This window comes from Saimiri boliviensis, chromosome 1, assembly GCF_048565385.1.
Source record: "Saimiri boliviensis isolate mSaiBol1 chromosome 1, mSaiBol1.pri, whole genome shotgun sequence".
Lineage (NCBI taxonomy): Eukaryota > Metazoa > Chordata > Mammalia > Primates > Cebidae > Saimiri > Saimiri boliviensis.
In genome coordinates, this window is record NC_133449.1 from 271,456,181 (window position 1) to 271,528,269 (window position 72,089).

Here is a 72,089-nt window from a genome sequence, read left to right on the forward strand (position 1 = left end):
TATTGAAGAATCACTGCACTATTTATGTAGTTTTAATGCTTAATATCACTTCAACATTGTCTTCAAAATTAAACAAATGGTAGAATCCCTTAATAAAATGGATCGTTATTATACAAATGCAAATAGGTCAACATTTATACCAAGAAAGATACATGTATACCAGAAAAGTTTAGCATAATGAATATATAAGGTAGTTCTATATTCTGACATTACCAAAGAGTGATGAAATTTTCTGAACCTTACTTTCTATAATTGCTGGTTCATATATCAATACTTGAGATCAAAGAAGCATCAACTAAATATTATTAATAGGTAATATAATCAATATTTATCAATAATATAATATTTGTTAAACATTCTATGTACTCTTCTTTATCCTTCAAAGTTTCTGTGATATAATATAGTTTATTTCTTTATTGTAAAGAAGGAAAATGAATTTAAAAAGTATATGTAACTTGACTATGTCACTCTGGCTTGAACTGAAGTCTCTTTGATGACCATACTCTTAATCCCTAAACGATTCTGTGGCCTAAACATTATTCTTCACTTTTTAATCTCATAATACAGTTTAGTTTTACTCAAAACTCCTCAACAGATTTGCAATAAAAAAAGCCAACTGGTTAAAAAATTCATTTTCTAATGTTTATATATATACAAATATATGTACATGTGTAATGGTGAACACATATCTTTACTATACATGCTTAACATTTAAAAATTCATCTGAAAGAGCTCATCTCTTGTACGAGGAATAAAAATTGTGACACTGGCCATTATAAGGTATTAAAAAATTCACGGCAACTTTTGAAAAACGAAGAATGTTATTAACCTTGGTGTCTTGACCAAATTACAAGTCGGGTAATTACATTTGTCTTCCCTAATCTCCTTTTCAACTTTCAATTGAGTAGTGTATTCTTAATGGATTTCATTACCTGGCTTCCCTTAGGATTTAAAATAGGACTTATCTTCCAAGGCTAGGTCTACTTCAAATTTATGTTCTCTAACTTCAATTGAGCTGTTGCTGAAACTCTTCAATTGTGTGTGTTAATTCTTTTTTGTTCTTCTTTCTTTTCTCTTTCTTTCTGTTTTTGTTTTGTTTTCTTTTCTTTTTGCTTTCTTACGGTGGCTCTTCCAAACCATTTCCATTCTCCTCAAGACTGAAATACACATTTTCAACTCAGTGGTGATTTTTGAGCGCTAAGTATGCACCACTATCCCAAGTTCTGAAAATCCAAAAGTAGTTACATATTGTTTGGTACTTTTCCATGAGCTTCCACAGCAGAAAACAGTGTTCTTTGACTCTCCTAGAGAGAAGCTCACCTCCTATTCATTGAGAAAAATCAGTGATGCATGGTCCACTTTCATAGCCTAACCCTTCCTTGCTGAAGTGTCTTCCTTTGATAACACCTTTCACTCTTCAACACTCTGCAATCTCATTCTGCCAGTTCTTCCTCCTTCATTTCTGTTTAGAAGGAAGGAATGTGCTTTTTTTTTTGCCAAATGACTGTCTTCACCTCTGCCTTTGACCCCTTCCTTCCTGTCTTGCTTCTCTAACTCTTAAATTAATCATTTCACTAACTACATTTCATAATTATGTAAAATATTTTTTCTTAAGGGGAGGAGAATAACCCATTTTGTCTTCGTTTTCTGCACACAGTCACACTTTCTCTTCATTCTTTTATCACCATAACACCCTTCCAACATTTTCCAACCATTCCACACAATGTGATTTCCTCTCCTCCTAGTCTGTGAAAACTGTTCTACAAAGAAAACAGCAATTTTCAAATCACAAAATCAATATCGTTTTCTTAGCACTCTAAAGTTCCTATTCCTCTGTTGACTTTACTATTGTTGTCTGATTCTTATTTATAATATTTATCTACCCTCAACGTGCTGAACATTCTGCTCAACTGATTTTCTCCTCCTGCCTTTGTGACTACTTTAAATATTTTGCTGGTTTCTTAGTTTTTTCAAATTTTAGTGTAAGATTTTCTCAGTGTTTGTCTTTGGCCCTCTTTTCTTTCTGTCGTGTTTTTGTTAATGATGAATCTTAATGAACAAGCACAAATGAGAAAAAAAATAAGAAAGAGAAAAGAAAGGAAAAATATAACTTGTGTATTTACTTTGTGTCAGCCATTGAACTAAATACCTTATATAAATAATTTTATTTATTGAGGAAAACAAACCAGGGAGATTATTACATTTTACAGATAAGAAAACTAAAACTGAACAAAATTTAAATATACAGGTACATATAAAATAATATATATTATAATATATGTGTATATATGTATGTGTGTGTGTGTATATATATATATATATATAGATATATAGATATATAGATATATAATCACCAGTTATATACATGTTTCTGTGTTTTCTTACTTAATTTTATTCATTCAGCAAGTCTACACTTAGATATTAGTATTTCCAGGGGTGGCAGCATTTTAGACAAAAGATAATGAGTGAGACAGCCGATATTTTACAGCTAAATTTTATGACAAGCCCAGGGTACAAACTTGTGTATATTCAAGTCCAAAGTTTATATTGAGTCTGTTAGAACATCCTGCCTCTTGGAATATTATGCAGCCATAAAAAGGATGAGTTCATGTCTTTGCGGGAACATAGATGAAGCTGGAAAACCATCATTCTCAGCAAACTGACACAAGAACAGAAAACCAAACACAACATGTTCTCACTCATAAGTGGGTGTTGAACAATGAGAACACATCACACACTGGGGTCTGTTGGGGAGTGAGGGGCTAGGGGAGGGATAGCAGGGGTGGGGAGATTGGGGAGGGATAACAGGAGAAATACCTAATGTAGGTGATGGGGGAGACAGAGGCAGCAGACAACCATGGTATGTATATACCTATGTAACAATCCTTCAAGAGCTGCACATGTACCCTAGACCTTAAAGTAAAATTAAAAAAAAAAAAACATCCTGCCTCAAAATAAATTATGCTATCATATATTCCTTCAGTTATAAAATATCTCTGGAATAGCCATCTCATTTTTCTGATAATGCATTAACCTCATTTTTATGGATTTCTGCTATTATTAATTGCACAAATTAAATAGCTTAATTTTAGGTCTTCTTAAAAACTCATTTTTCTATATGGTATCTTGACTTTCTGTTTATCTCAAGGATGGCTTTCTTTTTCTATCAGTATTTTTGTTTCCATTTTTTAGTTTTTTTTCTCTGTAACTTCACCCAGGAACTGTATTCGTCACGTTTCTTCAGAAGGACAGGGATAATAGAATGAATGTATATATGAAAAGCAGTTTATTAAGGAGAATTGACTCACGTCATCACAAGGTGAAGTCCCACTTCAGTCCTTACCATTTGCAAGTTGAGGAGAAAAGAAGCTAGTTCAAGTCCCAAAATCTCAAAAATGGGGAAGTTGACAGTGCACTCTTCAGTCTGTGACTGAAGGCCTAGGAGCCCCTGGAAAACCACTGTTGTAAGTCCAGGGGTCCTAAAGCTGAAGAACTTGGAGTCCAATGTTCAAGGACGGGAAGCAACCAGCATGGGAGAAAGATGAAGGCTGGAAGACTCAGCCAGTCTAGTCCTTGCACGTTCCTCTGCCTGCTTTTGTCCTAGCCATGCTGGCAGCTGATTAGATGGCGTCCACCCAGATTCAGGATTGGCCTGCCTCTCCTAGACCACTGACTCAAATGTTAATCTCTTTTGGCAACAGTCTCACAGAAACACCCAGGAACAGTACTTTGCATCCTTCAGTATAATCAAGCGTTCAGTATGAACTATGACAGGAACTCATGACCAGATATCACAGACATAATAACTCAGAAAAGGAGTTCTGGAATAGTGAGCTAAGATTTATGGAATGTATAATTTAGTGATTTAAAGAAACACATCTGCAATAGTTAGTGTGTTAAATTGGTAAAATTCAATGACACTAGATTAGTCTGTTCTCATGCTGCTGTAGAGAATCACCTGAGACTGGATAATTCATAAAGGAAAGAAATTTCATTGATTAACAATTTTGCATGGTGGAAGAGACCTCAGAAAACTTATAATAATGGTGGAAGTGGATGCAAACATGTCCTTCTTAACATGGTGGTATCAGCAGGAGGAAGAACTACTGGGCAAAGTGGGGAAAGCCCTTATAAAACCATCAGATCTTGTAAGAACTTACTCATTATCATGAGAACAGCATTGAGGTAACCACCTTCATGATTGAATTACTTCCCACTGGATCCCTCCCACAACAGGTGGGGATTTTGGGAACCATAATTCAAGTTGAGATTTGGATGGGAACACAGCCAACCCTTATCAGATTCTTACTATATTACAGATTAATAGATTGTGAAAAAATATATTGCAGTGCAAGTGACCTAAATTTACATTTCTAGGAGTCTTCATACTTCCACAAAAAAAAGCAGTGTCCTGGACTGAATTCTTCTCCTCAAACTTTATGTGTAGAAACCCTAACCCTCAGTGTGACTGTATCAGGAGATGGGATCCCTAAGAGGTAATTATTCAAATGTGGTCTTAAGTGTGGGGCACTAATCTAATAGAGCTGTGGTTTTATGCAAAGGGAAGACCTCTTCCCTCTCACTCTCTTCCATGGGAGGACATAGTGAGAAGGTCACCAAATGCGAGTCAGGAGGAGAATGCTCACCAGGAAACAAGTTAGCTGACACCGATCTAGGACTTTCCAGTCTTCAGTACTGTGAGAAAATAAATTTCTTTTGTTTAAGCTACCTAGTCTATGGTATTTTGTTAAGGCAGCCTGAGTTGACTACTACACAGAGCAAATGTATACATTTTCAGGGCATTTTACAAAGAAAGAAAATGACTGTAGTTGAAGAGCCAAAAATGTGAGTAATTAGAGAAATGCATCAATGGAATGTAATATTTTGCATTGGTATCTTTCTGCCCTAAGTTATGCCATTTGTTTGTAACTGTCAGAAAAGGATACTCAGTGTTTTCTATAACTATTTTTCAAAACAGAGGTTGATAATTGCTACATTAAAGATTTAAGGAAAGTGCTAATGCTCTAACCCATATTCAACTTAAAATAATATCCATAAACTTTTGAATAGTGACAACTACTTACATGTACCACATGCTTATTCTGTGACAAACTCTAAGTATTCATACATAGGCTTACTTAATCCTCAAAAAAGTTCTGAGCTTGGAGTATTGCCTCCATTTTCATGTTGGTTTAATGACATGGTGGGCTAGATACTTGAGTAGCCTTGCCTGTCGAAAATAATAATAGTAAAATATGTAATGTACATTTCAAAAATCTTCAGACTTTAAAATGACTATTATGTTTAATGATATAAAATCGAATCTTGAAATATGTGTGGCAAATTAGAAACATTAAAGAATAATCAAGAATTGTCAAAAAAATAGCACAACGAAACATTTAGAAATAGAATCCCAAATAACCGAAGTTAGAACTCAGTGGAAAATTTCAACACAAATTAGGTATGAAATTAGTAAAGTAGAAGTTAGATCTAAAGAAAAAGATAATATAGAGATATAAAATACAAAATAAGAAAGGCGTTGATATGTAAAGAACAAAGTTAGGAGATTTAATATAAATCTAATTTTTGTTCTAAAAGTAGAGGAGAAAGATAATAGGACAATGAAACTGTTTGAAGGAATATAATCAAAAGTGTATGGAATTGATAGAATCACAAAACCAATATGGAAAGGCCAAAAAACCTCAATCAAGATAATCAAAGAAAATGATACCCACCTTTATACATAGTGAAAGTATAGAAAACCCAAGAAAAAGAAATCTTAAGAGCAGTCAGAGTGAACAGATTCATTTTAATGGTGAAATGGTTAGATTGACAGCTGTCTTGACATATGCAATAGTGTAAACCAGAGACAGTGGTGTCATATTGAAGACAATGTGCTAAAAGATAGTGTCTACTCAACCGGTATTTTATGAGCAGTGAGCAGACAAACACAAACTGAGTTTGTCATCAGGACATTCATAGTAAAATAAATTCTAATATGCTTCAGACAGGAGAAAAGGGATTTCAGAATGAATATAAGACATTCAGGAAATAATAAAGAGCACAGAAAATTGTAAATGTAAGCGTAAATGTAAACAACCATAATGGAAAAATAACATCAATCTATTGTTGTCCACATTTTACGGATATGTAAAGGGAGTGGCAGAGATCCTGAGGAATTTTCTCAAAATCATATACTTATTTGGTGGCAGACATAAATTTTAACCTGGGAATACTGATTCAAATTCCGAGCTGAAATTCTTTACTTGTTTAAATAAAAAAATAAATACATGGATAAATGAAAGTATAGAATCTATTTCACAGAATTAGTGAACTAGAAGACAGATGTGCAAAAAAGTTACTAGAGAGACAAAGAATGGAAAAGTCAGTTTCAAAAATTTGTAAACCCTTTGCCAATTACCTAGCCATGTAAACTTGTGTAAGTCCTTTAATATTTCTGATCTCAGCTTCATTATCTGTGACATGGGAATAATACATGTTTCCTCCACTAACATTATTGTAAAGACAAAACACAAGGTGTTTTTAGAAATATAATGAAAAAATAATACCAGCTCAATCCTCCGGCTATGGTCTGAGCATTTGTGATTCTTCCAAAATTCATATGTTGAAATTCTTACCTTTAAGGCAATAGTATTAGGAGGGCAGACACTGGGAGGTGATTAGGTCCTGAGGGTGGAGCCCTCCTGAGTGAGATTAGCGTCCTTACAAAAGAGGCCCCAGAGAGATGCCTTCCCCTTTCCACCTTGTGAGGTCATAGCAAGAAGGTGCCATCTATGAACCAGAAAGCTCTCACCAGACACCAGATCTGCTGTCACCTTGATCTTGGATGTCTCAGTCTCTAATAACTGTAAGAAATACATATTTTTTTTAAATAAGCTGCCCAGTTTATGGTATTTTGTTACAGCAGCCGGAAAAAACTAAGATACCTACTTATATCTCACTCATCACTCAACCCAAATGAGTACTTAAAGAAAATGGAAGAACGAATGAGGGGGAAAGGTAGAACTGTGAACAACAACAACAAATTGTAAAGTGACCATGTCGTTTCCTGCTCTTGGCTTTCTAATGATCTTACAGATAGGTGCGGATGATTTTGAATACAGGGTTACTAACACTTTTTTGGTCTCAAAATTTTAACATTTAGCTCATTTTTAGGAGAGAGCCCTAATAGCATAATAATTGTAATAACAATGGGCCTCACAACAGCCACAGCCATCACAAATGTTCATTTCCCCTCCTATGCCCTCTCCCACGTTCTTGATCTTCAGAAGCAGCTGTTTACTCACGTTTCCTTTCCTTCAAGCACATTAATTTGATCTCATTTCCCCATAGATCTTGGCAGAGGAGAGCAAATGGGGTTCTAATTATTCATTTATTGAGAGTACATACTGAGCATGGATCATGTGTTTTTCCAGATGCTCGGGATACAGAAGGGAACAGAACATACCCACGTGGAGCCTGTGTTCAGGCAGGGCTCTCAGATAATTAAACAAATGAATAAAAATCATCAATATTGTTCAATGCATAGTACAAATAACAGATGATACATGGAAAAAGAAAGCAATGTAGAGCAGGAAAAAGATCAAGAGTGCTGAGGTCAGGCAGAGTGCAGTGAGAAATACTTGTGTTGGGTTAGACCTCAAAGGACAACGTTGATATGCTTTATTTTACTTATTGGATCAATGTTTTACACATAATCACTGATTAATAATTATATACTGTATTATATATCACAATCAAAATACGAATCTCTTTCTGACTCATCTAAGTACTTTTTAAACATAAGTAAACCCAAATGAATACAAATATCCTTAATAGGATTTTATTTCTAATTTTTGAGGAGAGATAAGAACAACATTTTTTTGTTGTTGTTGGAAATTTGCCGCTCACACAGAGACCTGATTCTCCATTTTGCTTGCTGCCACAAGGCAAGATAATTGCAAATAGAACTTGAAGAAAATTTATATGTGGCATCAAAGGAAATGATGTGGTTGCAAATGTGCTTTGAGAAAAAGCTTATAAATAACTATAAAATGAAATGCTTATTTCAGTCTATAAAAGGGTCTCCATATATGTGTGTGTGTGTGTGTGTGTGTGTGTGTGTGTGTATCTCTTAAAAATTTGTATAGACGATTTTGAGGGAAAGAGGTGAATATATATATATATATATATATATATATATATATATATATGAAGATGCATTAGTGTCCTATGACTGCTGTAATAAATTTCTGTAAACTGGATGGCTAAAAACAACAAAAATTGTTCTCTCACAGTTTTGAAGACCATATGTCCAAAATCAAGGTGTCAACCAGGGCTCGCTGTCTCTGGGGATTCTTGGGAAGAACATTTCCTTCCCTCCTCCAGCATTTGGTAGCTGCTGACGTCCCTTGGCTTTCTTGGCTTATGGCCATGCCACTCCGATCTCTGCCTCTGTCTTCATATCGCCTCTGTGCCTGTGTTTTCTCCTCTTCTTTATGGTTCCTATAAGGACACATGGCATCCCATTTCAGGCCTACCTGGGTAATACAAGATGATCTCCTTTTCATCTCAAGATCTCTAATGTAATTGCACCAAAAATACCCTTTTTTTCCAAATAGGAAAACATTTGTCAATTTGAAGGTTAGCGTATGAACATATCATTTGGTGGGTTTCCATTCCACCCCACTACAGGAACTTTGAGTTTTATTTTGGTAATCACATTCTTATTTCGATGCCTTTATAATTTAAAGTTTTACCGTGATTTCTATTTATTGCCCATCAATAAATGCAGTGAAAATATTTTAGAAAGTAAAACACAGAATAACAATGTTGTTTGATAAACCACAACAAGGACCATCTGAAAATATTAACCAAGCCTTAATCATGCCGTGTTTCTTTGGGAAAAATTGACATATGTTGATGAAAATGGAAACATATCTTTTAAAATAAATTTGATTTTTTTCACTCTTTTTATAAATCCCATAGTTACTTAGACAACCCTATGTTTCTGTATAAAATGAAACGTTACGACAGCAGCAGGAAGCAAAAAGAGTGATACCTTTTTTCCTTTTTGTCACAAAGGACAAAAAAAGCAAAAAGCCTAGAGAAAACTGAAGCATCAATATATATATATAAAAAAACAGGAATGAAAAGACAGTTTTATTAAAATAAAAAGACATTTATGCAAAACAGCAGAAAAAAAATAGAAAGGTGTTACTGAAAAAGGACAAAGAACAAGTGAGATAGGCATTTGAAACCTGATGAATATATAGGCTATATCTCGGATTTTGGAATCTAGTACATTCTGTTTTTCTCCTGACATTCATATTTCTGGTGTAGCTGTCTCAGAGAACGCTGGGTGCTGGAAAACTCTTTTTACCACTCGGAACATTACAGACTTCTTCACACCTCAAGGACAATCATCTATTATGTACCAATAGCAAGTCAAAATGGCCATTAGTAAGAACACGGAAGACCCTCTGACATTTTCTTAGAGCCTGCTGCACTACTCTGAGCCAATCATTTTCTTCACTCTTAAAACTTGCCTTTCAGTGCTGCACTGAGGCCTGTTTTCCTCTCCAAGGAAGCTGTAACCTATTTGATTGAGTCTCCTTTTCCTTGAGAGTGACCAGTGTAGATTTATTCGTTGCCTCTCTTCTTTCCCCTGTGTGAGGTTGCAGAACTTTTCTGCTTCACTACGAAACTGGACTGGAGTTCTTTTGTTCTATTTTTGAACAATAAAGACATATACAACCTGAATTCAAAAGCAAATTAAAAACAGAAAAGAAAAGCAAATTTGCTGATTTAAAAGTTATCATTTATCCATGCTCGGTTTTTATGTCTTTGAAATAGATGGAAAGTTCTCTGGCAGAGAATATCCCATCCCAAGGGGAAGTTGGGCATGTTTAATGAAACCAGTGCCGTTTGATCAATTGGCTTCTGCATAATTGAGAGCAAAAGCTTTGCTGTCAGTATCATCCAATTTTTATCATGGCTCAAAATGCCATCATAAAAATCAACCTTTAAAATTATATAGCCAAAGCCATAGCATCCTACTTCATTGCCTGTATTCAATAAAGGTTGGAAAGACAAATGAAAAGATCATTATTCAGTTTTCATTCTCACCTGAAATCACTTACTAGTGCTAAAATCGGTCAGTGTGGCAGGGGGCAGTTCTAATAGAGATTGACATTAGCTCACTGAAAGGACACTAAATTAGAAGTAAACAATCAACGACATTCTTCTAACGATTCTGCATCTTGAGTTCGATTTTTTCCAATTTGTATATTACTTAGGATTGACACTGTTGCATTTGTCAGTGAGTACTGGATTGGAATTTAGTAACAGGGGAATGTAAGATACATACTAGTCTCTTACTGGCCAGAGAAAGCCAGTGTAACTTACATTTCTAAGAGAAACGTTTCTTCTTGGGGTTTGGGACAAAGCGTGTAAGAAGATGCTACAATCTTTGGAGGAAAAGCCCAATTCAAATTCAAGGGGTTGTTTTCTTGGTCTTGAAGCTCTTTGCAGGTCTACTTTAAGTGTTTAGCTATTTTGTTAGGTAATAAGAGTATTACAGCTTTAATCTCTGCTGTGATTTAGAAAGGAATAAAGAAGAAGCGATCTGTTTACAGTACATATTAACTGAATGCATTCATTTGCATAATACCTCTTTAGGGATGGATTGCATTATTCAGAGATTTCTATATGTAGAAATGCAGGAGTATTTCAGGCTTCAGTGACATTGAGGTCTTAAAGTCTATTAGATTAGCGCGACAATATTTCCTGATTAAAAATTCCCATTAGTTGTGAGACGGCTTCTGAGAAATATTTTTCACCTTATGGTGCTGGCAATAGGGGAGAATAAATATTCTTGTTTGAAAGTGAATTCCATGTAGAAAGGCATGGGGTTGCTTTTAAACGTATGAAAATAACACTCTTTGATGCTGGAGGCATTTAAATATTCTGGAGAAGACAATCACCAGTTACATGCTTTTTAAATATTAAAATTCCAAATTTCCAATGGAATATCTAAGGGCAGAGACTTTTAAAATGCTGACTTAGTGACAAATTTCAATTTTGACATATGAATTTAAAAAGGAAACCACTAATCCTTGTTCTTGATTGAAAACTACTAGTCCTAATTCTAATTGCTTAGGTATTTGTGGTTAATTACATTACAGGCAGTCCCTAACTTAACTGCGGTTTGACTTATGATTTCTTGGCTTTGGGATGGGCAAAAGCAACCTACACTCTGTAGAAAACAAGCTGATCCTCTCCTGCAATGCTGGATCAGGATGAACAACTAATACTCTACAGTGTACTGAGTTGCCAGATGGTTTTGCCCAACTGTAGGAGAATGTAAGCGTTCTGCACGCATTTAAAGGGGGGCTAGGCTAATCTATGATGTTCAGTAAACTAGATGTATTCCATGCACTTTTGACTTAGGATATTTTCAACTTATGATGGGTTTATCAGAATGTAAACCCCATGGTAAGTTGAAGATCATCTGTACAACTTCCAAATATTTCTTACCTGTGAAAGACTCTCCCCCTTTTCCATGATCAGGCACAATCATGTGATTTTCATTGTTCTTCCTTAATGAGAAGATTTTACTTTCCCAGACATTCCAACCTTGCCAGATGTCTGAGTTTAGCCAGTGAATTGTGATTAGTAGTGATGTATACCCCTTTCAAAAAAAGTTCGAAAGCCATGTTCTGTACCATGGAGATGACAATGTCCCAGCCCATTTGCTCCTTCAGCCTGGATGTGGGACAGGTCTCCCCTTGACTCTCCCCACAAGAGACAATAATAATTGTTTATTTATATGAGAGATAAATAAGCTTTTGTTATTGGAAACAATTAACAATTTGTGGGCTTATGTGTGTGGTGGTGTTGCTATCGATGTTACTCTAACAGTAACCTCAGAGAAGTTAAATGGTACAGCATTTTTAGGAATTCAAAATCATTATGTCAAATATCTTAAACCAGAAAGATAAAGTTTTACTATTTAAAAAGAAGGATGAAACGATCAATGCATACTTCTTTTGCTTTTTCAAGGTTACATAGTATCCTTTAACTTTGGGGAAGATTATGCTAATATTTTACCTTTTATGTAGCTATAAACCAAATAACTGTACAGTTTAAATTTTCACTTACACCATATGAAGAGGATGAATGTCCTGTATAATTATATACTCCTCTCCTCTTTTCACTCCTTTGCCTCTTCTCCTTCTTCTTCTCTTTCTCCTTATTTTCCTTCTTTTTATATTAACATCTTTCAAAAACATTTATCACAATTAAACTTTTAAATGACCCCATTCTACAGAACTAATAGAATAGAATTATTTTCTCCCTTTTTCTCTATTGTGGAAGTTCTTCTCTGCTTCTTCTTTTTCTCAACTCATCCAAACAAAAGCTTTAAAATAAGGAAAATGTCTGACAGGTGAACGGTCATACCAGAGAGTCATTCCTTGGACTCTAGAGTTCTAATTTGAAAATGCTCCTTAAAAGTTATATATATATATATATATATATATAATGTATTTTATATATATATATATATATATATATTTACATTTTGGTTACATGTTGACAAACTCTGTGTAATAGATAACTTCACTAGTTTGGAGGCTGTAGGAATAGAAATATTTACCTTTGCACTTTTTATACTGTATAGTAAATTAATATTTAGTTGGGAGTATTTTTTAGGTGGGTAGTCTATGAAATAGGCAAAAGATTTAATAAAATATAACTAAAATGCACTATAAAAATAAACATAACTGTTTGAGGCAATCAAATATAGTTTTCAGCATCTGAAATAAAAATGAATACCTTACTGGGAGAAATTGAAAACAGTGGTAATGAGGATAACAATAAAACATAAGCCATAATAAGACATAACACATATGTTGGTAGTACATTGCTAATATGAAATTAAGAGTGCCATCTTACATATCACCAGCCTCCAAAGTGTTAGCTACATGGTTAACATGAAGTTCTTATTTTTTTTAATAATCATATAGCTAAGTAAGTCTTTCTTTTTTGCTGTTGTTTTTGAAATAGTTTTTTGTTTTTAAAACAGAAACTGTGAAATTTGAGATCTAGCAGCTTTCTGTCTAAAATTTAGAGGAAATGAAACTTAAATATCACCTTCTTGTTCCAGGTCATTTCTGTTAGCCAAAGCACAGCATAATACTTTCTTAAACAGGTATTGAAAATAGAAGCACAGACGACTACATTAGGGGTATGGAGAAAAATTATTTTCTATGAAAGGATAGACTTGCCCTTCATTGTTTTAAATTTTCAGTTTTTTACAATATATGTATATTAATTTGATAATGCTCTAATTTGGTCTTATTTATAAAACGCTCTATATTGAAGTAAAGACAAGCTCACAGCATCTAAATTATATTGCTCCAAAGTGAAATAGAAATGAAGAAAATCTGCTGTGAGGAAGAATTAGAATCAGCTATATAGACAGAATGAGTAACAAGAATTGAAACAGAATGTAAAATCAAAGGAAACCAGAAAGAAAGGACACAACCATGCAAAAAGAAAGATAAGAAGATTATTTAAGCCAGGAGTCTCCAACCCCTGGACCCTGGACCAGTACCAGTCTATGGCCCATGAGGAAACTGGGGCGGACAGCAGGATGTGAGTGGCAGTTGAGCAAGCATTACCGGCTCCTGTCAGATTATCAGCAGCATTAGATTCTCATAGGAGCACGAACCCTACTGTGAACTGTGCATGTGAGGGATCTAGGTTTTGCACTCCTTACAAGAATCCAATACCTGATGATCTGTGGTGGGACAGTTTCATCCTGAAACCATACCCCTTCCACCATCCTTGGAAGGATGGTGGATCCTTCTGCGAAACTGGGCCATGGTACCAAAAAGCTTGGGTCGACTGATTTAAGCCATAAATGCCTTGGTCAGGAATTTAGAGTTTTCTAGTGATAGGAGTTCAAAACAATGGCTAAATGGCCAGTTACAAAAATTCTACGGACATAAAGAAGCTCAGAGCAATTTCAAATAAAGGCTACCTGAGTCGGTGTGAATGTAGAAACACTAGAAAAAAATGAGAGAAAACCTTCCCTCTCTTTTCTCCACTGTAGGGCTACTCTTTTAAGGCTTGATCTTTGGAAGAGTTGAGGACAGTGTGAAATTCTGGAATGATTTCTCTATACCCTGCAATTTTCAAAATATGCTCTCCAATATTATAAAATTCAAGGTGCGGTTTTACAGAGGAGTTTGTAGTCATTCTGTATTTTGGGAAAGATAAAATTTCAGTAGACATCAGTTCAGAGAAGTTTCTGAACAAGTTTTTTTTTTTTTTTGAGACGGAGTTTCGCTCTTGTTACCCAGGCTGGAGTGCAATGGCGCAATCTCGGCTCACCGCAACCTCCGTCTCCTGGGTTCAGGCAATTCTTCTGCCTCAGCTTCCTGAGTAGCTGGGATTACAGGCACGTGCCACCATGCCCCGCTAATATTTTGTATTTTTAGTAGAGACGGGGTTTCACCATGTTGACCAGGATGGTCTCGATCTCTCGACCTCATGATCCACCCGCCTCGGCCTCACAAAGTGCTGGGATTACAGGTGTGAGCCACCACGCCCGGCCCCTGAACAAGTTTAATGGAGCACACACATTGTGCCTTCGTCTTCTCTGTATTTTGATTTTCTGCACTGGGAACAAAGTTCGTTTGGCCCTGTTCATTTTGCAGAATCAAATGTTATCTAGCAACTCTCTCACTTCCACTTCTGGCTATAATCTGCCGCCCCATCTACAGGTGTGGATGTGGATAGCAAGGAGTGAAGAGTGTGTTGGAAAACACTAGTAATGTGGTGAAGGGGTCAGAGTTTTAAGTGGTAGGAATAGGCAGTGACCAGTCAAAATGGGATGGTGCCCGAATTAACTGGAAGAATCCTACCAGTGCTGATCAGCAGAAAATCACCTCTGAACTTGTCAGCAAGACTACTGCATGAGCAGCTGGCTTACTGAGAAGCTGTTAGGTATTCATCAACTAAATCATGTTGAACTAGGCATTCATCAACATGGCCACAATATTCTCAGATAATTTCCTGTAACTTTTCTTATTAAAATTATCATATAATTTGCTTACTAAAATTTTCATATATAATCTCATTCTCATATATTTTGCTGTAACTTTTTCTTTTTCTTTTTCTTTTTTTTTTTTTTTGAGATGGAGTTTCGCTCTTGTTACCCAGGCTGGAGTGCAATGGCACCATTTCGGCTCACTGCAACCTCTGCCTCCTGGGTTCAGGCAATTCTCCTGCCTCAGCCTCCCGAGTAGCTGGGATTACAGGCACGCGCCACCACACCCAGCTAATTTCTGTATATATATATATATATATATATATATATATATATTTTAGTAGAGATGGGGTTTCACTATGTTGACCAGGATGGTCTCGATCTCTTGACCTTGTGATCCACCTGCCTCGGCCTCCCAAAGTGCTGGGATTACAGGCTTGAGCCACTGTGCCCGGCCAACTTTTTCTTATTAAAATTCCAGAGTAAAATTATCTATGTGTCCTTTGTCATCAACCTGCTTTCCCTGTTGAATTAAAATAGTTGGTACAAAGTGGTAGAATATGAAACATTTATATGTTTGGATGATTACACACCTGAACCAGATTCACCTCCTATCTCAGAGGCCAGAATAACATCAATAAGAGGAGGAGTCAGTAACTTCCCTGAGTCACAGCCAATACCAGAAACTATCCTGTGGAGGCCAAAATATTTCCCATCTCTTGGGAGACAATACATTGTCATGGTTGAGAGGGTGATCTCTAAAACTTGAATGCCTAGGATTGAGTCTGCCAATCTGTATGACCTTGGCAAGCTACTTAAATTGTCTTACGTGGTTTTCTCACCTGTAAAGCGGGAAATATTTTACTTCCTACTCCACAGGGTTTAGGGAGGATTCACTAAATATATACATATTATACAATTTAGAAAAGTACCTAGTACATACCAAACACATTTATATGTGAGTTACTATTCGTTTTATAGTGGGGGTCTAGAGTTTATGTCTCTTGTTTTCCCTCATTGTTGTGCTGTTCCTGCATTATTATCCACTTTTAATTGTGATGAAAATATTTACACCTATGGACTGACCATCTACACTGCTTCTCATCAAGTAGCTCTAGTGTCAGCTCTTGCAGCAGTGAGGTCAAGGACAAAAAGCCAACCTATGTTCTACTGAAGCGTCCTTCAGAGAAGGGAATTATATAGAGAAAGAGGACTTGAGAGAGAGCTCAGTCCTAGAACATTCTGGGGACAAGAAATTCTAGATAGATGAGACTGGGTATTATTGGAGTGTGTATGTGTGAATGAGGTTATTTATTTAAAATGAAGCTTACATTGCACAAGAGTGAGGGAAATTATGAACAGAGGTTTTATTTTAGAAACTGCAAAGCTGAAATTGCAAAAGAAACTGTAGAAACTTACCTAATTTTTTTAAAATTAATTTTTGTAAACTTCTTATCTCTATGTTGATGTTGTGGTTCAAAGGAGGTGTCATGTTATCTTTAATAATAATTCTTTAATGACACACAGGCCTTCATGGATATTCAATTTTCTATTCATAGCACCTTTGGTGAAATAGGACTTATTTGCTACCTTGGTCTTTATTTTGTCAGGTTGTTGCAGATTTTCATCTAAAAGCATATAACACTCAGGGTGACTTGCTGCTCTGTTGCTTCTTTTAGAGACCAGTTTCCCACTTTGGCAGGAAATATAGTCAAATCCATATGACTCTGAAATGTATTTCAAGAAAGTTATTTTTAAAAAGGGGAGGCATATGACTTAGTAAAATTTTTCTCTCTTTCTAAGATTCACTTCTTGTTCTTCTTACAAGTCTACATTGCTAGTTATTTTTATTCTCCTTCCTTGGTTTCTTTTTTTCTGCTTCCCCCTTAATATGGATGTTAATTTTAGATGGCTTACTTCTCTCTTTTTCTCTTAAACACTTCCTGTGTGTTACCTCAGCCAACAATGCTCCCACTCTTATTTGGTTAATAAAATAGACAGATGCTTTCTGAAGAACCATTTCAAGAGTTTTCAAATATATCAAAATCATTTTGTGTTATTTCTGCAAGAAACAGAGGTGGTCCCTCAAAACCTATACAACAGAGACTCCAATATTTGAGTAAAATTATGATCCTGGAAGTAACATGAGGAAACTCAATTGAGTCTCCTTATGGAAAATCTTGAAAATATTTTTTCTATTATTGGTAAAAATACGTTTTTTAAAAAAATTAACTAACATTTTTGGTAAGTTCTCTAATTTGGGCAGTTTATTTTGAAAAGTTTAATCTGTGATTATTAGAAGTGTTCATGTCTTGAAATTTCAAAGACAACCTAATCTGTATCAATGGTTAGAAATATTTGAGGCAGGAAAGAAAATAAAAATTTTCTTATAAAGAAGTAGAAAAATGCAAAAGCCAGGAGGCAGTGTGGGAAAACTTTGCAGAACTGCAGAGAAAAGAAAAAAGTTGCTCTGAGAAGTTTCATGTTGTAAGCAAACTGTTTCTATTGCTTCAGCTAAATGGGAGAGACTATGAAGAGTAATTTGGAAGAGGGGATGACACATGGCTTCCTCTTGTTCAAAATCTGGAAAAACATATATATGATGTCCCTTATTTACCTCTTAACAAGTAAGCAGATTGAAAAGATAGGTTCAATTATCAGAAATATTGCTAGAAGACACAAAAAAGTCCAGAGGACAAGCTCTCCATGCCAAGAATCCTGAAGTCAGCCCATGGAAGTGTTACTACAAAATGTAATTCAATGTGATTTAGGAAAAAAAAAAAAACTATTATACTTAAAGTTTGGGGTGCACCAAGCTCAAAGGCAGTAAAGAATATTTCTAAATATATCCAGTTGCATCTAGATATATGTTTCTTATCTATCTGTGGTAGAAGCATATAAATGTTTATATCATCACTGAACATTTTTCCACTTGAATAGGTTGTTTTGTGTTTGAGCAAGCAACCCAAAACTCTAAATAGCTTCCCCAATCGAGGTTAGCTCTACATAGGCAAGCTTGTTTACAAAATAGCCTGATTTTACATGTGTGCTCTAGTAAAGAAATACACATTAACAATGACAATGGAATGGAATGCTAAATAGAAATGATATCCATGAATACAAATAAAGAAGAACTTTTTTTTGGTCTTATTTTAATGGTTCTTCTCCACTTAAGTACTAATATTTTCTCCCCTTCTAATTGGCAACCAGTTGAATATGCACAATCAGAGGCATGTAGACAAGAAACTCTCAATGTAAGCCAGCTACAACATATATTTTTGAGAAACACTGAAGAGAAAGATCCAATCCCCCATCATTTATCATCTAAGAAACTGTAGAAACAACTGTATTCTTTATAAAAATGAGTCAGACAGAGATTGGACATGTATTTATTTTGTTTGTTTATAGTCTACATACACACATATGCAAATTCAATCATCTCACATATACTAAAATGTTCTAGGTGTATTATATATATTTTTATATTATCTAAAGATAAAATATTTTATTTATTTCGTCTGTTACTTCAAATTCCATAGGATTTTCACTTTATATCTTGTATTTTATTTTTTCCTTACTGAAAATTCTGGTGCCCAATCACACACAAATATTGGAATATGACATAATTACTTATATACATTATCCCACATTTTACATGCAAGAGTCTTAGAGTAAAATGCCAATATAATAAAAACAACAATAATAAAATTTCGGAGGGTTATGCTCTTTCTATTCTTTTTTCTTTCATTATCGTTGTATCTTATTGTGAGAGATCATGTAGATATTATACATACACTCTTTTATCCATATTTTTAAGGAAAATAAGAACACAGTTTCAATAACATCTAACATCTTATTAAAACAGATTTGACAAAATTTCAAAAACTTCAGGTGCAATGTAAAACATAGATAACAAGAAACTTTGTATTTAACAGAGAGAGATGGATTTGGGAATCATCTTCACATTATTAGTATTGGAAGTGGTGGAAGATAATCATATTATAGTTGATAAAATTAAAATATCAGTGATCAAACCTCTGTTATGTTCCAATGCCTTAGTGCTTTATATGTTGATTTACTATTTCTTACAACTCTTTGAAGCAGGTATTATCACCCACTTCTCTCCTCCATTTATAGAGGTGGAAGTGGTGCCCAGAAAGCACAGATAACTTGTTAAAATTCACAGAGTTTGTAGGTGGCAGACAGAGATTTGAATACATGTCTGTCTGGCCCCAAATTTGAATTCTTTCACTACTTTTGTTTGCTTCTCGCTCAAGGCAAATAGCTTAGCAAGCTAAGGAAACACAGTTGAAAAATGAGGACCACTTATATTTATGTGAGATGCAGGGATTTAGATAGGATGGAGAGGGGGCAGCACAAATGCCAAGATCCAGAGAAAATAATCATATGTTTTGTGCATCATTTAATGGAGGAGACAAGAGAAATAACTTGAGAGTAAAGTGAACACTCACAAAGAGTCAAGAGAAGTAAATGAGCTGAGAGAAATGGCCATAGATGTGGTAGAATGCAGGATTATTTTTGAGGGGGAGTGCCAGATTTTAAGATACATAAACATAATTACTGTCAAAGCAATCATTCCTAGATGACCTTATGTGTCATCATTGGGCTTCTGGAAACCTGTTGGCATTATCACTTTCAAAGAAGTTTCTTAGCAACACAGTTGCTGATTTGAACCTTTCCAATAGAATAAACTAGAAAAAGACAGACAAAATAGTACAACAAAATATGGGCAAGAGGTTGTTAAAATTTTTAGTGTGACGACATTTAAAAGCAGATAAACATTGATAAACATTTTTCATCTCAAATAGGTTGTTTTGTTACTCTCAACCAAAAATCCTAAGACCGTAAATAACTTTCCCAAACACGGTTAGCTCTACATAAGCAAGTTTATTTATAAAATGGTCTGTTTTGAAATCCGTACTCTGGTAAAAACATTCACAGGCACACACACACACACACACACACACTCAAACACATACTTTTAAGACTATCATAAATCCATGAGGTGTGAGTCACACAATCACCTTTAAGACTGTAATAAATCTATGAATTTTGGAGGTATTCCAAATATTTGTGGTGTTATCAAAAGCTGAGGCTGTTCTGGAACTATGCCTGGTTTATACAATTAGTTGCCACTCTGGTCTCATTTTACAAACAGATCATGGAGAGTTTGGATGCAAACAACCGGTAGATTACAACAATTACAGCAGCAATTCAGTTTTGGAGACAGACGACCTGGGCTTGACTCTGTTCTGTTATTTATTGACTAGTGAGGGTAAGAACCAGCTTAAATTTACCAATGTTCAGTTGTTTCATCTGTAGAATGGGGATGATAGTACCTGCATTTGAGTGAAGTACATGGTAATATTTGGGAAAATGTTACCTAAATTGGGAAGCATCTTAAAAATATAAGCATTTATTACTGTTTCTTCAGTTTCTACATGCATGTTTCTTTCTTCCTTTTTTTTTTGGGGGGGGTCATTGTTTGCATAATCAAACCATGGTCTTTGAGTAAATATTTGAAAAGCCAAGCCCAGCTACAAGAAAGTCTTTTCATGCTTTAAATTTACTTTACTTATATAGTAGCTAAAATCTTCACCAAAGAAAATATAGGCTGGTTGAAGAGCACAGATTTTTATTAAAGCAATAATACATTATAGTTAAAAAAAACCTTAGGATTATGAGATTTTTAAAATTCTCAACTGAGTTTTAATTTAAGGGTTCATGTGTTAGTTTTGATCATTTTCCAAATGAGCTACCAAACAGTAAGACTAAAACTGACACATTACCTAAAGTTATAAATAAAGAATATAATTTAGTGTGATTTTTCTTCTAAATTATGCATAAATTTTATAGAATATTATTAAAACTCACTCCAATAAACTTTTTTCTGGTGTAAGACAAAGAAGCCCTTGTAAAGGGCATTTAACAATTTCCTCCTGGCTCCCTGACACTTGTGCTGCTGTTTAATATTTCTCCCCTGCATAATTCAGAATCTTGAAGGGAAATTTCATCGTTTTACCTTCTATAGTACCTTACTGAAGACAGTACACTTAATCATTGCATTTTACAGATTAGATAAGGTTTCATTCTTGCTTTCTCTTTTCCTCCAGCAATTTAATATTGCTGTTAGCTTGCACATTGTAATTAAAAAATGACTTATGAAAGTGTACTGCTAACAAGACACTTACCCCTTAGCAACTGGTGCTGGTGACTAGATACAATACGAACACAATGTCAAAGCAGCAGGATAATTTCAATAATTAATTCTGTTCTTCTTTCAAAAGATATTTAAAGAAGCAGTTATATTTGATGTTTCCAGAAAAGTGGTACATAGAGCAAAAGAGGAGTGAAACAGTGTTAACGTACTCTGAAACTTTATGATAATAGATCAAAAAGTATATCCTTTATGGATAGTAAAAGTAAACATATTTGTGTTTTGACACCTCTGTGTGTTGACGTTTTGTTTTCATGGCTTTTTAAAGTAAAGTATTCCTCTCAATAAATTTGATTTTCTATATGCTTTAGAACTGCTCTGAACTACAATAGTGATTTCTCCCAAATAGGGTATAGCAAACAGTAATGCTATCCTGTGTCTGTATTACTGATTATTGATTTGTCTTCAGCATGCTCAATAAACTGTATGAGATTCCTGGTTTTGTGGACTTCCCAAACAGACAATAAAACTTCTTGCAATAGCTCTGTTTTTCTCTTTCTCTGTCTCTTGGTTTCACTTTTATTTTATGGAGTCAGATCACAGATAAAATTTATTTTAGCTTGCAAACCATTATTGTACACCTATACCTCTCTGGGCATAGAATGAGATACTTGGGGATAATTGACATAGACTAAACTCATGAGGATTTAACAGCAATGAGGACACAATCATTTGAATACTCAGGCGGAAACTGTAAAATGTACATTACAAGGGCTTCTTTCCCTTACCTAAAAACAAACAAACAAACAAACAAACAAAAAAGAAAAAAAAGAAAAACCTTCACTGATGTGATTTTTAGAAGATTTTATATAAATCATGCATAGTTTAGGAAATCATAAATGAGAATGTCCCGATAGGGAATATACAGTTCTATTATAACCCAAAATGGATGAGATTTACTCAACCTTGGAGTAAATGCATGTCACTATTTTAGGAAGCTTTTCAAATTAAACTCTAATAATATAATTAAACTTTTTAAAAACAAAATTAATAAAATTGTTGAAGATATTTTAGAGAGCATGAAAAATGAAGTTTTCACTCTGCTATGAAATAAAGTGACCAATCAGAGAAGATGGCAAGAAAGTGTGATATGAGGTGTGAGTCCCAAGCACTAGGTCAGGAGGAAGGGCTTGCTTTTAGCATATGGTTCTGTGGTTTAAACCTGACAGGTAGGTGCATGGTCCAAAATACAAAGACGTAGGAAAATTCTAAACATGATCTGTAAAAATGTTCCCAATTTTGAAGAGGGGATAAATCACAGTAGTTAAAAAACATAAGAAATAGTCAAAACTTGGTAGGAAACAGTAAGCTGATCTGCCATACTACTTACCATTCTAATAATCAGTATTGAATATATGGCAAGTGTGGTGACTGGCTAATATTTAAATTCGACCTGTAATATCCTCTCGGAGTACAAGGGGGCACTATTAGAAACTACATTACGACAGCAGTAATGAACAGGAAATCATCCCTGTAAACCGGGATATGTAATCACTGTAAAACAACCCTCCAATTCCAAGACCAAGACCAAGACTTTTTCTTTTTCTTTTTGTTTGTTTGTTTTGACCCTAGCTTTTCTCTTTACCTTTCTCACTTTCCTTTCTGCTTTGCTTCAGTGATGATAGAGGCCATTCCCATGTCAAGCATACCTCTAACCCATGGGGAGGTAGAGAACGATGAGTTAGAACTGCAGGAACTGCTGGTCTCCTTTACCCAAGGAGCCACCATCCTGTACTTTACCATCTTATTCCCAAACATGGAATTCTCTACATTTTTCACAGAAGAGCCCATAACAGCAATTCATGTTTTAATATTTCATTTATTATACTGAGGTTAAATTACTTGCAATTAAATACTCTCATTTTAAGCTCACAATTCTGTAAGTTTCAACAAATATACACACCCATGTGTACATCCACCACAATGGAAAAGATTTGAAATATTTCCAAGGTCCTCAAAATTTCACTCATTTTTGATGTCAATTATTCTACTTCCAGTGCTTTCTGAAACTAACATCAGTTTGCTACTCTACACGTTCATATAAATGTACTCTTTCAATTTTGGTATCTTTCATTTAGCATGATGGTTGTGGACTCACACATGTTATTGCACCTATCAGGAATTCAATCTTTTTTTATTGCCCAGTAGTATTCAATTGTATGGATATAGCACTATATGTGTGTCCATTCACTGGTTGTTAGACATTTGGTTTGTTTCTAGCTTTTGGCCATTATAAATAAAGATTCTTTGACGAATCCTGGACATAGGTCTTTGTATGGATATGTGCTTTAATTTATCTTGGCTGAATACTTTGGAATGGAATTCTGGGGTTACACAGTATAAGAAACTGACGAATTCAATACCATTCAGGACATAGGCATAGGCAAGGACTTTATGACTAAAACACCAAAAGCAATAGCAACAAAAGCCAAAATATACAAATGGCATCTAATTAAACTTAAGAGCTTCTGCACAGCAAAAGAAACTATCATTAGAGTGAGCCGGCAACCAACAGAATGGGAAAAATTTTTGCAATCTACCCATCTGACAAAGGGCTAATAACCAGAATATACAAAGAACTTAAACAAATTTACAAGAAAATAAAACAAACAACCCCATCAAAAAGTGGGTGAATGATATGAACAGACATTTCTCAAAAGAAGACATTTATGCAGCCAACAAACACATGAAAAAAAGCTCATCATCACTGGTCATTGGAGAAATTCAAATCAAAACCACATTGAGATACCATCTCAAGCCAGGTAGAGTGATGATTATTAAAAAGTCAGGAGATGACAGATGCTGGAGAGGATGTGGAGAAATAGTAACACTTTTACACTGTCAGTGGGAGTGTAAATTAGTTCAACCATTGTGGAAGACAGTGTGATGATTCCTCAAGGATCTAGAACTAGAAATGCCATTAGACCCAACAATCCCATTACTGGATATATACCCAAAGGATTATAAAACATTCAATTACAAAGACACATGCACATGTATGTTTATCGTGGCACTGTTTACAATAGCAAAGACTTGGAACTAACCCAAATGCCCATCAATGGTAAACTGGATAAAGAAAATATGGCACATATGCATCCATAAATGCAGCCATAACAAAGGATGAGTTCATGTCCTTTGCAGGGACATGGATGAAGCTGGAAACCATCATCCTTAGCAAACAGACACAAAAACAGAAAACCAGACACTGCATATTCTCACTCATAAGTGGGTGTTGACCAATGGAAACACGTGGACACAAGGAGGGGAACATCACTCACCAGGGTCTGTCAGAGCTTGGAGGAGCTAGGGGAGGGATAGCAGGGGGTGGTGATATTGGGGAGGGATAACATTAGGAGAAACACCTAATGTAGATGACGGGTATGGATGCAGCAAACCATCATCACACGTGTATACTTATGTAACAAACCTGCACAATCTGCACACGTACCTCAGAACTTAAAGTATAAAACAAACAAACAACATGAAAAAAAGAAACTGCCAAATTGTTCTACAAAGTGGTTGTACAATTTTGCATTCCTATCATCAATGTATGAAAGGTCCTGCTTACTCTGCAATCTCAGCAACACTTACAATTGTTGTTTGCCTTTTAAATTTTAGCCATTCTTGTAGTTTTCTAGTAGCATCTCAATGTGTTTTAATTAACGTTTTTCTGATGACTGATGGTGAATATTTTTACATATGCTTATTCCATGTCTTCTTTTTAATATATTTTCAAAACCTTACTTTCCTCCAAATTTTTAAATAATTTAAAAAAATATACAGTAAATTATAAAAAAATCATGCTTAATATATGTGTATCCACCACCTATATTCTATAATCATTACATTTTGTTACAAGTTTTCTTTAAAAGACACATTCATATTCACTGATCTACTTTTCATTCATCAAAGCAACTTATTTTTGCTTCAGAGTGAATTACAGGTAATACTGCACTTTATCCCAAACATCTGAACATACAATTTGATAAATTAATTTTAATATGTCCAAAATTTTGATGTAATTTTTTTTCATGAAAAATGCATTCACTTGTTAAAGAAACTCATAGCAATATTTGGAATGTTGTCTTTACTCGACAATATTTTCTCACACCTTTTCACAAGCAAATTTGGCCCCAACTCTCCCAGACATAATCAATTTTCTGATTTTTTCATCATAATTATTTTTTTCCTGTTCTGGAATTTTATTTTGCCATTATCAGTTTTATACTTAGCCTTTCTTTTCCTGTGTATAGTTTTTTGAGGTTTATTCATGTTGTTGTATGAGTTCTGTTTTATTACTGAGTAATATTCCATTGAATATTTTATTTATCTATTTTCCTATTGATAGAATTTTTTGTTTCTGTTCAAATCTATTAGGAATGAAGTTGCTATAAACACCCTTGTAAAATGCCTTATTGTGAATACACGTTTTCATTTCTCTTGAGTAAAGTCCTGGGAGTAGAATTGCTGAATTATTGGGTAAATTTACATTGAGTTTTAGAAGAGACTATCGTGAATTGCTCCAATAGGCTTGTACCATTATACACTTCCACTGACAATGTGTGAGCTCTCTGGTTGCTCTAACATCCTTGCTAACATTTTGTATTTTCAGTCTTTTTCTTTTTAGTTATTTTGAGGTTTGTGAAGTGGTAGCCCACTATAATTTTAATTTGCTTTTGCCTGATAACCAATGACACGGAGCACTTTTTATGTGGTTACTGGACATTTGTACATTATTTTAAATAAAATGTCAGTTCAAATCTTTTCTTCATTAAAAATGTGGCTGTTTGCCTTTATCACTCATTTATAAGAATTCTTTATCTATTCTGGCTAACAGTCCTTATTGAATGTTTTCTCCCATTGCTTGTGTTTCTTTTCCTAGTGGTGTCTCCTGTAGTCTTTTATAGCTTATGCTGTTTGTGGGCAATATAAGAAATGTTCGATGGCTTCAAAGTCAAAAGATTTTCTCTCCAATGTTTAATTCTTAATTTTTATAGTTTCAGTTTCTGTATGTTTGTCTACCGTCTAGTTCAAGTTAATTTTTTGTATAGTATAAATTAAGGGTTTTTCACCCTCCCCTTTTTGCATATGATTGTCCTGTGATCCAGCGAAGAATTTATGGTAAATAACACTACTAAAATGTGAGAGATTAAATAAGGGAATGATACCTAGAGAACAACTTACGTCTCCAGTGGAAACTGAGTTAATGTCTCATTTTAAAGAGATTGGAAGAGTATAATAACATCTATATAACCATGCTTACTAATGGAGTATGAGGAGATGTTGGGTATTGACTTTTTGACAGTACAGATATTATTGAGCAGTCCATCTTCATGGTCCCCACTCTATGATGCCTACCACTCCATCAACATGGCTTCAATGTACCAGGTTTGAGACTTTTTTTTTTTTTTAATCTAGTGCTCAACCTGTTTTACAATGCTGGAGACTGCTTTTTCTTAACCTGCTAACAGCAATCATAAAAATACCTGGAATCGACTGAACCCAAGCCAATGATAGCAAGATCCAGAAACAAAGAAACAAACATGTTCTTCACAGTCTTGGCCTGCTTTCCAATGACTCATTTTGTTTTATTTCGTTTCTTTCTGTGTCCCATATTATGCCATGTAATTGGCAGTGGAAATGCATATATCCTTTAACAGATTGCCCCACATCCTTCCCATAAGGGTATACTTATCAGGATTACTTGTCAGAGAGCATCTTGGCTAAAATTAAGTCTTCCTAGTTCTTAGAAAAGAATAGTACTTGGTTGAATGAGGGAAGCTCATTTAGAAGCCGTACAAATCGTTAGCTTAATGATTGGTCAATAGGCTTAATCACATTTGTCTCTAAAGAAATCAAGGAGGCTGGACAAGTATGACCTTTATCTTTCCTAGGATGGTGGTGGATCAGACATTGTTCTTGAAAGAAAGATATGTCTCTGAAGAGCAGAGATATTCAGACAGAAATAGTGGCCTATGGGTCAGGAATGAATTATCTCACTTCTCTGATAAATCTTTCCTCCAGTCATTCTACCTGTCATCTCCAGTAAGACAATCATTTCACATTACAATAGTTCAACCTGTAGAGGAGGTACATGTATGTAGGTGAGGGTTGTCTTCTCACATTTTATTCTTTGTAAATTATGTAACAAAAGAAGAGGTTTTTCATTGTTTAACATTTCTTAGACTGTAGTTTAATTTGTCACATGTGATAATATTAGCATTAAAGGTCAAACTACACCATGCCTAGCCAGAATAGTTTCTTTTTTAATGGTGCTGCAATGTGAGGGAAAGACCAATCTTTGTCCATTACTTTGATAGCTTTCTAGAGCTCAACTCCTTATTTCCTTTGTACAATAGTTTACATAAGAATACACACACGTATTTCTCCAAGAATGCACAATACTTCGGAAACAAAGAACAATATAAATCCATATGTAGAAAGTTAACTTAATTTAACAAAAGAAAAAGAATGTGCCATTTTGATCAATTTTTTAAAGATCTCATGACCAATTTTATGCAAAAGTTTAAGCACTCAGGCTATTATTGCTTTGGGATGGTTTCTGCAAAATGTCTGCAAGAAAAAGCTTTCCCCAAATATGTGTCTTGGAAATAGAAACTCAGTCCTAAGTTGATGCCTCCAAAATGTCTATTTTCCCTTTCTTCCTATGACTTGAGGGGTCATTGCTGTTTCCCCATGCAGTCCAAAACTTGAGGTCAATATATATTTGGTAAATCTAGTTACATAGGCTTATATACATTATCTTCCTATATTTAAAATAGTGATAAAGAAATTATAGCTAGCATAATCTTTATTTCTCATCAGTGAGTAATTACTAAAGAAAAAATACTAAAAGATAAAAATGTTGATTTATTTTTGTCATTCAATGTTACATCATTTACACTGATTCATTAGAACTCAGTAAATAAAGAATGTTAATGATTCCTGAGCTTGAGAAACATAATCCAGTTAAGTGATGTTGGGTTTATACCCGGAAAAACTCTTAGAGGCATTTAAGGAAACTTATTCTTTTTCTTTCAAGAAATAAAAATAAGCATACATAGGCTTATTTTTTCTTACTATGTCTTTTTATATTACTCATATGTGAATTGATTCCAACTGAATCCCAGTTTTAGCAGATAAGTAGATAGTTTGTGTGTATGTGTAACATGCATGACCGTGCTCTGAAAGTCACGTTTGGCTTCCCACATCAAAAGGACATCAGCAACTCAAGGTTCTAGTCCTGGGGAAAAAAATCACTAAGAAGTTCTTTAGAAATGTGATAATTACAAAATTTTTAGGCTAACAGCTCTTTAGGAGAAAGAGTATCTCAAGGACACTGACCCGCTGGCATTGAATAAGAAGGCCAGCTATTCGAAGCCAGATATCCATGTATTTCTGGTTATTTTCCCTGTGCAGCCTATCTCGGCATGGTTCATGGACAATCTTCATCAGAATATTATTGGGATACTTCAGTAAAATAGGTTTCTTAGACATACTCAGACCCCCTGAGTCAGAATTTCTGGGCAAAAATGTTAATGTCTGTATTTCTAGAAAGCAGTCTTGAATATGTATCTTAAACATATTTTATATAGCCTGGTGTATATAAAATATTTTGTTAGACTCTTATGTCTAGCCATCAGTGCCATCAAGAGGTCAGAGGTCAATACATAATTTTCAGGATCAGGATTACTTGTCAGAGAGCATCTTGGCTAAAATTAAGTCTTCCCAGTTCTTAGAAAAGAATAGTACTTGGTTGAATGAGGGAAGCTCATTTAGAAGCCGTACAAATCGTTAGCTTAATGATTGGTCAATAGGCTTAATCACATTTGTCTCTAAAGAAATCAAGGAGGCTGGACAAGTATGACCTTTATCTTTCCTAGGATGGTGGTGGATCAGACATTGTTCTTGAAAGAAAGATATGTCTCTGAAGAGCAGAGATATTCAGACAGAAATAGTGGCCTATGGGTCAGGAATGAATTATCTCACTTCTCTGATAAATCTTTCCTCCAGGATTCTGTACTTCTGATTCCAGTGCCCTTATCTCTTTTTTAATGTCTGGAATCCTGATGGTAATATTTCTCCTTCTTTACATTTTAGTATTATCACAACATTTCAAAATTTTATGTTTCTAATGTGTCTGGAATCTAGTTTCCTGTAATGCCTACATAGCCACTAAAGCTCAGGACTATTTTACATGTGTACATTTGAATAAATTCAAATTGTTTTCATGGCTTCCACTTTTACTCTATCCCAATAGATAACTTTGATTAAATTAACACTTTGATATGAAAGTCTTCAGGGTAACAAGTCAAATTTTCTCACATTCCTGCATATTCCTCAGGCCAGATCAGTAATCAGTATAAATATTGGAATTGAGAACTGAGGCCAGCAACTGAGTTGTGCTGGGATGAACCCACTTTAAGAATATGAAGAAAATTACGGTGACTCTGTGTTAAAGAAATGGCAAATATCTTATTTGTCACAGGAGATTTAAAAACATTATATTGATATGAAATAGATTTTACCTAAGGAAAGAGTAGTCTGATTTCTCTGTCCCTGCTTTCATATCATTTTCCTCCATGCCTTTTAACCTACTCCTAGTTTAACCATGTGTATCTAGAATTCCCAAAGAACCCCTGTTGTTTCACAATGCTGTGTCTCTTCTTGGAATGATCATTCCCCTGTAACAGAAATCCTCGAGTAAAGGAAATCTTAACGGAGAGGTCTTAGATTTTACCTGTACCTTATTTTTCTTTTTTTTTTTCTTTAGCAAAGGGAATTTGCCAGCTCTGTAGAATAGAAAACAGCCTGCAAATCACTGAAAAAAACGTATACTCATTGAGACTTTGGAATCACCGGTCAGTCCCCCGAAGGAACTGAAGAGCAGCATTCCTCAGGAAGATGTGTGAGTAGAACCATTGTCCAGGGGAAAAAAGTTGCATAGTTCACTTTATGTTTGCAGGTCTAATTGATAAAAGTCTTCAACTTTTTGTGAATTCAGAGAAAGGGAAGAAGTTTTGCAGGTTGTGGGCCTTCATCTCAGATACTTCTTTGCTGGCTGTCATGCGGCTAACAGACCCTTGAGACATAGCGTAGTCCAAAGACCTGAACATTGGAAAAGGGAACAAGAGAACCAGAACGGGGCATCTTGGTTGAGCTAGCTTTGAAGGAATAGGATGATTCTTCTTCAGGGGCATGTGGTTTATGCTAGGATGTGAATCATCCAGATGCCATAGTAGTCATGGCTCACCATCTTCTATGACATAATAGAAGTCCACCTGTAGGACAGCTGTTCAACAACAAAAATTTGACCTGCCCCTTTCAAGGTCAACACGTATCTAGAGCACATTATTCCTCAAGGTTAGTGAAGAAAACAGAGTGAGGAAGAAAACCTTGAACTTCCAGAAAACAAAGCAGATGCAGACTTAAGCAATTAATTGAGAAAATGAAAGAGATATGGCACATTGGCACCTTATTTTATATCAGTCAGGGTTTACCATTAAGACAAAATATTGCACATACGTAAATCCGAGGTAATTTAAGGCAAGTAATTTAAAAAACCTAAAAAGCTAGGCATGGCAATGAGACAAGTAGGGATTTGTAATAGCAGAAGGACATTGCAAATCTTCAACTAGAGAGACAAAAGAAGGAGCTAATGTTACCATAGCCTAAGAGTTCTTGGTTATGTAGAAAAAACAAAAGTAGTGGTGAGTTTGCCCAGTAGAAGTTTTAGCCGCTAAGAAGACACATACACTGACAAAGATGCCTCAAGAGCTATAGAAGTGCTGTCTTCCAAGGCTCTGACAATGGCTCAATTGGCCAAACCACAGCTTAAAGGTGTCTTTGCTTTGTGACAAAGAAAAGAGGAAGAATGAAATAGATCTAAAGGCAAACAAGTCTAAGACAGACACAGTTTGTATTTCACCTGGTCTAGAGGATGTGGATTCATTATTCAAACGTTGTTTTATTTCTAATCATCATTCTTCTTCCTTCAGAGTTGTTTGTTCCTTTCTATTAATAGAACATGGAATTTTTGATATTCAACCACTCTTGACTTACAAAATTACATTTTCATATGGCTCAGTTTAATATCTTTCCTAACTGTGTAAGATACCATGCTAGTGAAATGGGATTGTCTTCTCTTATACAAACCTCTGCCTCCTTCCTCTAAGCTGTAAGCTCTCTTTTGGCTGAAGGGTGCTTTACTTAATTTTACATCTTCAGTGACAAGGATAGAGTCTGGTACAAAGTTGAAACTTAGTAAGTGCTTTTTTGGATTAAAGAAGGAAGAAAAAAATACTTGCATATGAGCTACTTTATTAAATTTGGTAATTTTATATAAGGTAAGAGTCAGCATTTAATTAAAAATATTTCTGTTATAGTTTTTTTTCACATTACAGGTACATATTTTAAAACTATGCATATGCCAAACATTGAAACAGAATTTAGCTATTTAAAGGCAGGGTTTTGTCATAGACTTGTACTATGTGGTCACAGAAGTTTTGAAATACCTGTAAAGTAGCTATTAAGATGGAAACAAATCTAAGCTTAAACTCATATATGTTAAGTAGTATTGCACAACCATGTTGTATTAGTTGTGGTTTTCCAGGAAAGTAGTACCAACACAAAATATATAATTACAGGTATATAAAAAAAGATTTATTATGAGAATTCACTCACACAATTAAAGAGAACAAGAACTCCCATGATCTTCCATCTGCAGGTTACAGAACCAGGAAACCTAGTGGTGTGATTCCAGTCTGAGTCTGAAGGTCTGAGAATCAAGGGAGCCAAGGGAACTGTGTGAGCTCTGAGTCCAGGCAGTGGCCAATGGCCTAAGAATAGGGAAAGGAGTGTGCAGGTGTGGGATGGGGGAACCAAGACCCAGGAGCTTTGATGTCTGAGGACAGGAGAAGATAGATAATTGAAGAAGATTTCTTCTTTGCCCTTCCTCTGCTTTCGTTGTTCCATTTGAGCCCTCTATGCTTTGGATACATTGGGTGAGGGTGGATCTTCTGTGCTCAGTCTACTGAGTCAAATGCTAATCTCTTTTAGCTACAACCTCTCAGATACCTCCAGAAACGTTGTTTCGTCAGCTATCTGGGGATCCCTTAGCCCAGCCAAATTGACGCATATAATTAACCATCATCTGTGTTTACTACACCCTCTCCAGATGTGCTAATTTTCATTCTTAAACTCTTTCACACTCCTTTCCATGCCTTGTGGCAGAAGAAAGATGGAGTAAGATTCTCTTGATCATACGAACCTGGAATGTGAAACTTATTGTCTTCGGGGTAAATTTTTATATCATATGGTAGCTAAGGGTTAAAAGGAAATATGACATTTTAGTATATATCAGATTGTTCTTACCTTAATTCAAAATTAAACTTAATTTGAAGAAGTTAACATACAGAATTCTAGAATGACTTATAAAAGTATATATTCTTTCATAAAATAATTCATGAATTGAATATGAATTGAATAAGTAAAGTAGTAAATAACGTGCTTTTTTTCTTTATAAATATGAAAACTGAGGACACTAGCGCCATGATAAAAATCAGTTAGAGAGCTTTTTTCTCCCATAATTTCATGATTTTTATGTTAAAGAGAAAAACGTGTGAGGTGGGATTTTTATGTAAAATAGATATGAAGATCAAAAAGCAAAAGTATTCCATCACTTCTTTGTTTGTGTATTTTGTAAAGATGGTTTTATCACAATGCAGTTACCATATTCACTGAAACTGCAATCATCTTATTTATTCACTGTTGAAAGTCACTGAGTCTATGATTTTATCATTTGCAGGTACAGAACTGCCAATCAGAGAGGGAAAATGATAGTGCTAGAACTGCACAAAACAGTATGGAGCAAATAACATAAAAATCTCCAGAACATGGTAATTAAAACATAGAGACCCATGAAAAATATCAGTGTATATATACTATATACATAATTTTTTTTTTCTTGAGGCTGGGAAATTTGTGAGCTCAGTGCACATATTCAGAAAGATTTCAGGATGATTGGAAAGCCAATAAAAATCTATCTTTTGATTTAATTCACTGACTTATCAAAGATTTATTCAAAACTCCTATATGTAATGCTCAATTGGAAGTTCTTGACAGAAGAAAAAGATGTGAGCCTAATATAGATAGTCTAATTTTTCAAGGAGATTGCTCTCTTGATGGAGAAGAAAGACTAAGTGGTATTTATTCTAGTATGGCACACAAGATAGTGATGAGCCACGGTGTATATACGTAGCAATAGCTAACTCAAAGATTGAAGTTCTCTTTAGCTGCAGTAAAATTAGATAAATATGGACTGCTGCAAACCAAATCTTGATAGATGGGGGTTGGGAAAGAAAAAGACATGATTAGAAAGGGGTTAAGATGGCCAAGCTGGAGTGTACAAATCATAGGCGTGGAAAGCAATAACGCCAGAAAGGCGAATTGGCTGCAGAGGGCTGCAAGTTTAAATGACAAGCTGAAGTGTTTGAGCTTAATTTCAGTTAAAGGAGGCCATGGTGAATTTTGGGTCAGATGTGAAGGGAGACACAAACAGAGCTCTGCTTCAGGAAAACACAGAGAAAGACTTAGTTTAGATCTCTTAGATTGCTTTAACGCCATGTTTTCTATGATTCTGTGAGTATTTTGGCAGAGTATATAGAAGAGTTCAACTTTAGGAGATATAAGAGACATTTTCTGGATGCCATGTAATGGGCCTTGAAGCAGTCAGGTGTGTGTGAGTTTTTTTAGGGAGAAAGGGTGGAATGAGGTAGCCGAGCAAAATAGAAACTGGACACTGCTAGCCAGTAGGGATTGAAGGAGGGGGAGAAGATAAGAGGATTTGGAGTTCTGCTGACTGGATAGTGTCATTATAGAATATTGAAAGTTTGAAAGAGACAGGGTAAAGGAAGCCACATTTTGAAATTTTAAACATATAATGTTAATATTTAGATGCTGAAAATATATGTGCTTTAGAAACCTTACAAAAGGCACTTGACTTGAATTCTAACATATGCACAGAAGCCAACATGAGATCATTGAGTATACTATGGAATTTGTAGAACACAATTGGGGGGGCATATTTTAGAGGATAATGATAAGTAATAAACCTCATAGTGAATTCTGGAAACCATCATTCTCATCAAACTGACACAAGAACAGAAAGCCAAACACCATATGTTCTCACTCATAGGTGGATGTTGAACAACGAGAACACGTGGATTCAGGGAGAGGAGAATCACACACTGGGGACAGTTGGGGGGCAGGGTAGGGGAGAGACAGTGGGGATGGGGAGGGAAGGCAGTGTGGGAGGGATAACATGGGGAGAAATACCAGATACAGTATGCACCTAATGTAAAATTAAAAAAAAAAAAAAAAAAAAAAGAATTGAGTTGAGAAATCTGAGTGAGAACCAGAATCCAAAACTCAATCTGTGTTTATCATTGTCAAGGCATGGTACAAAATGCAAAGTTAAAATACATAGGTGTACAAAGTAAAATACATATGTAAGTTAAAATACATAGGTGTACAAAGAATTTTGAAGACATTATTCCCATGAGGTTATTCTGGAAGTTGTATGCTCTATCCTAGCATACATCATTTGTTTTTAAGAACTCAGTATCAGAATTCTGGAAGTTGAAAAAACAGTCCAAAAATTAGATCTACTACAGAAAAGATTGCTGAGTTAGGTAAAATTTTAAACAACATTACTTATAAAGGACCACAAGAAGGTGTTAGAGATTTAGAAATTCTTAGTAATGTGATGAATCGGATTTAAATTTAAATTGGAATTCCTACAGAAAGGAAAATAATTTTCCAGTTCAGCAAACTGTGTAGATTGATTGTTTACAGAGAAATGCTAATTTTAAGTTTTTGGTGATCAGATAAAAAATATAGGGCTGAGTGTGGTGGCTCACAGCTGTAATCCCAGCACTCTGGGAGGCTGAGGCAGATGTATCTCGAGGTCAGGAGTTTGAGACCAGCCTGACCAACATGATGAAACCCTATCTCTACTAAAAATACAAAGCCCAGCATTATAAAAATTTCTGGGCGGCATTGATGATTAAAAATTCATTTTATATAGAGAGCTACTATTTCTTGTTCTATCTGCCTACCCAGTTTTATGACTGGCATTGAGTCTGCTTAAGGCACTCTGTTTGCATTCTGAAAGCTCTTGTGGTGTGAGAATTATAGTTTCTATTACTTCTGAGTTACTGCTTGATCATCAATGCAGAGATGGAAAGCTGCCCATGGAAGATTTCAGCATGATTGTTCAAATTGGTATTGATTTTGTCATTTTAGAATAATAGAGTTTATGTTTGTTTCTGCTTTCCTATACTAGTTCTAAAAACATCCAATGGCTTACACTAATGACAAATCAAATACTGCCCAGGACCATTATCCAAAGTACCCTGTTATTATAGGGCAGAAGTTTGTCAAGCATAAATAAATCTCAGTCATTTACTACCTCCAACACTCCGACAGGCATTAGTATGTGGTGGGCCAGTAGCTTAATGATAAAAAAATAACTTCAGATGAATATATAGTAGTTGACACTATATAGGAGGACTTTGAACACCACATGTCCTAACAGTTTTATATTAAGTCATAAATTTTCTTTAGATGATAGGCATTTCTTATACATTGATTAATTTTAGGCACATTAATTAAATTTCTGGCCAAATGGTAAACAACCAATTAGAGGTGGAGCCGTGATTTCTGATCTTCTTTTCTCCATAGTCTCCTATAAGAATGGCTTCTCAACTGTTTTTTAGTCTGTTAATTTCATTTTTTATTAGCCTTATATATGGAAAAAATAAAATTACTAGGGTTACAGATGCCACTTTTTTATTTACATGTTAAAATCTTATGTTTATAATGCATAGCTTAATAGTAAAAATCAAAATATTTTCATTATGCCAATTGTGAAAAAGTAAGATTTTAACAGTTCCACAATTTCCATGACATGAAAAACATTTATCATGCTGTATCATCCAGGAAATTTTCGTGATCTACATAATCCCTGTATTTACATGCTTCTCAGTAACTTGTACTAATCTTTAGTTAACTTAATTTATTTTTTGTTACAGAGATTCTCAAATCCAAAGCATCGAATACTAACATATTCAGATGTCATTGACAATCTGAAGAAAAATAAGGACGTTCTAATCTCATTACCATTAATCACTTTTATCACACTTAGAAATATGGAAGGAAAAGTCTTAAGTAAATCAGGAAAATTTCAAATCTATAGATGAAACTAAATTTTAATATACAAAGCTCTGCTTGTGGATTCAGAGTTAATTTCATAAGATAATTATGATAACATGAATCATAAATTTATATACTGTTTCTCAAGAAACATTAATTTGGACATAAAATGCATCATGATGCTGATTTCAAAATGTATAGTAAGGCTTTTATGATGATATTAAATATATGCTCATCTACTTTCTAACTTCCCATTAGATAATTAAAAATACTTAAAGTTTTTTAAAAATAATTGTCTAACTGTGGAGTAGTCCTAAAAGGGCAAACTGTTGAAAAAGTCTTAGATTTTTGAGATCTAACTAGTAAGGCTTTATATAAACCTGATGAAATGCCCAAGCATGACATTACGTGGCAAGCAAATTGCTCTTTCTTTAGGGGATGTTACAAAGAACGTTTATTATCTACTAACGGTGTCAGATTTATGGGGAAGACTGAGATATTCCTCTGAAACAAGGAAACTATTTCAAAGTACGTAATTTGGGTTTATGATAAAATGTCCTATTCTGTTCTTTGAGCACCTGTATTAAATATTTCTTTCCAAAAGAAAAACATTTAAAAATAAAAGTGAACAGGATTTAAAATTGTTATCTCATGTCAAAACACTTTAGTAACTTTATTTATACATTTTTCTCCCCTACTTTTAAACAGTAGCAATACGTTTTAATTGCACATTTACTGCTACCAAAATATTTTAAGGGGTGAATGCAGGTGCTTCTCAAATTGTGTTCTTAGGAATATTCGTTCTGGTGAATGGTAATAGATGTTTGTTTTAAAGTGCCCTGTAATAAGTTTTAAGAAAGTCAAGTTGAGAAGGAGTTCTGATTCAGAATTTTTAGAATAGCCAGTATGATGAGGTTTTCTCTTTGGAAACTCCCTAAGGTATTTGTGTGTGTGTGTGTGTGTGTGTGTGTGTGTGTGTGTGTGTGTGTGTGTGTGTTTTAACTGTATGTAAGAGAGAAGTATCATAGGAGAAACAAAGAGCTGAGACATTAAAGCACAGGGAATCTGTGTCCTGACTACATGAAAGTGCAGCATAAGAGTGTTCCTTATGTGAATGAGACCTGCGTGGACCTAGCACACAGAGCCAGCAGCCCTGAATAGCCTTCAGTTATGAGTTAGGAGTGGCCTGCATGGCCTAGTCACCAAACATCAGAAAGAGAAAAGAGCATCTCAGAAGACATTATCTGTGATAGACAACAACAAATCCTAGGAGAAGTTCTTTATCCTCCTATGGCCCTTGAGTGATAAAAATTGTATTTCTATAATCAGTTGGAATAGAGGCTCAAAAAAGAATTGTGTTTAATGAAAGAAATGTGTAAAATATAATATTTCTTGAACATCAGAGTCTGTGACTTGAAATTTATTTTGACTATAGAAACATTTCTTTGGACTAGGATTCCTAGAAAAATACTTAAGAAAACAGTAATCAAGTTAATTAATTCATGACAGTATATGTCTCATACTTAGCTGCAAAAGTTTTTCTTCAAAAAACAAATTACTTAATAAGTTTGGTCTACTTAAGTCTTGCACTAAATGTATGAGGTATGGAATATTGATAGTTATCTTAATCAGCAAGGAAGAAGAAACAAGTCATGTCTAAAGGATCTGTAACATTTTAAATTTTGACCTTGGTTTACCTTAGATCTCAGTTAATGCTGTTCTAAGCCTGTGGCTCTTTGGTGTGGCTATACTATATAAAAATAATAATTTTTAATCTAACAATTTTTTCCAATGAAGTTTTCCTTTGAAATAATCCTCTTTTTTTTCTAAAAATTGTTGCAATCAATCAAAACAATGTTATGACACTTTTAAAATAGGTCCTGGAATGTATCTTACAAATCATAATCAAAACTCTACTGCTTTAAATTCAAAGGTTTTTTTAGATCAAGTATAGTATTACCTAAATTCATCACTATGTAGAGTCTGGTGATTTTTGAAAGTTTAATGAACCGTATCTAGTTTTAAAAATTGAAGATTTTCTACTATCATAAATATTTTTGGTTCATAGAAGGCATACATTATGTACTTACTGAATAAATGAAAAAAAGGCCTAAGGTAACTGCAGGTCCTTCAAGAATTTACAAAGGCTAATATATCCAGCTTAACTGTTACCTTCTTATAAAAGCATTACTCATAACCTTCTTGTCTTTATTCTATTGTTTAAGTGTTACAGGTAACATTAATAAATTAAAATTAATACATATATTTATTTATGCTTTTTTGTTAATTTTATTTTAGTTATCTTTGAAGGTAAGAATAATACATATTATTAAATTTTAATTATACAAAGTATAGGGTTTATTATCTATACTTCAATTATTGTTTATATTTTGGCAAAACTTTGAGGAATTCTTATTATATTTGAATAGGATTTATTAGTTCTGTTAATCAAGAGAGATATTTTAAGTTACATAGACGATAGACCAAATACTAAAATATGTATATTAGATATCTATACATATGCACACATATATACAGACACAAACATTTACACATCTATATAATATGTACATTATCTATATAATATATAGATACATATATAATACATATATAGATATCTCTTTTAGGTAGTTACTGGCTTTATTAAATGTACAAAATATTGTAGAGAATTTATCTTCTTATTTGTTTTTATTCATTAGAGTAGTTGTGGGTCTTAAAGTGGAGACTCCATAGTTATTTTTCAAAGTTCTGTGAATAATGCCAAAATACATGTTCAGTTAGGATGCAAATGTGTTTTCCAGTTCATTGGGTCAAAATTTATGGGCATTTATCATACATTCATTTAAGTATTAATAAAAACAGTTCCAAATTATTGATCAGTTTCTACATTCTTTCAAATTCTGTAATGTGTAATTAAAGTTTTATAAATATATATATGTATATTTTATAGCACTTTAGGTTCTGGCGTACATGTGCAGGATTGTTGCATAGGTACACACATGGCAATGTAGTTTGCTGCCTCCATCCCCCTGTCACCTACATCTGGCATTTCTCCCCATGTTATCCCTCCCCAACCTCCCTACCCCCTCTGTACCTCCCTTATCCCCACCCAACAGACCCCAGTGTGTGATACTCCCCTCCCTGTGTCCATTTATTCTTATTGTTCAGCACCCACTTATGAGTGAGAACATGTGGTGTTTGATTTTCTATTCTTCTGTCAGTTTGCTGAGAATGATGGTTTCCAGATTCATTCATGTCTCTACAAAGGACACAAACTCATTTTTTTTATGGCTGCATAGTATTCCATGGTGTATATGCACCACATTTTCCTTGTTCAGTCTAACATCGATAGGCATTTGGGTTGGTTCCAGGTCTTTGCTATTGTAAACAGTGCCACAATGAACATATGTGAGCATGTGTCTTTGTAACAGAGTGATTGGTAATCTTTTGGATATATACCCAGTAATAGGATCGCTGAGTCAAATGGAATTTCTATTTCTGGGTCCTTGAGAAATCACCACACTGTCTTCCACAATGGTAGCACTAATTTACACTTCCAACAACAGTGTAAAAGTGTTCCTATTTCTCCATATTCTCTCCAGCATTGTTGTCTCCAGATTTTTTAATGATCACTATTCTAACTGGCATGAGATGGTATCTCAAATCTCAAAATGTGGTTTTGATTTGCATTTCTCTAATGACCAGCGATGGTGAGCATTTTTTCGTATGTTTGTTGGCTTAATATATGTCTTCTTTTGAAAAGTGACTGTTCATGTCCTTCGCCCACTTTTGAATGGGTTTGTTTTGTTCTTGTAAATCTGTTTTAGTTCTTTGTAGATTCTGGATATTAGCCCTTTGTCAGATGGGTAGATCACAAAAAATTTTTCCTATTCTGTTGGTTGCTGGTTCACTCTAATGATTGTTTCTTTTGCTGTACAGATGCTCTAGAGTTTAATTAGATCCAATTTGTTTATTTCGGCTTTTGTTGCCAATGCTTTTGGTGTTTTAGTCTTGAAGTTCTTGCCTATGCCTATGTCCTGAATGGTTTTGCCTAGGTTTTGTTCTAGGGTTTTTATGGTGTTAGGTCTTATGTTTAAGTCTTAAATCCATCTGGAGTTAATTTTAGTGTTAGGTGTCAGGAAGGGGTCCAGCTTCTGCTTTCTGCACATGACTAGCCAGTTTTGCCAACACCATTTATTAAACAAAGAATCCTTTCCCCATTGCTTGTTTTTGTCAGGTTTGTCAAAGATAAGATGGTTGTAGATATGTGGTGTCACCTCTGAGGACTCTGTTCTGTTCCACTGATCTATATCTCTGTTTTGGTACTGGTACCATGCTGTTTTGATTACTGTAGACTTGTAGTACAGTTTGAAGTCCGGTAGTGTGATGCCTCCAGCTTTGTTCTTTTTCTTAGAATTTTCTTGGCTTTGCAGGCTCTTTTTTGGTTCCACATGAAGTTTAAGATGTTTTTTTTCCAGTTGTGTGAAGAGGGTCATAGCTAGCTTGATGGGGATAACATTGAATCTATAAATTACTTTGAACAGTATGGCCACTTTCACAATATTGATTTTTCCTAACCATGAGCATGGAATGTTTTCCATCTGTTTGTGTCCTCTCTTATTTCCTTGAGCAGTGGTTTGTAGTTCCCCTTGAAGAGGTCCTTCACATCCTTTGTTAGTTGTATTCCTGCATATTTTATTCCCTTTGTAGCAATCATGAATGACAGCTTGTTCTTGATTTGGCTCTCTTTAAGTCTGTTATTATTGCATAGGAATGCTTGTGATTTCTGCACATTGATTTTGTGTGAAGTTTGCTGAAGTTGCTTATCAGTTTAAGGAGATTTTGGGCTGAGATGATGGGGTTTTCTAAATATCCAATCATGTTATCTGCAAATAGAGACAATTTGACTTCCTCCTTTTCATTTGAATACCCTTTATTTCTTTTTCTTGCCTGATTGCCCTGGCTAGAACTTCCAGTTCTATATTGAAAAGGAGTGGTGAGAGAGGGCATCCTTGTCTAGTGCCAGATTTCAAAGGGAATGCTTCCAGTTTTTGCCCATTCAGTATGATATTGGCTGTGGGTTTGTCATAAATAGCTTTAGTTATTTTGAGATACCTTCCATCAATATCTAGTTTATTGAGAGTTTTTAGCATAAAGTGCTGTTGAATTTTGTTGAAGGCCTTCTTTGCATCTATTGAGATAATCATGTGGTTTTTGTTTTTGGTTCTGTTTATGTGGTGGATTACGTTTATAGACTTGCATCCCTGGGATGAAGCCTACTGGACTGTGATGGATAAGCTTTTTAATGTGCCATCACAATCTGTTTGCCATTTGCCACAGAAACACATTTATGATGTAGACTTTTCCCTAATTTCAGAGTCATTATATGTAAAATTTTTTTACAAATCTAATAGTTCTTTGAGATATTACACTTTCTTCATTAATTATAGATTTTCATGGTGAGAAATGTCAGTTTACAAAATGTTAAACAAGTTTCTTTACTGGATTTTTGGAGACCTGCGTATACTAAAGTGTATGTAAGTCTCTAGCAGTGGATAGATTATGCATTATCTATTATTTAATCATAAAATATCTATTAATACTTAATGGAACAAGTATTCTGAGGTAGATAGTGAGGGGAATGCTAATTTAAGCCAAATATCAGAACCCCTTTCATTTTATAGATGGAAAATTAGGAGCTGAATCACTTGTTCATAGGCAGAACAAACATTATAGTCTCTCCTTCCTAACATACATTATAATGAGAATAAAGGATTTTTTAAAAGTGAAACAATAGAACAAAGGAGTGTGTAAAGTAGAACAGTAGAATGAGGGAAATTGTGTGTAAAAGGATTGAAGGGGGAAATGGAATAGAAGAGCAGCTGGAAAATGGAACATGCACATAGCAAAACAACAGGGCTCCCAATTCAGCTGGTTAGTGGAGGCCAGGAAGAAGTTTGGTAGGAAACAAGCACTGATGGAGGAAACCTCCACAAAATAATTGACTCTTCAAGCAATCACTTGAGGAGAACAGAGAAAGATGTTTACTTTTCGCCAAAAGAATGCAAAAACACACATATTTGTGAACGATTTCTTACAGAAATAAAAGTGATTATGAGATGATGTTTCAGCTAATGTATTTGTGCTGCAAAATAAAGCCATTTTTTGTTTTACTTGTGATACCTTCATGTAATGGCTGCTTAACACCTATTTCCTATGCAAATCCTGGTAGTCAGCAACATCCAGTAAGATACTGAGAAATGCCAAAAACCCTTCTGTTGCTTCATTCTTAAGTGTAAAAGGATAAGAAGAGAAATACCAGATATAGGTGATGGGGGGATGGAGGCAGCCAACCACCTTGGCATGTATGTACCAATGCAACAATCCTGCATGATCTGTACATGTACCCCAGAACCTAAAGTGCAATAAAAAAATGTTATTTGGAAATTATACAAATAACATTATATTTAATAATAAAATAATAAATATTTCCCTCCTAATCTCAAAAAAAAAAGAAAGAAAGAAAGAAAACTCCTGTGAACAGTTATAAGAAAAAACAAAGAAGGAAAAGACCCAAATAAGTGTAAATCAACCCCTGTGCAAAGAGAGGCAATTAAGATAACAAAATAAACTTAAAACATCTTGAGATCTCAGCAAAATGTGAGAGTCTACATTTGGGGAAAAGCAAAAATTAAAAATAATAAAAATGTAGTATAAATTAGTTAATTAACTCACTAAGTCTATGATAGAGTAAAAATGCAAAATACCAAAATCATTGTTCAAGAAAGAACATATCATCATGACATACTATTTGACATTACATTAAATAATATTTATACATTCATAATAATGTGTATTTTAGTGTATTAACTTTTCAACATTTGAAAGCAACTAATAGTCAAAGATCAAATCAAATTTTGATTGTGCAGAATATAAATTCTATTCTTCATGTTGAGGCAGCAATTAATAGCCTACCAACCAAAATAAGTCCAGATCCAGATGGTGACAGAACAATCTATTTGCTAAAATTTTTATTTTATAAAATGTCTACAACAATGGAGCATCAACACAGGGCCATATGAGCATATTATTTAGAGGTCTGAAAATAACCATCAGAGAAATGGAAATACATAAATATTTTATAGGAGTTGTTCAAATGGGAGTAACAAAGTGAACAATGGAGAAAAAAATCATTGCCCTTTATTTTAAGCCAATAATATTTTAAACTATGTGCATGTCTGTGTCTGACTTTAATAAAAATAATCTATAAAACTTAAGATAACATTTAGCAAATAGATTAAAATATGGATTATTTCTCAAAACACTTTAGAAAGAGGTAAGAAGTCTTGAGATCTTTTTCTTTTAGAGATTGCAATTGTTTTGTGCTGTCTTTCTGATATTTCAAATTCAGTAAGGCTTATTATACTAAGAATTTTGAAAGTAGACATATTTACTAATTATTTTTGCATGCCCAGACTTTTGCAAGTACTTTCCATAGAACAGATGCTGAAATGTATGTGTCTCTGTGATTGGCTTTCTGTGAGGGAGCAACAGGACCTAGACCAAATCCCTGGCATTTTTGTAACAAATAAATTACAATACTGTTAGTTTGCAGTAGTAATACACTGTAAGTTGAAAACACCAAGAAAATCAGATACTCAGGTGTAGGCACTTTCCAGAGAACAGGCCCTCAAATGTTGCTAATACGTCAAAAAAAATGACCCATTGAGATCACATTAGTATTCTTTAAAAAATTAAATTACTTAGAAAAAAATATTCACATTTACTCTTACATAGAATAAAACTTGTCTAAAAAGAAAAAAAAATGTCTAATGGAAACTTTCATTATGATATAGAAGGCATATGCAATTTTCTCAAATGTGGGTGTCCTATAAGTAAACATAAAATATGAGAGTAATTGCAAAGAGAATGAAAAATAACATGTATCAAGAAACCTATACTTTAATGTTTAAGAAAAAAGCTACTGTATCTCAATCACAAATACATATATATACATACAGTGGAAATATACACAGAATTTAAAAATCTGAGTTAATGCTAAATTAATTAAGTTACCTAATCAATTTATTTATTAAAACATTCTTATCAATTGATGTGTTTTTATTCATGGATGTGGCAATGATTTGGCTTGTTAAAAATAGGTCAGCTTTTGTAGTTAGGATTTTCTATACACAGAGAAAAAAATACAGTAATTGATATAATTAGAATCGTCAGAGTCTTCTAGTGTAAAAAATGGAGCCTAGCAATTTTTAAAATATGGTTAGATAAAATATTCACAAAAATGTGAATAGATGGAAAATTAATAGATCCACAATTCAAGAAATTTTAAAATTTAAGGTAAATTGCCAATTATCTAGTTCTATTTCCTTTTACTGTTTTCTAGAATTTCATATATAAAATCGTATAGTATAGTCTCTGAATCTGGCTTTTTTCATTGAGCATAATATTTTTAGATTTATTCATCATTTTGCATGCATTAGTAGTATGTTCATTTTTATTGTTGAATAGTATTTTATATTATGGTTAGACTATGTTATATTTATCCATTTACCTATTTTTTTTTTTGAGATGCCAAAGTCTGTATTTCTTTTCTTTTTTTTTTTTTTATTGCATTTTAGGTTTTGGGGTACATGTGAAGAACATGCAAGATTGTTGCATAGGTACACATGGCAGTGTGACTTGCTGCCTTCCTTCCCCTCAGCTATATCTGTCATTTCTCCCCATGCTATCTCTCCCCACCCCTCTGTCCCTCCCCAATTTCCCCCCAACAGACTCCAGTGTGTAGTGCTCCCCTCCCTGTGTCCATGTGTTCTCATTGTTCAACACCCACCTATGAGTGAGAAATGCGGTGTTTGATTTTCTGTTCTTGTGTCAGTTTGCTGAGAATGATGGTTTCCAGGTTCATCCATGTCCCTACAAAGGACACGAACTCTTTGTTTTTTATGGCTGCGTAATATTCCATGGTGTATATGTACCACATTTTCCCTGTCCAGTCTATCATTGATGGGCATTTGGGTCGGTTCCAGGTCTTTGCTATTGTAAACAGTGCTGCAATGAACATTTGTGTGCATGCGTCCTTATAGTAGAATGATTTATAATCCTTTGGATATATACCCAGTAATGGGATCGCTGGGTCAAATGGGATTTCTATTTTAAGTCATTGAGGAATCGCCACACTGTCTTCCACAATGGTTGAACTAATTTACACTCCCACCAACAGTGTAAACATGTTCCTATTTCTCCACACCCTCTCCAGCATCTGTCTCCAGATTTTTTAATGATTGCCATTCTAACTGGTGTGAGATAGTATCTCAATGTGGTTTTGATTTGCATTTCTCTAATGACCAGTGATGATGAGCATTTTTTCATATGTTTGTTGGCCTCCTGTATGTCTTATTTTGTAAAGTGTCTGTTTATATCCTTTGCCCACTTTTGAATGGGCTTGTTTGTTTTTTCTTGTAGATCTGTTTTAGTTCTTTGTAAATTCTGGATATCAGCCCCTTGTCAGATGGGTAGACTGCAAAAATTTTTTCCCATTCTGTTGGTTGCCGATTCACTCTAATGACTGTTTCTTTTGCCATGCAGAAGCTGTGGAGTTTGCAAAGTCTCAGGATACAAAATCAACGTGCAAAAATCACAAGCATTCCTATACACCAGTAACAGACTTAAAGAGAGCCAAATCAAGAGTGAACTGCCATTCACAATTGCTACAAAGACAATAAAATACCTAGGAATACAACTAGCAAGGACCGTAAAGGACCTCTTCAAGGAGAACTACAAGCCACTGCTCAACGAAATAAGAGAGGACACAAACAGATAGAGAAACATCCCATGTTCATGGTTAGGAAGAATCAACATCGTGAAAATGGCCATACTGCCCAAAGTAGTTTACAGATTCAAAGCTATTCCCATCAAGCTACCAATGACCTTCTTCACAGAACTGGAAAAAAACACCTTAAACTCCATATGGAACCAAAATAGATACCACATAGCCAAGTCAATACTAAGCAAAAAGAACAAAGCAGGAGGCATCACACTACCGGACTTCAAACTATACTACAAGGCTACAGTAATCAAAACAGCATGGTACTGGTACCAAAACAGAGATATAGACCAATGGAACTTAACAGAGGCCTCAGAGGAAACACAACATATCTACAACCATCCAATCTTTGACAAACCTGACAAAAACAAGCAATGGGGAAAGGATTCTTTGTTTAATAAATGGTGTTGGGAAAACTGGCTAGCCATGTGCAGAAAGCAGAAACTGGACCCCTTCCTGACATCTTACACTAAAATTAACTCCAGATGGATTAAAGACTTAAACATCAGACCTAACACCATAAAAACCCTAGATGAAAATCTAGGCAAAACCATTCAGGACACAGGCGTAGGCAAGGACTTCATGACCAAAATGCCAAAAGCATTGGCAACAAAAGCCAAAATAGACAAATGAGACCTAATCAAACTCCACAGCTTCTGTACAGCAAAAGAAACAGTCATTAGAGTGAATTGGCAACCAACAGAATGGGAAAAAATTTTTGCAGTCTACCCATCTGACAAGGGGCTGATATCCAGAATTTACAAAGAACTAAAACAGATCTACAAAAAACAAAAACAAAAACAAATAAGCCCATTCAAAAGTGGGTGAAGGATATGAACAGACACTTTACAAAAGAAGACATATAGGAGGTCAACAAACACATGAAAAAATGCTATTTTAACATTTTAATTGTTTCTAGGGTTTGAGTACTATGAGTACTATGACTATAACTGTCTTGAATACTAGGGGACATGTGTTTCTGTGGGTATATATTTTCATTTATCTTGGGTAAATATATAAAGTTTGAATAACTAAGTTGTATGGCAAGTATACATTTAACTGTTGAAAAAATTGCTAAACTGTTATCTAAGGTGGTATTACCATATTACGTTTTAACCAAAAATGTACAAGAGTTCTTGTTGCTTCATATCCTTGGAAAAAGTCAAAGTTGTTAGTGTTTTACAAATTTTAGTTATTGAAGCATGTGTGCAATAATTCGTAAGTTTATATTTAGTTTGCATTTATTTGATGAGGAATGATATAATTTCTTTATTGGTTATTTCTATATTTTACCTTGAAACATATCCCTTTAAATATCTTGAGCCAAGATTTCCATCTTGTAACTATTAGTAGATGATATATTACTGTCCAATTTAAGAAATAGCTTTCTAGATATAAGCAACATGATAGACTAAGCTGTAAGTCCACCTTTCCTCACAGAGACACTGAGTAAAAAACATGTGGACCAGAATACCTCTGTGTCCTGACCTGCAGGACAACAACAGGAGCTCGAAGGGAGGGAGTGGGGATGGATGGGCAGGAGACGCGAAGAATGGAGACAAGACAGGAGTCTGATCAAGTCTCGTTTATTGTTGCTGAGCTCACAGCTTAAATAGGCCAGGCAGGGAGGCGGGGCAAAGGAAGCTTGCAATTGGGAAATTCCGGCCTTCCTAAGTTTCAAAAACTGAAACTTACCAGCAGGAAACAGAAACTGAAACATTCAGGGAGAAACTGAAACATTCAGCTGGAGAAACAGGAACTTAAACTGAAACATTCAGCGGAGAAACAGAAACTGAAACATTCAATGGAGAAACAGAAACTGAAACATTACTGAAATTTATCAGCGAGGAAACAAAGACTGAAACTTGTCAGCAGGAAACATTAAACTGAAACTTATCTTGTGCAAACCTCAACAGATCACAAAATGGTGGCTATTGCTGCCCACAGGTCCCCCTTTTTTATTTTATTTAGAAATTAGGCTGAGGGGTAGTTATGCCCACAGGAACCGTGACTGTCTTAGGTCAGAGGACCCCACATGAGAGATCATTGACTCCTTATCCATCATGGGGAGGGGAAAAACGTTTTCCTCCCTGTCTTAGGCGGAGTGTCCTTACTCATGCTCCTCAGTTGCCCGTCATTGGCTAACCGGTTCAGCTCGCCGGGTGACCTGAGAGGAAAGGTATCAAGCTCCATCTCTAGGTCTGCCATCTCCAGCCTGTGGTAATGGACCTGAATGGGCTGCATCTTTATGGCCTCAATTTGTGATCTTGAGAAGCTCCTGAGTTTGCTGAGTATAACAATAGGACCAATAGACAGTAAGACAAGGAGGGAAAACAATCAGGATAAATAATACCATGTTGTTGACTCCTAAAAAGGAAAAAGATAGAAGACCCTCAGGGCTCGGTGTCGTCCCTGGGTGGAGTTGGTTTTTCAGATTTTTTGGTATCTACTTGCTTTACAAGTCTCTCGGGAAGCCACCTGGCCAAATCGGCGTCCTTGGCATAAATGCACACCGATCCTCGACCCCAAATCAGGACCGGATCTGGGCCATGCCATGCGCCCATCATGGGATCTTTCCACATTACCGATGCATAATGGCTTTTGGATTCAAAATGCCAGTGTCGATCGGCAGCAGAGTGTCCTTCTTGATCCAGTGTTAAAAAATTTAAAATAAATAAGGAGTGTGATAAAAGGTTTTTTGGTGATCCCTTATGGGGATACCATTCCCCCTTTTTTATTTTATTTAGAGTGGTTTTTATCGTGAGATAAGCTCTTTCTACTATGCCTTGTCCCTGGGGGTTGTACGGGATGCCTGTAACATGTTGAATGTTTAGGTGAGTACAGAATTGAGTGAAGGCTGTACTGACATAACCAGGCCCGTTGTCAGTTTTGATTTTACGTGGACACTCCAGGGATGCAAAGGCAGTTAAAAGATGAGCAATAACATGTTTTGTGGCTTCTCCAGTTTGTAAAGTGGCAAAGATATATCCACTACAAGTATCAATACAGACATGAACATATTTAAGATTTCCAAATTCTGGGATGTGGGTGACATCCATTTGCCAAAGGGCATTAGGTAGGAGGCCTCGAGGGTTAACTCCAAGATGTGGGACCGGTAAGTGAGGTGCACATTGTGTGCAGGACTTTACTATTTGTCGGGCCTGTTCTCTAGTTATGTGATGGAGTAGTCTCAAGGATTGAGCATTAAGATGATGCAAGTTGTGCGAATGTTGTGCTTGAGCTAGAGGGGTGTTAGGGAGTTGAACTAACAGAACATGGGTGACTAGGTCTGCCTTGGCATTTCCAGAGACTAATGGACCGGGTAAGCCTGAATGAGCATGTAAATGCCCAATGTAAAAAGGTTGTGTTCTGGAAATTAATAGCTTTTGTAGTTGAGAAAATAGTTTTGCAGCAGTTGAGGTGTGTTTTATGAATGGGGCTGTTTCTAACTTTGGGACAGAGGTAGCAATGTATGCACTGTCTGTATAAACATTGAGAGGATCATTGGGAAACATGGAAAATGTGGCTATAACTACATGTAGCTCTGCTAATTGGGCAGATGAAGATTGGGATTGAAAGCTGATGGTTTGGTTTGGGGTAACAAAGGCTGCAAGCCCTGTGGATGACCCATCAGTGAAAATGGTAATTCCATTTGGAAGGGGATGAAGTCTGGTATTTTTAGGAAAAACGAAATCATGTCTGTTGGCAAAATCTAGAAGCTTATTGGGAGGATAATGATTATCAAGGTTGCCAGTATATGAGGCAAGTGCAATGGGCCATGCTTCAGTATTTTGCATGAGCCAATGGATCTGCTGTTTGGTATAAGGTTGGACAATGTTGTTAGGTTCCTGTCCGAAATATTCCTTGCCTAGGGTTCTTCCTTTGGTAATTAGACTGGCTACCATAAGGTAGTAAGTTTCAATGACTTTAGTGGGCATATTAGGAAGATGGATCCACATAAGTGGAGCAGTTTGCCAGAACACAGCTGTGGGAGATAACGAGGTATGACATATAAATAAATTGGAGTGGTTTGTCAATATCGAAAAAGGTGATGGTTTGGTTATTGATAGCTCGGTTGACTAAATCGATAGCTGATTTTGCTTCAGGGGTGAGTTGTCTTAAAGAAGTAAGACTGGGATCCCCTACCAATGTATCGTATAGGGGCTTGAGATCAGCTTTGCATAATTTTAGATAAGGTAACAGCCAGTTTATGTCTCCTAATAATTTTTGAAAATCATTGAGGGTTTTTAAACAGTCTAGCCTGAGTTGCACCTTTTGAGTCGATAGGCGAGTTCCACTTAACTGAAATCCTAGGTAGGTGTAGGGATCAGTAAGTTGCACCTTCTCTGGGGCGATGACTAATCCACTAGCAGTAAGGGCAGTTTGTAGACTTTTGAAACAAGACAAGATCACCTCCTCTTTTGCTGCTGCTAAAAGTATATCATCCATATAATGGATTATGTATACATCCTTCCAATCTTTTCTAACTTCAGCAATGGCAATGGCCACATATGACTGACATAAGGTGGGACTGTTGGCCATGCCCTGAGGCAAAATCTTCCATTGATATCTCTTCACAAGCTCTTTAAAGTTAATTGCGGGAAGGCTGAAAGTGAAAGGCTTACAATCCTCTGGATGGAGAGGAATAGTAAAGAAACAGTCTTTTAAGTCTACAATAACTTTGTAGAATCCCAGAGGTATAGCTACAGGGGAAGGGAGGCTGGGTTGTACACAAATATACACCACCCTGTTCCAGGGTGCCCAGGGATATTAATTCCAGCCAAACTTGGTTATACTCATTTTTTTTATACCACAAACATATTTATAAACGAAAATGTAGCATCTCCATAAACAGCTTAAGCTAGACTATCTACAGACAAAATTAGCAACAAATCTGATGCACTGTAAATTCAAGTTCTCAGGACAACAAAAGTGATTAAGCAAGACCTCAAGTGACAATGTTAATGCCATTTACAAAGGAAAAAACTGATACAAAAACATTGAAAACCTGAACATCATTTGGCATGTAAGGAAAAAAAAAGCAAATTAGCTGAAAGGTTCATAAACACAAGGTCTTATTTACACTAAACAAAGATCAGGTGTTAGCCTTGAACGTAACTTTCAAAATACCTTCAAATATATCCAACTCAGATCGAGCCGCTTCATCCTCCAGATCATCCCAATCAATACCCTCATCAGTGCCTTCGTCCTCTGAATTATTGGCTCGACTGGCTAGCCATACAATCCTCTTTCGATATTTTGGATTAGCCAATTTTTGTTTAAGGCCTGTGGCTACATGTTCAGCAAATTTCTCTAAGGAACACACAGGCCCACCGCTCTCCGCGGGTTTCTGTTCCTCTTTACCAGAGTTGCTATTAAATGACATTAAGTCAGCTTCCCCTGACTTTTTCTCCTTGCCCTCTTTGGGTTCTGGTTTTTCCAAAACTAACGAATTTTCTTTAAAGGGGGGGCTTTTATCAGACAAATTTTTACATGAGTCTCTCAGGCAAGTTTCCCCCTGGGTTATGAGATTAGCAATAACTGGATCATCATGTTTTTGGGTAATGATCTCATTTATTAGATTCCAGTATGAGAAAGCAATTACAGGGACCTTTTGAAGCCCAAAAGCATCATAATAATCTTTTAGGGCATCCCCTACTCTTTTCCAACATCTTTGATCTATGGTTCCTTCTTGAGGGAACCAGGGACAAACGTCCTTAATATAATCAAAATATTTAATTAACCAGTTTACTTTCACCTTTACTCCTTGCGCTTTTAATGCTATGCTGAGTTCTTCTACAAACAACTCATGCTTACTAATTTCCTGACCCATAATATCGTCGTCCACTTACCAGAGAGCAAGGCCGCAGCAGGTTCCCACGGTGACTCCTCCTCTGGATTTCTTCCTTCAATCTGGCCGGCTTCAATGACGTCCCTCACTGTGTCCCTCTTACTTCGAGCCCCACGTTGGGTGCCAGACTGTCCCGACCTGCAGGACAACAACAGGAGTTCGAAGGGAGGGAGTGGGGATGGATGGGCAGGAGACGCGAAGAATGGAGACAAGACATGAGTCTGATCTTTATTGTTGCTGAGCTCACAGCTTAAATAGGCCAGGCAGGGAGGTGGGGCAAAGGAAGCTTGCAGTTGGGAAATTCCGGCCTTCCTAAGTTTCAAAAACTGAAACTTACCGGCAGGAAACAGAAACTGAAACATTTAGCGGATAAACAGGAACTGAAACAGAAACATTCAGTGGAGAAACAGAAACTGAAACATTCAAGGGAGAAACAGAAACTGAAACATTACTGAAATTTATCAGCGAGGAAACAAAGACTGAAACTTGTCAACAGGAAATATTAAACTGAAACTTATCTTGTGCAAACCTCAACAGATCACAAAATGGCGGCTATTGCTGCCCACACCTCTGTGATAACTTAAGAGACCAGTTGAGAATTGATAGCATCCAAGCTATTATAAAACCAATACAGGGTTTTAGCAAAAAGGATAGAAAATGCATAGCATTTGGTGAGCTCATTTAAGACCCTCTCTCTACTCAGCATAGCATGTGAAGATGTGCCAGCTTTCCCATCCCATTCATCTTCTGCCGTGATTATAAGTTGCCTGAGGCCTCCCTGGCCATGCTTCCTATACAGCCTGTGGAACAATGAGCCAATTATACTTTTTTTCTTTATAAATTACTCAGTCTCAGGTATTATTTTATAGCAGCTTGAGAAGGAACTAATATACCATATGATTCAGCAATCACACTTTTGAGTATACATACCCTAAAGCAGCAGTCCCCAATGTTTGTGGAACTAGGGACCAGTTTCAGGGAAGACAATTTTTCCATGGATTATGGGGGGATGGATGAGAAAAACTATGTCACCTTAGGTTATCAGGCATTAGTTCGACTCTCATAACGGGGGCACAACCTAGATCCTTTGCATGAACAGTTCACAATAGGATTCATGCTCCTATGAAAATCGAATGCTACCGCTGCTCTGACAGGAGCTCAGATAGTCATGCTCACTCACCCACCACTCACTTTCTGTTGTGTGGCCCAGTTCCTAACAGGCCACACTGGAAGCAGTCCATGGCCTCAAGGTTGGAGACCCCTGTGGGAACCCCTGCCCTAAAGGATTTAAGGTAAGATCCCAAAGACATATTTGCATGCTCAGGTTCGAAGAAGCACTATTCACAATAGACAAGAAGTGGAAATATTCTAAATATTCATCAATTAATGAATAAAGAAAATGTGATATATACATACAGTGGCCTATTACTCAGCCTTAAAAAGGAAGAAAATTCTGTCACATGCTACAATGTGGATGAAGCTTTAGTACGTTAAGCTAAATTAAGTAATTCACAAGAACAAAAATATGTATTATCCCACTTTAAATAAAGTATCTAAAGTAGTCAAATTTGTAGAACTAGAAAGAACAATGGTGAGCCAGGCATGGTGGTTCAAGGCCTGTAATCCAAGCACTTTGGAGGCTGAGGTGGGCAGATTACCTGAGGTCAGGAGTTCAAGACCAGCCTGGTCCAACATGGTGAAACTCCCATATACTAAAAATACAAAAATTAGCTGGGTGTGGTGGTGGGCACCTGTAATCCCAGCTACTGGGGAGGCTGAGACAGGAGAATTGCTTAAACATGGTAGGTGGAGGTTGCAGTGAGCTGAGATTTGGCCATTGCACTTCAGCCTGGGTGACAGAGCAAGACTCTATCTCAAAAACAGAAAGAAAAAAAAAAAAGAAAAAGAAAGAAAGAAAGAAAGAAAGAACAATGGTAGTTATCAGGGGATAGGGGAATGAGGAAAAGGGGGAATTGCTTAATGGGTATAGAGTTACAGATTTGCAAGATAAAAATGTTCTGGAGATCTGTGTCCATTCAATGTAAATATAATTAATGCCATCAAACTGTATGCTTAAAAATGATTAAGATGGTACATTTTATGTTATGTACTTTTTACCACATAGAAAAAAAACATATTAAGAACAATATTTTTCTAAACCAAAGTTGCAAAACTTTTCTTGATATTTTTCTTTTAAAAGGAAGTTTTAGTGTTTATGACATGATAAATTCTAGGTTATTCTTGGTGTATAATATGAACAATTGGCTACGGTCATTTTTATAAATGGATATCCATTTGTTCCTGCATCTTTGTTGAAAAATGATCCTTTCTCAATTGTGTAAACTTTACACCTTTGGTGAAAATTGACTGACCATATACGTGAATATATTTCAAACACTCTATCCTGTTTAATTCATCTATATGTCTTTCTATTCATGTATACCACATTATCTTGTTTACTGTGGCTTTACTGTAAATCCTGTAACCCAACAATTTTATTTTTAGCCACTATTTTGGCTATTCTATTTCATTTGAATTTCCATATAAATTTTAGAATCAGCTTATCGATTTTTAGAAAAATTCACCATGAAATTTTCTATTGACTTTATAACTTGGTTTGCCAAGAATTGACTGTTTTGAATCATCTTGTTACATTTTACCATTTGTTTAGGTCTTGATTAGTTTCTCTCAATGTGTAACAGCTTCAAGTATATACAATGATAGCTCTTATTTTTTGTCGCAATTCCCAAAGTTTTATTTCTAGTATGTAAAAATGAAAGTGTTTTTAATATATTAAACTTTTATTATGAGAAGTAACTATACTCACTTAATTGTATAAATACCTTTTTTAGATCTTCAAGTTTGAGTATCAGGGTAATTAATGCTAGACACTTTATATGAATTGGTATATGTTTCCTTCCCTTTGATTTTCTAAATGTGAGATTTGTTATTACTTACTAACAATCTTTTACAGATTTCATACAGGTCTAAGGTTTTCTTTGTATTCTATTTTTCATTATAAAGTCAATTTTGTTGATAGATATGCAGCCATTTTTATTTCATTTCAAGTCTGTTTTGGTAATTTGTGGCTTGCAAATAGTTTGACGATTTCATGTAGATTGTTAAGTTTATTGCCATTATTTGCTTGTAATATTCCTTCAAAGTTCTGGTTATGTCTGTAGGATATGTATTTCTCTCTCCTCTTTTATTCCTGATATTAGGAATTTATGTTTTTTTCATGATAGTTGTAATAGAGGAGTATAATTTTTTGAAGAGATTGGGTCTTGCTCTGTCACCTGGGCTGGAGTGCAGTGGCAGGATCATGACTGACCATAGTGCAGAACTTCTGGGCCCGAGTGAGCCTCTCGACTGAGCTTTCAGAGACCCCTGGGATTATAGGTGAGCTACCATGCCCAGCAAAAGTTTTTGATCTTTATAGAGAAGTACCTTTCGGTTTTATTGATTTCTTTCCCCTGTGATTTTCTCTCTGTGATTTCTGTGTCTATTTCATTGAGTTTGTTTTTCTTCTACTTATTTGTATTTAATCTGTTAATATTCTTTTAGCTTCTTACTATGGATTTCTAGGTTATTAATTTTTGATTTTTAATAAAAGCATTTAAAACAAAACATGCAATTCTAACTTTAATCACTATCTTAATTGCCTCCCATAGATTCTGTATTTTTATTTTCCATCAATCAGTTCAAAGTATTTCCTAGTTTGTCTTGTAATTTCTTCCTTGACCTATGATTTATTTAGGAGTTTTTTGTTTAGTTTCAAAATACTTGTAAGTTCAAAACATTTTTCTATAGCTGATTTCTAATTTAATATTGTTGTCACCTGGGAAGATTCTCTACAAGATATCAATGCATTTAGAATGATCAACTTGTCAATTTTAGTGAAAGTTACATGTATATTTGTAAAGCATGGGTATTGTAACTTCAAAGTATACTACAAGGTTACAGTAACCAAAAACCATGGTCCTGGTACAAAAACAGATAAATAGACAAATGGAACAGAATACAGAACTCAGAAATAAGACCACACCTCTACAGCCATCTGATCTTCGACAACCCTGACAAAAACATGAAATGGGTAAAGGAGTCCCTATTTAATAAATGGTGCTGGGAGAAACAGCTAGCCACATGAAGAAATTTGAAACTGGACCCGTTTCTTATGACTTATACAAAATTAACCCAGGATGGATTAAAAACTTAGATGTAAAACCCAAAACTATAAAAACCCTAGAAGGAAATCTAGGCAATACCATTCAGGACATAGGCATGGGCAAAGATTTCGTGAGGGAGAGTATCAGGAAGAATAGCTGTTTACCTATGCAACAAACCTGTATATCCTGTATATAAACATATACCTCAGGACTTAAAACTTGAAGAAAAGAAAAAGAATGAGTATTACACTGTCATTCAGTGGGCATATTAATTTCTTAGAACTGTTGTAATAAATTACAACAAATTAAGCTACTTAAAGCTTAATTTATTCTCTCACAGTTCTAAAGGCCAGAAGTCTGAAATCAAGTTTTGACAAAGTTTGTTCCTTTTCTAGGCTCTGTGGGAGAATCCATTCCAACTTCTATTTCTTATCTTCTGTGGTCATCAATGATTCTTGGTGTTCCTTGGTTTTTAGAAGCTTCAGATGTAAAGAATGTGCCATCCTATTATTTTGAGTTGAAACATTGAAGAAGTTATAGTTTCAGAAAGGTCTAGCTAACTTGTCTCTTTCTACCTGTGGCAAATCCCACAGATTCCTGTAGGAGGGGTACCCTTGCCATACCAGGGTGAGAAAATAGCCCTTATCACCAGAGACTGGGATTGGGGGCTGCAATGGACCTGAATAAATATACTAGATGAAATAACTCTTATTTTCCAACTGTTTCACACTCCCCCCATATATCTCCTGGTGACTCTCCAAGAAATTGACTCTCTTTGCCAGGTATTACTTGTCCTGCCATTTCTTCTCAAATTTATAGTTCTTTTTCTAAAAAGCATAAAAGTATCTTGCTTTGACAACTTCGATCTTCACTCTTTTGCAAAAATCCCCAGTACACATAAAACTGATAAAATCTGTATGCTTTTCTCTTGTTGATTTTCCTGAAGTCAATTTGGTTTTCAGATCCAGCTGAAGAGCCCACTAAGAGCTAAAAGGAGGAGTTAGAGATGATTTTTGTCTTCCCTAGAAAGCATAAACATGTTCCAACCTATGCCTTGATATTTTTGTCACTTTCTTTGTATTTCCTCCCTTTCAGTCTTTATAAGGATGATATCATTGGATTTGAGCCCACCTCAATCCAGGGTGATCACATCTTAAGATATTTATATTAATTATATCTGCAAAGATCCTTATTCCAAATAAGCACATATCCTGAGGTTTCAGGTGGACATTAATTTGGGTGGGGACACTATTTAACCAAATAGAGTGGATGGGGTATTTTATAAAGGTCAATTAGGACCAGCTGGTTGATAGTGTAGTTCATGTCTTCTCTATCCTTATTCATTTTAATCTACTTGTTCTGTCAGTATTAGTTGCTGACAGGAGCATTAACATCTCCAACTACAACGGTAAATGTGTCTATTTCTCTTATCAGTTCTGTCAATTTTTGTTTCATGCATTTTGAACATTTAAGATTGCAATGTCTTCTACATGAATTAAGCCTTGTCATTACAGAATAACCCACTTTTATCTCTGGTATAATTCTTTGTCCTGAAGACTACTTTTCTGAGAGTTATCTCACAGCTCATATTTCCTTTGATTAGCAAGTGGCATATATTTTTATCATTTTATTTTTAACTTCCTTTTTTATTTAAAATGTATCCTTCAGACAGCAAATAATTCTACCTTGCTTTGTTCAATCTGATAAGATGCACCTTTTAATTGACATATTTAGATCTTTTACATTGAATATAACTATTTATATTTTGGAATTTAAATCTACCATGCTGACCTTTTGTTTACATTTAATGTAACTATTTATATATTGGAGTTTAAATCTACCATGCTGACCTTTTCTGTTTGTCTCATCTGTTGTTTTTTGTCTTTGCTTTGCCTTCATTCTTCATAATTAATTCAACTTTAAATTTTTTTTGTCTAGTCACTTCTGTTTTTTTAAGGCCTTCTCTGGGTCCTATAATATCTAAAATTAACTGATCACAGTCAATATTCACTAATATTGTACTGTTTCAAATATAATATAGGAGCTTGTAGAAATTTAACTGCATTTCCTTTTCCTCTTCTCCTCTGTGTGGTTAGCTCTCCTACACTTTACTTAAGCGTACATTGAAGACACCACAATGTATTATTCTACTTTTACTTTAAACATTCAATTGCATTTAAAAAAGTTTAATTATAATAAAAATGTGTTTTACATTTACCCACACATTTACCATCTCCACCATGCTGAATTCCTCCATATATTCAAGTCTTCCTCTGGTATCATTTTTCTTCTGCCCAAAAGCTTTCTTTAATATTTCTGAAAATATGGTCCTGCTGGAGGTAAGTACTCCCAGCTTTCATCCATCTGAAACATTTTTCATATCAACTTTACTTTTGAGTAATATTTTCACTGAATATAGAATTCTAGGTTTATAAGATTCTTTTTGATTGAGCCTTTTAGAAAGATCATTCCTCCATCTTTTTGCTTGCATGATTTCTGACACTAAGTTATTCTTTTTTTTTTCTATGCAGTGTGTTTGTATTACTAGCAGCTTTAAAGATTTTTATTTTTACTTGTGGTTTTCAGAAAGTTGATTATATTATGCATTTGTATGGTTTGCTTTGCTTATTGTACTTGGGAATCATTAAGATGAGTATATCTTAATGGGTTTATAGTTTTTACCAAAATTGGAAAAATTTTGATCATCATTTCTTCAAACATTTTTTTCTGATCCCTACTAATATGGTGTGACTGTGTCTGCACCTACATCTCACCTAAAATCGTAATCTGTAATCCCCAGTGTTATGGAGGAATCTGGTGAGAGGTGATTGGATAATGGGCGAGGTTTCCCCTATGCTGTTCTCCTGATAGTGAGTGAATTCTCATGAGATATGATGATTTAAAAGTGTAGCGTTTCCTCCCTCTTTTTCTCTCTCTGGCTGTCATACAAGACCTGCTTTGATTCCCCTTTGCCTTCCTCCATGATTATAAGTTTCCTCAGGCCTCCCCTGCCATGCAGAACTGTGAATCAATTAAACCGCTTTCCTTTACGAATTACCCAGTCTCAGCTCATTCTTTATAACAGTGTAAAAATGGACTACACAACCACTTTCACAATTTGGGATTCAATTTACAAACATGTATGGCACATTACATTTTCTCACAATTATTGAATAATTGAACTGCTGTTCTTTTTTTCTTTTTTCAGTCTTTCTTCTCTGTCCTCCATTCAGGATATGTTCTATTGCTATAACTTTAGATTGTTTTGTTTTCTTCTGTAGTATATAATCTGTACTTAAAAACATGTCATCAATTTTCATTTTTTCTCTCAGAATTCTCTTTGGTTTCTTTTTATATCTTCTTCTTTCCTTATTATGTTAATTTAAATAAATTATTGAGCACATATAGTTATAATTGCTATTTTAATGCCCTTGTCAGTTAACTATTAACTCTGTCATTTTTGTTTTTTGGGTTTTCCCTTTTTGTCCTCTCTAGAATATTGGTCACACTTTTCTGTTTTATGTATATGTGGTATTTTCTATTGGTTTATTGTGTACTTTATATTGTTAAATGCTGACTTTTATTGTTTTCTTTTAAAGAGTCTTGGACTTTGTTCTTGCACTCAATTAAGTTTTTGGCAGATGATTTTGAGCTTTCAACATTTTGAAGAAGCTATTAAAAGGCGAGCTAATAATCTATACAGTTGGGCTAATTAAGCACCACAACAAAGGCATGGCCTTCCTGTGTATTCAGCTGCAGTTCTCTTGCATTCAACAAGGTTTTTTCATTCTGGCTAGTGAGAATTTGAACACTTATTGCCCTTTGGCATGCTCTGCCGATTATTTAGCTAACAGTTTTCCCTATGATTGTTCTTTCCCTGAAAGTTGTTCTTTATCCAATATGGAATTTCACTTTATATGCACGGATTAATAATTGGTGAATCATTTAAGATGCTCTCTAGGCATATATGTAAAAGTATTTCCCTGAGTAGCTCTACCTTTCTAAACTCTGATACTACCAATTTTGTACTTCAAGTATCAAGGTTTTAAGTGACCATTTTGTGTTTTTTATTTCTCTACATATCTCCTGTTAATTATGCTCTCTTCATTACTAGATGATTGGCTTTGTCTTCTAGATATTTGAGAAAACTTGAAACAAGAAGAGAACTATCATGAGCTTTTATCACACCTATCTACTTACAGACATCTGACCACATATGCTCTGTCTTTCCTACTATTACCTTGGGTGATTGGTTTGTGCTGTTTACAGTGATCTGTGCCAACACATGTGAACTAGGACCCATCTGCTCCTCCTACTCAAGGACTTGGCTCCATAATTCTACATTTCTCTTTATTCAACACTTTTAACTCTATACCACTCCCTTTTTCCCCTTCACACAATATCCTGAATCCTTAAACCAAACAACAATAAAAAACAGCTCATTCATATTTTCATCTGCCCACAATTCCTTCATCCCTGTGTCGATCCCATTTCCCTTCTCTTCTATGCAGATAAACTCCTGTGAAAAGAAAATAAATATTGAAAATCCAATATCACTAAGCCAAAGGGAAAAGTCAAGCTGGGAACTTTATCAGGAAAACCTGGCTCCCATTTTATTGCTAAATAAGATAGCTACAAATACTTTTTTATAAAAAAGCTATGTACCTCCCTCACAATTTGTCTACAAGGAAATTCCGTGTGGGACTTAAGATCTTTGCTCTGAAATCATTCTGTTGAATTTCACCCTGGAAATGTAAATTGATAGCTTATCTTCACAGGTGTCAGGGACAAAGGACACAAGTCTAAGTCATCCCTCTGCTCACCTCAGGCAAATGCATATCTGATTGCTTTTTCTGTCCTATTGTTATGTAAAATTAAAGATTCACTGAGCCAGTCTAAGGCATTAAGTGACTGTCTCTCTATCCCTCTCTAACATAAAAATTGTGTATTCAGTGGAAGGCTGATCAATGACACAAAATAATGCAATAGAACATATCCTGAATGGAAGACAGAGAAGAAAGACTGAAAAAAGAAAAAAATGTTATTGAAGATTTTTCAATATATTTCTACTGATTGTAAGAAAGTTTTTTAATTGGGGTGATTTCTTATTAAAACAATCCATCAGTAACAACAAAACCAAGTTATCTAAAGATTTACTCAGAATTTTTTTTAAAAAAACAGTATTTTCAAAACATGTAGATTATTTACAATTTGGGATTAAAATAGAAGGAAACACATTCAAAATGACTATTAGAATGCTGGCACATGAGCCATGAAGTGTTTTCTTCTTTAATTTCTATAAAAAGTCAATAATCCATTTGGATGGGCACCACAATTGTTTCATTGCACAGTTCTCCTTAATTCCATATCACTAGCTGGAAAGAAAAAGTATTTCAGTAAGAAAGAAATGGCTACACTCTTCCTCAATTCTGCCATAATTCAATTTCCTCTGCTGGCTGCTCCAGTGACTGATGGTAGGCAGCAACATATGGCAGCATTGAGAGAATTTATAAAGAAGTCTGCTAATGGCAGCAAACAAATAAACAATCGAGAAAACCCAACAGTCAGGAAGAATTAATAAAGCTGGCAAATGCTTGGTTAGTAGAGCTTCTCAAAGTGAACAATGCCAAGCGTCTGCAAATATCTTGGTTAAGCTTTCTTCTCTCAGCAGGCAGAACACATTAATTTTCAGGGATATGCTAAATTTAACATAGTAGCTGCAAATGTAAATACTTATTACTAAAGCCTCCATATATCTTGTGGTGTGGTGATTTGCCAAAATCGAGCCTTCAATAACCAAATGGGTAAACTGATAATTTTAGCAGAATGCTGAACCAGATTATTTCTGCCTTGCATTTTAAAATGTTTAAAACACATCTGAATCTTGCAACATGGTTAGAGAAAGAATGGCTAGAATGTACCTTCTATACCTTATTAACAACAAGGGATTTCAGTTCTCTAAGATGGTTTGCTGTACAGTAAAACTAAATGTATGTTTTGAAAATTAAGTTTATTTTACCAAATCAGATGTTAAGTTCCTTTCTCTGTTCATAACTTATAAGCATTCCTTTTACTACTTTTTTTCTTTCTGTTATCACAATACTCAATAGAATGATCAAAAGTTTTCTAATCAAATAACACAAGAAGACAAAAGAAAATATCAATATTTTAGAAGAATAGGATTTCTTCCTTTGGTTATGCACGTTTGATGTTACCTTTGTCTAATATTCTAAACTTTACATATAGGTTAATAAAACTGCTTATCTCTTTCACCCAAATCAGAATGTTCTTATTAAAAGTGACATTTAGATTGATTTCTTCTTTAAAATTGTAATGCTTTTCCTTGTGTGGTTCTTTGCAAGGTAGACTTGTCTGTTCTAGTTTTGAGGTTTTTAATGTGGTTTTGAGCTATGTAAAACTATCAGAATTCCAGGCTTTATACATCAATTATTGTATTCATGCTTTTCTTGGGGCTCTGAAATATCTCATAAACTTACCTTCCCATTCAGGATGAGGGAAAGAATTATGAAATATTCTCCAACATAGCTTTCAAAGCTAATCATTTTATGGGGTTGGCGGGGTGGGGAGGTGGGTGTGGGAAACAAACAACATTGAAAACCAAAACTCTGCCAAAACTCTGAGCTTTTCCTTGACTGCAGACAAATTAAAATCAGAATCTTTGAGACCGAAGCACCAATAACAGTATTTATTCTCTCTAGCTAATTTAAAGTTTAAAACACAGCCCAGGTTCAAAACTACTGAATTTGAGGTTATAGCCAGAGCTCTTCTTCCCTTTCTCTATAATTGATGAGGAAACTTCAGAGTTTTGGTCTTTTCAAACTTCTCACAGTGCATGTAGGGCCCAAAGCTTCCTCATGCCCACTACCCAGTTGAATTTCCTAAGGTTAGTTGGTACACATTTCTGTCCAGCTGGGAAGGGGTATATTGATGAAAACCAAAACAACTCACCAGTATTCACAGGACTTCCTAGAGAACCATCCCAGAGTTTTGGCCTTGGCCGATATGCAGCCTTGGGCTGAGCCATTTGAACCTTGGGAGGTATTTAACGTTGCAGGACTTCCATCTCAATCTTCTTCCCTTAAAAACTGCACTTCAGCTCTGACATTGACAACATGCCCCTCTGTACTTTTAAAAAATCACTTTATTAAGTATAACTAACATACATTTCTTATGAGCTTGTCTTAATATAGTCCCGTGTTTCATTATTAGCAGGATAAACTGTAAGGTCAAGCAAGAGTTTTAAGCTATGAAAGACTTGTTTGTGAATTTTAGGTGTCTTTTTTTTTTAATTTGAGATGGAGTCTCACTTTGCCACCCAACTTGGAGTAAAATGGTGTGATCTTGGCTTACTGCAACTTCCACCTCTTAGGTCCAAGCAGTTCTCCTGCCTCAGCCTCCTGAGTAGCTGAGACTACAGGCACATGCCACCATGCACAGCTAATTTTTATATTTTCAGTAGAGACAGAGTTTCACCATGTTGATTAGGCTGGTCTTTAACTCCTGACCTCAAGTGATCCACCTGCCTCAGCCTCCCAAAGTGTTGGGATTACAGGTGTGAGCCACTGCACCCAGCCTGCGAATATATTTTTTAGCTTTAGGAGAGATATCAATACCTACTTCATGGGCTTGTTTCAATAGCCACATAAGGTACTGCATGTGAGGTGTATGATATTTGGTCTGATACCTAAAATCTGCTTCTGTTTTTAATCTTTATATGTCTTCAGGAATATAGTCTCTTGGTAAACAAAATTATTCCATCATGATCTTTTTTCCTCAATAGCCTCTATTTGTTCCCAGCTGCCAGTAAAACCCAATTCTTTTCCACAGCATCTCTGTGGTCCTCCTAAGTGGAAATTACTTAACCCACATTCTCTCTCTAATGATTCTATATTATATTTCTTTGAAGGAATATATCAGCATATTAGAAATGTTATGATTCCAGAGAGCAATGCAGTCAAAATCGGTGAACATATATTGACTACATAGTCTTTGCTAGGCTTTGTTCTATACAAAGAAGATATGTTGCTTGTAGTTACATTTTAATGTCCCTAAGGACCAAAGTGCTGCAAATGCCCAACACTGAGATGCAGCTGGTGATTACAGTGTTACTGATTAGATTCTGCCTAAAGGTGAATAAGCTTTTGTTCTATATGTACATTGGAGTGGATTTCCTAACCAGTCAGAAAACCCTGTGGTGATGCTATGTACCAGCAAGATTTATCTCTAATGTCCGCCCCTCTATAAAAGGGTTCATTCTCCGATCAGTAAAGCTATTTGGGGTTAAAATGGCATGCTCTGCCTGATAAAATATTCTATCCAGAAAGGTGAGCCAAAAGGCAGCTGAGAATGCTTCAGGGCAAACTCTCTCTCTCAGGAGGAATTCTGCCATGCATTTGGAAGCCTATTGTATACTGAATCAGAAAACTTAAAATTTGATTTGGTATTTCCATTACCTGGTTGTGATTACTCAAATCAGTTAACCCTGAGGACCAGATATTTTTTCATCTGTATGTACCCATGTTACCTGTACCTCATGCTCTAAATTCCACTAGAAGCTAAAATATATGTAGAAATATAGCTTAAGGGCCTTATATTTTAACTGTAAGGAAAAGAGCTTCAGACATGGCAAAAGAATTCAATAAAATAGCATGTTTGCATTCAACTTATTTCATTACAGACTAAGTATTATTTAAGCACCACAAAGAGCAGAAAAATCATTGTTACCTGTTGGAGTTGCTGCCTAATCCAACTATTATCACTAAAGGTCCTTGGAAGAATTAAGCTGAACGAAGTGTTACTGGACAGTTTGAAGTGTAGATATTTGAAATCAAGTGTAATATAGCCGTATAAAGATAGCCATATGATTAAATGCTGTTGGTCTATGAAAACAGAAATTCTCACTGAGATTTTTATGTTATAGCAGAAGTAATTCCTTTTGAGTTGAAAATATGCAGGGGTTAAACTCATCAATGAGCTAGTCTGTCTTTTATTTGATACAATCACCTAGAAAGCAGTGGCATTTATGGGGCTTTATGGCCTTTTCCAGTATTATGTGATATGCTTTCATCATTCACTTCCCGTAACCAACAATCTATCCAGATTCAATTCCCTGGGTATAAAAATTTTTATTTTTTCCATTAAACAGGAAAGGTCACTTGACATCAAAATTTTGGACAATGCTCAAATACCATTCCAGGCAAACTACTGATGTTCTGAAAGAAGCATGGAAGGTCTTTAGCTCCCTCATAAATGGTCAAAGTTAGATCTGTGATGAGATCGATTTGTTTGTGTTTACGTAGTGTCATTTCAGGTTGTAAATTTATAGACTTTGTAAACATTACCTGTCATGACTGTGAAGAATAAACTGGAACAGAGCAACTGTTCACTGGCACATAGGGATTTGATAAAACGAAGTGCCATATTTAATTGGAAATATGAGGAAATGTTAGGTAGTAGAAGTGCAATTATATGAACTGGAATAGTGCCAGACCTCTTACTCTGTCCTGGGGGCATTATGGACTCCCAAGAAGTGACCAGATTGTCGGTGCTAAGACTTGAATGTGAAGGACATCACAGGAGCAAATGATCGCTGGGGACAGTCACACAGCCAGTGTGAGGATTTTATTTCTTACAGTGAAATAGCCCTTGTCCAGACAACAATACATGCCTAGGGTGAAGTGACCTAGAGAAAACTTTCTTACATAGCACGTTTTCTATTTCTTTCATTATTTGTTAAAGATCTCAGAATGGAATATGAAATTTGGCTTAAATTTTACAAAGTGAATTATTGTTCAATAAAGGTAATATTACGCAGAATACAATTCTGAAGAACTAACTCCTTCACGTGAACCACACATATTTCAAACCAGCTATGTATACTTTAAAGGCTAGTTACCAGGTGAGTGGATTAAGAAGTTCATTTGATATTTTCTACCTGAAGAAAATACATATGAAAGAGTCAAGAAAAAGGGTAAGACCTCAAAGACATACCTTCATGTAGTCCACGATCCCAAGACAGTTTTATTGCTATTCATATTTTCATAGCACTTTTCTATCTTACAATTTATTTTTACTTGTTAATTTTTTTCAGTACTTTGATATAGCAACTTAACAAAGTTGCATATAAATTGAGTAAAAAATAATACCAATGCTATTATATAGGTTATTTCAATTTTCTTTTATACAGATGCCACAAAAGAAAGTGATTAGCTGAAATTGGCACTAGTACCTTCAGAATGCTAAGGCTGGGAGTGGCGGCTCATACCTGTAACCCCAGCCCTTTGGGAGGCCAAGGCAGAAAGATCCTTTGAAGTCAGGAATTTGAGACCAGCCTGACCTTTAGTAGAGACGTTTTCTCACTAAAGAAAAACAACAACAAAAACACAAGACTTGATGTGGTGGTGCACACTTAGTTCCAACTGAAGAGAGTCTACTTTCAAAGTTTGGAGTGAGACTTACACAGTCCATCTCCTTGAACTTTGAGGACAAATTCTGAGGCATAACTAACACTTCAAACTTGTGCTCTAGGATTGCATCGAAGTTAGGTCTTTTTCTGCAATCTTGGTCCTGCTTGTCTTGTTCCTCTTCACTGTCCTTACTTCCTCCATTTCTTTCTCCAGTTTTTCCTGGCTTCCTGATATGGTTTTGCTGTGTTTCCACCCAAATCTCCCCTTGAATTTCTATGTGTTGTAGGAGGAACTGGGTGGGAGGTAATTGAATCATGGGGGCAGGTCTTTCCCATGCTGTTCTCATGACACTGAATAAGTGTCATGAGATCTGACGGTTTTATAAGGGGGAGTTTCCCTGCACGAAGTTTCCCTTTGCTGCCATCCAAGTAAGATGGGACGTGCCCCTACATGGCTTCCACCATGATTGTGAGGCTACGTCAGCAGGAAACTGTAAGTCCATTAAACCTCTTCCTTTGTAAATAGCCTAGTCTTGGATATGTTTTTATCAGCAGCATGAAAACAAAATAATACACCTCCCATCCTCAACAAATCATTTGTAAGCACATCCAGTCCTCATGGTTGACTTCCTGGGAAGCACACCCAAGCCATGGGTAGAGTCAAATGTGTTGTCCTTTGAGAAACTGAGTAGTGTCTTGATCCCTGAGGTATTTTAGGAGCCTCGTCCTAAAGAAGGATAAGAGCCTGGCTTGGCACGGTGGCTCACACCTGTAATCCCAGCACTTTGGGAGGCCAAGGCAGGTGGATCATGAGGTCAGGAGTTTGCGAGACTAGCCTGGCCAACTTGGTGAAACCCCACCTGCACTTAAAAAAAAAAAAATACAAAAATTAGCCAGGCATGGTGGCAGGCACCTGTAATCCAGCTGCTTGGGAGGCTGAGGCAGGAGAATCGCTTGAAACCAGAAGGCAGAGGTTGCAGTGAGCCGAGATCGTACCACTGCACTCCAGTCTGGGTGAACGAGTGAAATTCTGTGTGAAAAACAGAAGGATAAGAGCCTAAGAAGTTTCATTAGGGAAGACCAAAGGAAAAGTGCCTTTTAAATTAAAAACATGTTAGGCTCCTTACATCTTTCTTTCTGACATTTGCTTTTTATATAAATTTTTATGTGCTACCATTCCATGAGCACCAGTCCACGGAATGGCAGTACATAAAGACCGTAAGAGACCCCAAGAGAGGGTTCCTGAATATCACACAAGAAATAATTAAGGACAAGTCCATAGAGTAAAGTAAAAACAAGTTTATTAAGAAAGTAAAAGAATAAAAGAATGGCTATTCCATAGGCCGAGCAGTGGTACAGGCTGCTTGATTGAGTATACTTACAGTTATTTCTTGATTATATGTCAAACAAGGGATGGATTATTCATGACCTTTCCTGGGGGCGGGGGAGGGGTGGAGATTTCCCAGAACTAAAGATCCTCCCCTTTTTAGACTATATAGGGTAACTTCTGAACATTGCCTATATAGGGTAACTTCTTGTAAACTGCGGGAATTGTAAATTTGTAAACTTGTAAAGTTCTAAACATTGGGAGAGTGCCTTTTAGCATGCTGATGCATTATATTACTGTATAATGAGCAGTGAGGACAACCAGAGGTCCCTTTCATCACCATCTTGGTTTTGGTGGGTTTTGGCTGCTGTCTTTACTTCATCCTGTTTTATTACTAGGGTCTTTGTGACCTGTATTTTATGCAGACCTCCTATCTCATCCTGTGATGAACAATGCCTGGGAAAGCAGCCTAGTAGGTCTCAGTCTTATTTTACGCAGCCCCTATTCAAGATGGAGTTGCTCTGGTTCAAAGGCCTCTCACAGTTGGAGACCAGTGACCTTCTGCTTTTGTCTCAAGTTCTCAATAGCTATTGAATTTCAATGAGCTATTGTTAATAAGGTAAATACATTGCAAAGTTAAATCAAATTATTTTGTGTCTTACTTTTTATTTATCAAATAAAAGATCACAAGCTTCAGATACAAAAAAAAAATTAAAAATTTTCATGTGCTCTTAAACACCTACTACTTAATTTTCCTGAGGATATGAATCTTTCTATTTGTCATCTTAGCTTTTTCATATGTTCAAACCCTGACATCTTATCACAAATTCATAAGAGCACAATAAAAATGATGCTTGCTGGTTTGTGTACTATAACAAATTGTTGCCACCTCCCCAAAGAGGAATGCGTTTCAACAATTCCACTTAAAACCATGTTTTCAATAATATCTTTCATTTGCTATTATCTTCCTTTTATTCTCAGTCTTCATAGTCGCATATGGAGATATTATTCCCACTGTTCATTAAGGTTCCTGCTGTGCTTGAAAGCTACTTCCTGACAGCTCACAGTCACTCCTGTGAGAAGAATCAAGGGCTCCCAAACTCTGAAATATGCTCACGCAAGAAGAAAAATGCTATGTGTTTCATTTCTACCATTTTCCATTCCTAACGCTGATTAAATATAGAAAGAAGACAAATGAACGCAATTCATGGTAACTTTTGATGCTAGTGCAGACCTCCCACTGGGTCACATTTTCTGCCTGACATGTGGTCCATTCTGCTGAAATACCACTGAGCTGGTAAACTTAAGCAAGAGCATAGGACCCACCTCTTAAACCTAGGGCTGAAAGCAGCAGGGGCTGGATACTTACCTAATAATCTCATACTGAAAAATCTCCACTGGAATGTATTTATTAACCTGTGCATCTAATCCTAGAAGTTTCTGTGGATGGTGAAGGCGGAGATAACAGATGAGGCTTCTGTTTCCCACATTTTGTAGGAACGTTTCTCACCTGTGTCTGAAAGACTTCCAGTGGGTCCTGATTATAAGTTCAAGAAAACCACATTCACATCAAGAAATACTCCTTGTAATCTTTCCTTAGATTGGAACCATTTTTAGTTTTCATTTCCTTTGAGACTGGATAACAAATACATGCTAAGGCTTCTCATTAGAGGAGAAACACACAATTATCGACAAATTTTCAAAGTGTTAGAACAAGTGAGAATCTCTTCTTTGTAATAATTATGTATAACAGTAATTATTGGTCTGGGACTTGCGTGATTAAGTAGATTTCATACTTAGATTCTTCTGTAAGTCAATACACCTGAGTGTTTTCAGTTACTAAATATTTCTACTTCCTTAATTCATATCGACCCCATTTCCTTTAAATTGTACCTCCAAGTGTTTGAAGTTCTCCAAAGCTTATCTATTTTATCCTCCTTAAAATTCACAATGCAAGCCACGTCAAGGTAATTAACTGTGATAACCTATTTTGCATAAAGTTATTATAAGTGAACAAGAGCACAAAAACTTTCCAGAAATTTCCCCAAATTGTTATGTTTCTAAATTAGAGCACATGTGGCCCTCTTCAAGCTTTGAGTAATATCTGTTGTGAGTAAAACATCAAGCATTAGAAAAGTTCTTGAAAACGATTCACTTTAAATATTTTTTAGTGAAAAATTATTTTGAATAAATTATAACAAAGAGCCTCTGTAGATAAGCTTCAATTATCAAGTTTTTAATTTTTTTTTAAATATATATTTTATTGCATTTTAGGTTTTGGGGTACATGTGAAGAACATGCAAGATTGTTGCATAGGTACATACATGGCAATGTGGTTTGCTCCTTCCTCCCCATCACCTATATCTGGCATTTCTCCCCATGTTATCCCTCCCCAACTCCCCCCCCCACCACTGTCCCTCTCCTAGTTCCCCCCAACAGACCCTAGTGTGTGATGCTCCCCTCCCTGTGTCCACGTGTTCTCATTATTCGACATCTGCTTATGAGTGAGAACATGCAGTGTTGGATTTTCTGTTCCTGTGTCAGTTTGCTGAGGATGGTTTCCAGGTTCATCCATGTCCCTACAAAGGACATGAACTCATCATTTTTGATGGCTGCATAGTATTCCATGGCGTATATGTGCCACATTTTCCCTGTCCAGTCTGTCATCGTTGGGCATTTGGGTTGGTTCCAAGTCTTTGCTATTGTAAACAGTGCTGCAATCAACATTCAAGTTTTAATTTCATAGATTATAATTCAATACATTTAATCCAAGGATTATCTATAATATCAATTGTGCTAATACTTTCTAAAATTGTGAAGGATTTGATGATGCTGAGTTTAAAAGAAATCCCTTGATTTTCCAAAAAGCCCTCAGGTTTTGGGTATATGACAATTGTTTTAGGTTTCTGCTTCATAAGTTTGTTTCTTAATATTTTTATTACTTATTGGTGAGGACCTCCAGGGATATATTAATTTGGTTTGGAAATCCTAGTTGACTCACTTCAGAGATATCAGAAAGGGAAAAATGTTTTATCTTTAAGCACCTTTTAAGCATAAAGCCAATATTTAGAGGTGCTCACAAAAGAATGTTAAACAGGGTAACTGGAGAAACCACTAGACAATGGCCAGCCATATGCTTACGCTGTAATGTAAGTTTTCTGCATGGGGAGCCATAATAGCTTTGAATAGCAGCATAATCTTCTTGGATTGGGAAGCAAAACTTTCCCTGTAATAACTAGAAAACTAATTAATTCTTGATGACAATGTAAGTGAAACTAAAATAAAACTTGTTTTTTTTTTTTTTTTTTTTTTTTTTTTTGGTCCTCTGTGTTTAGAACATTGCTAGGAATTTTTCAGGTGATAGCAGGGGATGTTTCCAAGTGCAAGCAGAAGAGAATGATTAGAAAATCGAGTCTGAATTCTCTTATCTTGGTACTTAATGGGGCAAGGGAAATTTATATTTTGTAATGAAACCCTCCAGGTTTGTTTTTTTTTTCCCTTCTATCTGTAGGGCCACAAATAAAGCTTTCCCTTTGCTTCAGAAGATCTAATGAAAAATTACGAAAGGCAGATTAATAGGAGAAAAAGCACACGTGTATATCTGATAGTTTTTCATGACACAGGAGCCTTCAGAATGAAGAACCCAATACCCCAATAAGGTGCAGAAACTTATGTACCATCTTCAGGTTAGACAAAGACTGGGGGCTCGGAACATCACCCCAAACAGGTTATCATGTGGCAAGACAGGTTATGGGAGAGAGAGAAAAGGAGAAGTGACTGGTAAAGGTGGTCTTGTTATATAGATAAAACCTCATAGATCACAACCCTCCGAAAGAATATATGGTAAGTGTTTTGTTTTTTTCCCAAACCTTTAAAGCTATAACACTGTTAGTTCATCATTCCTAGATTCAGACAAGGGAAGGTCTGGCTGCATTATAGCAGATTTTCTACAGATGCAAAAGACAC

The 72,089-nt window shown here is 35.5% G+C and overlaps 1 long non-coding RNA gene across 1 annotated transcript; it reads right to left on the reverse strand.

Moving 5' to 3' along the window:
- Window positions 1-8,186: 8,186 nt before the first annotated feature.
- On the reverse strand, window positions 8,187-52,414 carry LOC141581455 (uncharacterized). Its single transcript, XR_012514095.1, has 3 exons — window positions 52,206-52,414; window positions 9,549-9,727; window positions 8,187-8,505 (listed from the first exon to the last, which is right to left on the reverse strand). It is a non-coding gene; the product is annotated as an uncharacterized LOC141581455 (long non-coding RNA).
- Window positions 52,415-72,089: the final 19,675 nt, after the last annotated feature.